Source organism: Symsagittifera roscoffensis, chromosome 9 (assembly GCF_963678635.1).
Source record: "Symsagittifera roscoffensis chromosome 9, txSymRosc1.1, whole genome shotgun sequence".
Lineage (NCBI taxonomy): Eukaryota > Metazoa > Xenacoelomorpha > Acoela > Convolutidae > Symsagittifera > Symsagittifera roscoffensis.
Window position 1 is genome coordinate 26,788,982 of NC_087070.1, and position 62,113 is coordinate 26,851,094.

General features: G+C 41.8%; 2 protein-coding genes across 2 annotated transcripts; both read left to right on the forward strand.

Moving 5' to 3' along the window:
• The first annotated feature begins 1,464 nt into the window (after window positions 1-1,464).
• LOC134854566 (RUS family member 1-like) lies at window positions 1,465-52,891 on the forward strand. The gene is made up of 8 exons (XM_063870871.1): window positions 1,465-1,488; window positions 28,865-29,088; window positions 43,173-43,309; window positions 44,923-45,150; window positions 45,630-45,755; window positions 46,559-46,833; window positions 47,233-47,438; window positions 52,543-52,891. Exons 2-8 carry the CDS (start codon window positions 28,870-28,872, stop codon window positions 52,663-52,665), a joined length of 1,314 nt encoding a protein of 437 aa, XP_063726941.1. The 5' UTR covers window positions 1,465-1,488; window positions 28,865-28,869; the 3' UTR covers window positions 52,666-52,891.
• Window positions 52,892-54,433: 1,542 nt separating this feature from the next.
• Window positions 54,434-59,310, forward strand: LOC134854567 (bone morphogenetic protein receptor type-2-like). Its single transcript, XM_063870873.1, has 8 exons — window positions 54,434-54,985; window positions 55,218-55,725; window positions 56,006-56,216; window positions 56,457-56,610; window positions 57,673-57,916; window positions 58,130-58,248; window positions 58,528-58,637; window positions 59,077-59,310. Exons 1-8 carry the CDS (start codon window positions 54,524-54,526, stop codon window positions 59,183-59,185), a joined length of 1,917 nt encoding a protein of 638 aa, XP_063726943.1. The 5' UTR covers window positions 54,434-54,523; the 3' UTR covers window positions 59,186-59,310.
• The last annotated feature ends 2,803 nt before the right edge of the window (window positions 59,311-62,113 follow it).

Below are 62,113 nucleotides of genomic sequence, written 5' to 3' on the forward strand. Positions count from 1 at the left end.
ACAGCCTTCCGGAAAGGAAATAAAAACGTTATTTCCCCGGATTCCAGAATCCGGAGGGGTCTCGAGACCTGAACACAAACTGTTTTATACAAATTTTTAGCTTCTTAGTCATTTCCTGAATTGAATTTAATTAACATCTCGATTCATTTTTAGATAATGAAAAGCTAGTAGTTTAGGGAAAAGGTTGATCCATCTTCGATGGAGATGATGGTTTTTATCTATCGAACAAAAACAATGGTAATATAATAAATCGTAGTAGCCCTGTTTTTAGGAGTGACCTCGTGGTCTAAGGATCCTGAGATCCAGCCATGAGCTCACTATTTTTGCATGTTTTTAAGTTAATTTGAGCATTTTGGTCGAAGCCGGACAAGAGTAACGTTTTTGTCGACCCGATGTTAGAAAGACCACCAAAGAAATGGCTTTAGTAGAGACGATGAAAAGCATGTAAAGCTTTGTTTAGACGCTGGCCAGTCGTTTTAGAATCTAGCTTGATTCTGCGTCGATATGTTCTTCCGGACGAAAGTTACAAACTTCTCATCTACACCCTCTTCACAGCGCCTCTCGCTCTTTCTAGTTTGACTTCAACGTTTTCCTCATCTGTCCTTGCCTTGTTAATCTCTGTTCTCAGAAATTTTGTCTGAAAACTGTGTACCGCTTGGTTCGAAAACACCCCATTTTCCAGTACCCTGAACCTCAGTACCCTGGAGCATCAAGCAGAGATTCACCACCCATCTTGATGGTCCAATATAGCCGCATCAAGTTAGTTACATTAGAGGCGCTGCTGCACATTAGCAAAGAGAGACCGGCAATTCACAAGCGCGACGAGTTCAGAATTGGGGAGCTGACACTAAGGCTTGAGTTCCAGAATCAAAAAACTTTGGCGAAAACGAAAAATATTGAAAAAGCTCACATGTTAGCATGAAATTAGCGACAAAAGCGAAATTGTGAAAACGAAAAATGTGAAAACTCTCAGAAATTTGTGACTATATTATTAAATTTGTTACATAATAATTGTTAATCATTTTTACTAATAATTGTGAAGTTGATATTGATTAACTTTTTTAGTTTTCAAAAAAATGTTGCGTCTGACAATTTTATGATCTTCGATCTTTTTTTACAAACAGTTTAGTTTTTTAAAACCTGAAGATGTACAAGGCTTTAGTTCCAGTATTGAAAAATTCTGGCTGAAACAAAGAAATTAAGTAATATACATGTTAGCTTAAAAATTAGCGACAAAACGTAATTGTAAAAACAAAATAGGTGAAAACTCTCAGAAATTTGTGACAAATGTTCAAAATTGTTACATAATAGTTGTTACATAATTTCAGTAATATTTGGAAAGTTTTGATTGGTTAAATTTTGAAATAATGATGTGTATGACACTTTTTATGATCTTTGATCCTTTTGTACAGATCAAAGATCAAAAGGATCTTGTGATTTTGTACAGATCAAAAAGTTAGCCTAATTGTTGTGATAAACTTATTAAATAGTTTCAGACCCGTTAGACTATGGGAATGAGACGGAGACGGGGCAGCCGTGGTGGCCCCAAACTTAACGAGTGTCTTTTCTCACCATGCATTGCAAAAGACGAGAACATGTTGCAGTGGGTCCAGTGCGAGATATGCGATTGCTGGGCACATGTGATATGCGCTGGTTTGGTCAATCTGGAAGAAGCTTCGCAGTACAACTACAGCTGCCCCCAATGCAGATGCAACACGAAGAAGAGAGGCATCTGTCCTGGCTGTAGTAAGTCTATCGCAACACATCAGAGTGGACGCTTCCGTGTACACGGACCGGTGAACAACAGGTGCATTTTCTCTAATAAACTTCCCGTCCCAGTATCAGACACTGAGCCTAACAATGCCCCAATAGATGCCACCTCATTCACGGCCAATGATTTCATCAACGTCATCAAGGCGTTTAAATGTAAGACACTCAAGTATGTTCCGAAGGCTGCAAGGATACACTTCTCACATGCTGTTAACACTGCTCTGCGGGCTGTCATTAATGACACTGATAGCAAAACAGCATGGCTCAATGTGTTTACCATTGCCCACCGATGTCTGAAAGCCCCTGTTCGTGCCGGATCAGCAAAGAAAACCAGCCTGGCAACCTTTGTAAAGCGACAAATTGACGTGTTTCTCAACGAAGCGGCTGTGCGCCCTGTGGAGTCGAAACCCAGACCACGTAACAATGTCATGCCAGACAATGAAATACTCTCAAAACTTATCTGTGAGAAAATTAATGAAGGCAACATCAAGGCTGCGGTTAGAATTGCGTCTTCTGACAAGGGAGTAGTTCTGCCAAGCGACGAGAACATGAAACTACTGGAACTGAAACATCCTCCCGAACACCCAGGTAGACAAGCCTTCCCGGTCACACAGGAGCAACCGTTGGAAGTCTCCGGTTCTCTCGTGCTCAGTGCCGTGCAGAGCTTCGCCACTGGCTCAGCGGGAGGACCAAGTGGTCTACGACCACAACATCTCAAAGATTCGCTATCCTCCGCTGCCACCGATGCCGGAAACGTTCTTTTGAACACGTTAGGAGACTTTGTCAATCTTATGCTTGCTGGCAAAGCCTCTGAGTTCGTTCGTCCTGTTTTTGCCTCTGCTAACCTTACCACACTGTCGAAGAAAGCAGGTGATCTTACACCCATCGCTGTAGGCGAAACCCTTCGCAGAGTAGTAGGCAAGTGCGCAGGTCAGATTGAAACTAGACGGTTCTTAGACTTCTTCGCACCTTTTCAGATGGGGGCTGGTGCTAAAAACGGTGCTGAAACTGCCGTCCATGCTGCAAGAATCTTCTTTGAAAACGCCAACGACAGTGACGTCTTTCTAAAGTTAGATTTTAGCAATGCGTTCAATACTATACGCCGTGACAAGATGGCACTCGTGTTTCAAGAACACTGCCCTGAGCTACTTCCTTTCTACAACATGTGCTACGAAAGGCCCAGTTTTCTTATTTATGGTCCCCATGTCCTCTTTTCCAGAGAAGGTTTCCAACAAGGCGACCCGATAGCCTCTTTTGGGTTCTGCCTCAGTGTTCACAAATGTCTACGTGCCATCATTTCTCGCTTTAAAGCAGGTTACATGGTTGACATAAGTGCAGGAGACAACTGGAAGATAGTTCTCAAAGACTTCATCGCCTTCAAAGAAGCATCTGAAATCCTCGGACTGAAGCTTAACGACACTAAGTGTGAGCTCACTTTTTTATCGAAGAGTGAAGCACAGAAAATAGAAATCATACAAGCTTTCCAGGCGGTGTGCCCGGGCATTATCATTGTAGGCAGAGATGACGCCGACTTATTAGGCAGCCCATTAGGTCACAAAGCGCTAGAGATAGCCCTGGAGAAGAAAAGAGCCAAAATGAACACCCTCTGTGACAACCTTGATCATCTACCATCACATTATGCCATTTATTTGCTTCGCCATTGTTTCGCTATGCCTAAGTTGATTTTCTTGTTTAGAACTGCTCCAACATTCTCATTCCCCGACATAGTGCAACAAATAACCTCTGACATCAGACAGGCGGTACAGAAAATCAGCAATGTCCTCATTAAGGATCGTGAATGGAATCAAGCATCTTTAACCTGTAAAATGGGTGGCCTAGGCATCCAATCACCGTGTGATTTGTCCAGCTCCGCCTATTTAGCGTCTGTTTTTGCCACGAAAAACGCTGTTGCACGGCTGATTTCAACAGACTCTCCCTCTGTCTTTCTAAACAAAGCTTTAGACCTTTGGAAGGCCAAGACCGGTCTTTCCGACGCGTTTGTTAACACAACACCACACCAGCAAAAGTCGTGGTACAACCCAGTTTTGCAACAGAAGAAAATTATAATATCCGCCAATTACAACTCTGACACGGATGTCGCAAGACTAAAAGGTTGCTCAGCCCCTGGAGCAGGTGACTGGCTTGCAGCCCTTCTGTCAGACAGCCTGGGTCTTCTGCTTACTGATGAGGCTTTCCGCATTGCGGTCGGACTTCGCTTAGGTGCCCCAGTTCTCACAACATGCACTTGTGCATGTGGCACCAGCTGCGATAAATTCGGCAATCACCCTCTGGTTTGCCCTAAAATTAAGAGCAGGTTTGTCAGACATCAACTTAGTAATAACATAATTAGAGATGCCTTCACGTCAGCTGGTGTGCCATCAAAACTGGAACCAGTTGGGATGCTGCGAGACGACGGTAAGAGGCCCGATGGAGCAACGCTAGTACCGTGGATGAACGGAGCTGTTTTGGCCTGGGACTTTACCTGCGTGAGCCGGTTAGCGGCATCTAACGTCGCCACCGGGCTCCAAGACGGTCCATCGGTTGCCAACCAAGCAGAGGTGCGTTAGCGGAACCACTACTCAAACCTGCCGAGATCGTGTTTATTTGAACCAGTTGCAGTAGAGAACCTCGGAGGTATCGGGGAAGACTCGTACAAAACTCTAGCAGCAATCGCTAAGAGAATTGCCCTGGAGACGGGAGAAAAGAGATCGTTCGCCTTCCTAAAACAGCGTATCGGCATCGCCGTCCAACGGGGAAATGCTGTGTAACATTCGTCTACTGCAGTCAAACATGAGGCTTAAGAAAAATAGGCCCTATAACCACTGGCTCAAGGGTCAGGGACACCATCTCTTGTGTTTTTCTACCTCAAGAACGGTCGGAGCCAGTTCGGTTCGCTTGTGACATGAGACTACGACCCGTTACAGCTTAAAGGCTACTACTAAAATATCCCCCCACTCTAGAATTAGAAACGTCCCCATACTTAGGTCTCTAGATACCCAAAATACATGAACGCCGTTAAAAACCGGGTTGGAACAATCCGTTAAGTTGCTTTTTTATTAGACAGTGGAACTTTGATCCATTTCAGATGGATCAACCTAAAACTCGCCTTACCTCAACATAACAATTATAAAACACACTCTAGAAATTTAAATTTGTACTCACATAGTAGCACGCTCAAGAAGTGGGAAATAATCCAGTCGGTAGTTAACTCAAGAATTAAATAACGTAACTAAATGAGTCTAATGTTTTATAGTTTTAACAATGAGAACGAGTTTATACTCTAGACAATAGTTTTCTTGTGAACCATTAGGACACTCAAGTTGTCCACCTTTCCACCGAAGGTTCACTCTAGTCCAGTTCTGAATAACACTCCAGTCGCTATAATCCAATTCGTGGGAATGCTCTCGTCTCTGTCACAGATGGGACAGCTCTACTCTCGATTATGATAGTGATGGAAATTGCGAATAGCAATTTCCTACTGCTTTTTCTTACAACTTTCCCGCGTGTGTGACTCAATCGTTCTGAAATTGTTCTGATTTCTTTTTTCTGATTTTCAGTTATCGCGAGAAAATCGTGCATGACAGGTTCCATTCGAAATTTTGAAAAATTAAATTTCACTCCAAAATCAAGTGTTTCTTTGCTCCTCTCAAGGTCAAACTTCCAAATATGACCGACTGGCACATACTCCCCGGACTCGAGATCGATGTCCTCATCGCGCGCTGTCTTCTGCCAGTGAGTCCCAGAAAAACCGAGTGTTGCTCAAGATACAGTGCCAGTGGTCATTTACAGAAGTTTGCAGCAGATTTAAGCTTATCTACACCCCAAAATTCACAGCCATTTAAAATTTTCACACTATTGCTAAACAGCAACCAAAATCTGCACACACCTGCACCCTTGAATTTTCGCTTTTCAAGCCAATCATTTTAAAATCTCTTTTGTCCTATTCAATCAGGAAATTGTCATGCAGCATTTCGATTTATATAATAAATATAGTATATTAGTAACAATATTTGCTTTGTTAAAATTTCTTTTTCGTGAATCCAAGTTTCACTCGGATCCACGCTCAAGCCCCCCTTCCCTCTCAAGACTCAAGATCCATCCGATTTGCCCATTCATCTCGTACTCTTCGCCTTGGAGGTACTGCATCCTGAAGTGCTAGATGCGGCAAACTGTCTCAACAGTTCCTCTTCATCATCGGAACTAATCACAATCTCCTCCCAAGCCTTCAGCTGTTCATAGGATCGCATCCATTCTCTCTGCTCCTGCAACCTCTTTGCTTGGTTGGGTAGTGCCTTCACCCTAGCTTCTCGGTTCAAGCAAAAGGAGTTGTGCAGGCTCAAGCTCACGTTCTTCGCCAGGTCTTCCTCTAGTATCGACTCCCTCGCTTTGGTATTGTCTCTAGACATCTTACCCACTCTTTTCCATCCTGTCGTGATCGCATTACGATGGGTTAGCAGGGGTCTCTTGAAAGCTTCCGGCCCAATCTCGGCCTGGAACTGTCGATATTCTTTTTGATGTTTTCTCATGTGATCTTTCGTTGTCATGTACAACCAAGACGTCAGTGTCGCCCGAAACCATGGAAAGTACCTCAAGCGACTCCATACGTGCCTGACTTCCGTCGGTATGGCGAATACTTTGCACGCAGTCTCAAACAACTCGAGTCTCCTGCTGTAGTCTATCGCGTATATTGACTCAGCCGTTGGCGTCGTCGCCTCCCGATACTTCGTTATATTCTCTTCTATCCATCTCAGAGCTAACATCGTACTCACTACTAAGAGCGTCACCTTCTGCCGGTGATCCGGTAGTCCGATCGACCGAATCTCTTCCACATCCCACACCAGGCAAAGGTTCTTGTGATCTGGATACCACACCGTTTGTGCCAAACAGTGGCATGGGCATTCCCCATGAGAGATCTCAATGCTCCTGAGATTACGCTCCCCTGAGGCTTCCAAGAGAGGCTCAAGCTCCATCATTTTCTCGTGCATCGTGTCGTTGTCTTCCAGGTTCGGAGTACTTCCCACAGGTTTTCCGATCACGTTTTGTCTCTCGTGATCGCTTGTGTTTTCTCTTTCCAACTTCAGAAGATCTTCTCCCCAGATTTCGCTTAAGTCATCTCTCAATTCTTTTGGTACTGTCCCTTTGATTTTTCTCAACAACTTGTGCGAGTGATGCGACATCCGAGCGAACCTCACGCACTTGGGCACTGAGAAGGCCTTGTCCACCAGTATTCTCTGGCTGGACACTTCCACCATCGCCATGTGTAGCGGGTAGTGACTTCCGCACAAGTTGGCCATCATTGACCCTATCAGCGATTTCGCGTTCAATGGCAAGCCATAAGCTTCGCTCATGGGAAATCCCATTTCCGCCTCAAGACCAACCTTCCAGCTCCGGATGTGTTTTTGAGTCACCTGCAACACCCCGGGCCATGATTCTACGCTCAACGCCGTCACTAAATGATGTTCAGATTCCAGTCTCTCCAGTGCCTGCAGACCACACATTCTCGAGAAGAATCCGAGAGCTGTCGCTATATTCACCGTGGTTCTCGCGTAACATTCCGCTATTATTTGCACTTCACTTTTCTCCCTTTCTGTGATGTCTTCGAACCAAGTGACCAGGTCTTCTTTTTGAAACGACAGTATTCTGACGCATGACCGTCCATCGCAGATGTGCTCTCCGTTCCCACACGTCGAATCCAGACAGCTACCCGGCTCCAATTTCTTTGCTGACCCGGGGTCGCTCGTCCTTTCGCTTGGCTCTTGCATCTGGGGCGTGATTAGCTTATGTAGCACACTCAACTTCGCCAGATCTTCATCTTCCGTTGGTGCTAACCTCACTCGCTCGGTGGTTTCCTCGATTAGACTCGCATGGGGATGTGGACACCAGGAGGGTCTTAGTAGCTTCCATATCACTCCCAAGTTCGTGGTTAACAAGCCATTTCCACCGCCCATGTTCACTTCAACTCTCTTGTTTGAGCGCGGTATGCTTATCACCTCTGGTGTTTTCTCAAGAATCAGGCCCAGGCTCGGCCCCTCTTTTTCCACCGCGTCTATTTCCATTATTCTTTCTGTCCAAAACTTCAGTAGCTCCGCTACCTCATGGTTTCTGTGGGCTCCTCCAGCTTCCGAGTCTAAGAAGGGATTGTAGGCTATTCCCATCACTCCAGACACATATTAGTATTCCCCCTTCTCACTGAGTCTCGAGTACTGTTCTGACGAGGCCAGGTTACGGTGAACATCATGTTCTTCCTCGAACTTCTTATTAGAGAACCTCCGTACCTCGTCCAGCTTTCGATGGTTCTCTAAGGATAGTCTGGAACCATCTTCTTTCTCTATTCCTGTACTCTGATATACGTTCAAGATGATCGTTGAGACTCTTTTCTCCATGGTTTTACTTCCACTTGCTCTCTGGTGGCATGCCAGGATGGTGCTATCAGACATCATTGACATTATCCATCTCAAGAAACATGTGGCATCTTTTCTTCTAGCCAGGCTCAAGCCTGAATTGTCCCTGGCCACGTGTTGCATCAGTGCCTGATACACCTCTAGCTTCTTGCTTCCCAACTTCAGCCTGTCATACGAGGTCAATTTCTCCAACTCTATTCCCACCAGACTCCAGGTGAACATTAATTGTCCCGCAGTTCTAACGAAGGGATTCGCCATTAGTGGCGGTGCTGATGAGGATGTCCTCATCGCCTCTTCAAAATGATCCTTCAACAAACTCTGCCAGGACCTCTTCAGATGACTTGCCATCTCTATCTTATTAACCTCGGCTTTTTGCTGGGTGGCCCAATTGCGTCGCTTGCGAGCTATTCCACTGTCCAACTTCTTCAAGCAGTCCTCCATTTCCTTCAATGTTTCGAGGGCCACCCACCACGTCAGGGAAGTGTTCCTCGTCTTGTTCCTCTCCAATGGATCACTCGTCACTTGTTTGCCCATGTCCTGATGTGCCTTCGAGATCCATTCTTTGCCGATCTCCACTTCCCCTACCTGTCCGTTCGTTGAACCTCTCTTCACGTTTATCTTCTGAGGCTTGAAGTCTTCTTCTGACGTCGAACTGGCGGAAACCTCTATTTCCTTCTCTACTTCAAGTGGTTTCCTGAGCTCCGAGCTGTTCTTGTATGCCGCCGTCTTGCATCGAGCCAAAACGATGGGCGCCGTCTCTCTCAAGTTTCCTTCCGAAACAGCATCCACTGAAGGACTACCCCATCCTTCCACTTCTCTCTTCCTCTTGCGAGTCTTCACATCTCTGCTCGAGGGTGTTGTGGCTATCATCATTGATTCGACCTCTCCATCCACTCCTTCCAACTCTTGCCTCCCCCCTGCTCGAGCCTTAAGGATATTAGTACTTTTAATCATATTACTAGTCCCAACCTTATCCCTTTTTATATCATCAACCATTTTATCCACAGTTTTTTGTTTCAGAGTAGAGCTGTCCTCACATTTCTCTTTTCTAGTCTTCGATCGTGCGTTCCTCAGCTCCACTAGCTTGTTCAGCAGCTCTTTTCTAGCTTTCTCATCCAGGCCCGTTCCTATCAGGAGCGGTTCCCCGAATCTCACTACTGCGTCCCACAGTTCCTTCTTGAACTTGTCCAGCGTCGTCTCGCTGCCCACTTCTCGATTGAATTCCTCCAGGAATTCCTGCCAAGCGTCATCCTCGAGAGATCCCAAGAATATGTCCCTGTTCCCTTCGAACGTGTTCTTCTCCCTTTCCTCCGAGCTCAAGAGTAACATCCCCATATTGAAGGTCTCACCTGCCAATGGCAATTCCAGATCCTTCCGGGGAGACGGAATCAGGGGTGGTGTGGCAGTATCTGCCCAATTCTCCTCGCTCAAATCTTTCAACAGCTCTTGAGTGGTGAGCTCCTCCCCTGATGGCCCTGGTTCAGGCGTATTCCCCACTTCCATGTCTTCACCGGCTTCACTGAGAGTTTCATCCATACTCTCTTCTTCTGACTCATGTCTCCTTCTCTCGAGAATTTTCTTAAATCGGTCCTCGACGGGTCCGCTCCTCTTGTCTCCAGGTGTGTCCACGGACAGTGGTGATGGTGTCGTAGGATCCAGCTTTTTGTATTCCGTCAGTGCTACATGCAGTTGACCTGCTGCATCTAGTTCTGTTCCTTCCTGTCTTATTTCCACCTGTTCCAAGCCATAGGGCGCCTTATATTTTCTCGTGGCAAATTTCATGTCGTCCACCAGTGCGACGTGCCCCTCCATCACGATCATCCTGCCATCATTCCATATGGGTAACATGTTCTCAAGTCCCTCCTTCTCAAGAGTTCTCAAGACCTTCCGCACCTCATACCCTGGGGGCTGCGAACCTCTACTCTTTTTCGCTTGCGTCGTCCACGAATTTACCTTCATCTCGCTGGTATGGAAGTAGACCGCCGCCGTGTAGCCAATGAACAGGGGGTCCCAGCCATCAGTGAAATCCTTCTGCATTTCCTCCGTCGTCAGCCTCGCCATTATGGAGGGAACTACCAAGGGACTATTCATTCCTAAGGTCATCCTCCTGACTATTGGGAACTCAGGCATGGTGGCCGGGAGGATTTCTTTCTCCATTATGGTCTCCAGCTCCCTCTTCACCAGTGCGAAGCACTCCTTCCAGGCAGGAATTCTCAAGATTTCTCGTCCGTCCGCCGTCAATGGGTTCAAGTTCCAGAATTTGGGATACATTTCAATGGGACCCTCTCGCTTGCCTCCCATTCTACATTGCATTTGCCCCCTGAAGTTGTACACTATCAGCTCGGCATCTTTCACCTTTCCAAAGAGTACCGTGTTGCTCATTCGCCCTCTGAGCACCTCCTGCTGACACCAATTTAACGCCGTCCCATCCAGTATACTGATAAGGCTCAAGTGCGTTACAGAGTGACGATACGTTGTCACCAGGGGGTCTGGGAACGCGTACGTCACTGCTGGGCCATAAATGCAGGTCACGACCTCCTCTAGGCCCCGGATTATCCCCATTGGGTCCGACCTCATTGCCAGACATCATTGCCAGGTCCGTCAGCAGAGGCATCCCTCTGTTCGTCTTCTTCCATTCTTTTCTCGAAGTTGGATTCTCATCTTCACCCGTCATGTGCCGATTTTGCATCATGAGGTATTGCACTAGCAACGTCTTCAATCCTGCGGCACACTTGTAGGAGCTGGTTTCAATGCTCGTGTGGACTCTCCCCATAGACAGAGGCTCTCCATATTCCATTAATCGATGAAACGACACCAATTCCCCATGGGTCAAGAGCACTAGTGCCAGGTACCCATCAACTCGAAGTGTCTCCACTCCCCGACTAAACATGTATGCTGGACCCATGTTGAACAAGTATCTGGGGTAGACCAAATACAGGGCCAAGAGCAGGCTGATGGGCATGCCCAGTATCTCCTGCACGAAGGCTCCAAAGATAGTCGCCGTGGTACCGAATATTCCTGCCAAGAATTCCTTCTCCCAGCAAGGACTCAAGAACTTGAGAATCTCGTAATCCCTCCGAGTCTTCAATTCGCCTTTGGCGTGCTCTCTCCAGAACCCTGCGATCGTCACTTCATTGGCGGCCGAGACAAATCTAGCCACCGTCATGTCTCTTACTTCGGCCAGCTCCAGTTGCTTCTCTAGGAAACTCCAGACTTGCTTCACGAGGAGTGGTGCTTCCTCCCTTGTCTTATTCGTGGCGTTCTCCAGCCTTGGTGTCAAAAATGGTCACCAGCCATTCTCTTGAGTCAAACGATATTTAAACGATCCTAATTGCTTTTCCGTCTCGGCCACATTTCTTCTCTCGTTACTGGGACCTCTAGACTTGCTGGTGGAGTTCGTGATCTTCACATCCATACTCCGAAACCACAGGCTGGCCGTTAATTTGCTTATCGCCGGGTGATCGTCCCCGATGACTGGGCTGAACTTGAGCTGCCTGGCAAAGTTCGATATCTCTAGCAAGAGCACCTCGTCTAATACGATCAGGATGTCGGCTAGTCCATAAAAGCCCCTCAGTGCATGAGATATGTCCGCCCATGCCGCCGCCAATTCTGACTTGCGAAGCCTCAGGTTCGATGGCTCCAACTCCCGATTGGGGGCTGCCATTAGAATCCGCCATTCACTCCCTTCTGCTATCAGGATCAAGACCGCGTACACGAACTGTAGGGCGGGTGGCATATTCGCGTATCCAGGGGATGTGGTAAACACCACCTTCGTCTTGGACCCGAATCTCGAGACAACATTCTCTTGCACTTCATTCATCGCCGCAAACAACGCTTGAATGGCTTCCCATATCTTCCTCGATGTCGGAATTTCATCGCCCTTTAGTTGCTCAAGAAGTCCCATCGCGTGCAGGTGATCATTCATCCCTGCAAACAACAGCAGCTCAGGTTCACAGGGCATCTCCGACTTTATTGCCACTACCAGAGTTAACATCTGATTCAATTCAGCTCCTGGCAAAGAGTATATCAAAGTCTCCGGCCAGAACAACTTGGGAGACGTTCCCGCCACAATGACTACTCTCGCAGCAGCTGGGTCTGCTCTATCATACACTGCCAGGGTTTTGGCCAGCTGGGTACTCCCACAGGGCTTCCCGTACCTGGGATCTTCCGCCAATTTCGAGCCTTCGTAAGCGGCATCTGGCAATCCCGTTCCTCCCGGATTGAGTAGCTTGTCTACCACCTTCAACTGTGCCGGGGTTGCCAACCTGATCCTGGCGATGCTAGTTCGGTGCTTGGGAGGTTCTGCTATAAGTCCCGGACTCCCCAGCAGCTTGAGAGGTCTGTAGTTAATGGGTCCCATGATCGTTTTTGTGGGAATTCCCGTCAGGTCTGTGGTCTCCATCAACTTCGCTCTCGAGAAGTGCGCCTCATGAGCTTTCAACCAGTCCACGCAATGATGCCTATTCAAATCCTCGTGTGATACTCGTTCGATCCCCAGGGTTTCCGCCAATTCTTGCCTGCATTCCAAACTCTCTAGATCCAGTTCTTTCACCTTCTCAGGATATCTCAAGCGAGCGGTCTCCATAGACTTATTTTCCCGTTTGCTCTCTGCCACTACCACTGAGGATATCGCCGAGCTTGGAGGTGTTGATGACGTCACCTCCTCAGACTCCATTGGCGTGGCACTCTGCAATCTGGTCTGGCTGCTCCTTGAACTGTCTCTAGTGTCAACTCTCGGTCCCAAGCGACCAGACAAGGCCCTTGAGGCCAGGAATGGTGGGTTCGGAGGTGGTCCTAAAGTGAATTGGGCTGTCTCTAGCAGATCCGCCTCCAGCGCATTCATGTGTTCTTGGAAGACGTCGTTTAGCCACTCTGCTCCCCTCGGTCTATCAAAATGGATTCCATCACTGGAGGTGTCTTCAGGGAATCCCTCTTTCTCCATGCGCTCTGCCACGTCCAACAGTCTGACAGGGAGCACACTCTTCCGGTGGATGTCTCTTATCCCCTTGTTTAGGTTCCGCACCTTCTCGTTCATCTCCAAGGCGTGCTGATCAAACATCATATTGTAGGGGACAGTACATATCGTCAACAGGATGGGGTCCATCTGAATCCTCAGTTCCTCAAGAAGGCAGCTCACCTTATCGTGCAGCCTTGTTATTTTCCTCGCTTCACCCCTTGATACATCGTTGGTCCCGATCATCAGGGTCACCGTGTATACTTTGGTCATCCCCAGCATATCAAGCGTTGCTAACATCTGTGGCGTGGCAGCTCCAGCGAAACTCAAGATTCCCGTCTGCCAGTGCGATCGGATCCGGGTCAACACCCGCACCAGGCTGTCCCCTACGATTAGATGAACCGCACCTTCTGGTACCCGGGGTGGCGCCATGTATTGCACCCAGGCCGCATCATGAAAGCAGTCTCTCCTAGTTTTCTGCTCCGTACTCCAGTCCAGCCGATTGTGCCTGTGGTACCTCCCCTCTGTATTCTTCTTATAACTCAAGATCACGACACTCCTAACCGGCTGCTCCCTCCACGTCGGGGGAAGCTCCGGTCTTGCCGAACTCTCACGACTCTTTTGTCGCAATCTCTCGCCCAGTTCTCTCAGACGCGATGAGCCGCCGCTCACCTGACCGTCACTCGAGGTCGAGGTTGGGGTATATCCCGGCAGCTCCACATCCATCAGTGGGCGTATGGGTTGCGTCTCTAGGCTACGCAAGGAAGACGTTGCGTCATTCGGTATCCAAACTTCCAACCCTTCACTCATGTGTTCACGGGCCTCGCGGTCAAGGTTGAACCGTGCTCTTGCTCTGGGGGCCTCATCCACCTCCATACGTGACTCTGGCCTCGAGCTGGTGACCACTCGCTCCTTCGGCCTGGCTCCCTTCTGTGCATCAAGCTCGCGTTGTCGTTGTTCTATTCTGTCTAATTCCGACCTCAGTTGATCACGATTTGCGGCGTTCTCCCGCACCCTTAACTCCTGTTGATGCTCAGCTTTTTGTATCTCAAGCAACCTCAGAGCCTGGTCTCGCTCATTGACCGCCTGGTCCCTTTCCAGCTGAACCTTCTCCCGATCCAGATTTGCCTGATCCCGATCGAGGTTCGCCTTATTCCTTTCCTTCTGCGTCTTCTCGAGCTCTTTCTTTAGAACACCTAGATCCGGATATGCCTCGGTCGTCTGTTGCATTCGTGACATCGATGGCACCCTACTCGAGCTCTGGCTGGTGGACCTTACTGTTGGCCTAGTCGGTAGTGGGAATTCCCCTGCGCCATATTCGGTATTGTTATTCAGGCCAGGATTCCTTGCCAATTCAAAACCCCTTACTCCTCCATCCACATTCCAAGACAACCATCTGGTCTGTTCTTGGTTCGATATTCCCTCGGTGGTGTAGCCGATCATCAAGACAGCCTCCGTTGCAGACTCCCTGCACTCACCCTGGTCCTCCAACTGGAGGATGGCATTCAGCATCACCGCCATTCTCTCGTCTATTTGGGTATAGTCCAAGTCCCTCAGGCGCCTGTACAGCTCATCAAGAGTGGGCTTCCTCAGGGCCGCGGGCACGGAGTTCCAGAATCGGTCTGCCATTCTTTGTAACTTCGGGATGTATGTAGGTAGATGTTAACCAGCTCAAGAATTACCTTACCAACTCAAGAATTACCTTACCAACTCAAGTATTACCCAATTCAAGAATTCTCTAGAAATGTTCTCTTGCAAGTACTTGCTGTAGATTCGGATTATCGCGTGTTCAATCAAGATTCTCTCTTTCTGTTTCTCGCTTAAGTGTAGTTGGATTTTCAACTTTGTTTTTCAAACTTGATCTGAAAACAGAAAGCTCATTAAAACTTAGCATGTCACGTTCCTAACCTAGAGACCCCCCTTCTACCCATATGGTTAAAATCTTATCATTCTCATATCACTTAAAGCAATTCGATTGGATTTCCCTTAAGAACATGCAGATTCATTTTATGTTTTAGCACCATCAATTCTTTCTTTTAAAATTCAATTGTCATGCCAATCACATCTTAAGATCCCTTTACCTGCGCCGCACCCCAGTACCTAACTCAAGACTCCTCCCTCACACCCGACCTGATACCTCCATGTACCCGACTCAGGCGATGCTCAAGTAGTACTTCTTGTGAAGATGCACCATTATCTCTGTTTCTGCAAAGACCACATGTAGGATAGCATACAATTCCCTCGAGCTCAGTTTGCCCCTGTTTGGGTCGTACACCGGCATCGAGACCTCCACTATTCCTCTTTCAATCATGAAGTCACGTAGTCTTGTCAGTGCCAATATCACGTGTTCGGGATCAATTGTGTTTCTGTCGTTGACTCTCGTTACTAGGAAGCAGAGGTATTTGCCCGGGACTTGTGCCACTGACGGTGGAAGCGCTGCCATGCCTCCCAGTCCTGGCCTCTGTCTGAACAGAAACTCTACGTTCTGGTACTCTCTTTTGAAGTCAGCCTCCAATCTTGATTTGAAACTCATGTCCGCCGTGATGCAGATCGCGCTGGTCCTGTTTGACAGGATGAAGTCGCTATCCGTTATCATGATGTTCTCTGAGTATTCATTGGGTATTTCGAATTTCGTTTTGAAATTCTTTCCTATGGTAGGCTCTGGTTCTTCTTCCTCCAGTTCCAATCCGCTTGTTTCCCTCACTTCCTTGAGCTTCTTTATCATCAAATTTTCGGTGTGGGTAAGTCCTACCCCCACTCCCCGGACAAAAATATTTATCGACGTCCCCGTCGATGTAGTCGGGTCTGAATTGTCCTTAGGGATGTCCAGTGGCCTGTCTGTTGCTGTCCATCCGAAAAGAGGGTCCTCTGTCTTCATGTAATTTGCTGCTGATACATCGATTTGCTGAATGCTTTGTCCTTCGCGGCTCTCGTCTTTGACATCACGCATCCACTCTAGAATCCTCAAGTTCGTGTTCTCCCTCCTTTCTATTTCACTCTGCTCGAGATCCGTCTCCAATTCTGGCGTCGAGTAATCATCCTGCGGATAATGTCCACCATCGTCAATGAACTGCCATTCCTCTTCGGCTTCCAGTTCGCCTGCGCTTAGTAGTTCATCGCCCAACTTGTCTGGCTGTATCTTATCGATCAAGAAGTCATCCCCGTACCTATTGTACCTCATACCTGTTCGTTTACGATTGCCAGTCCTGGTTTCCGGTGGTGTTGGTCGATCCGGCTCCATCCACTTCGGTACCTCGTTTTGCTCTGGGTCGTTCCAGTCTTCTTCTACAAATGAACCTGCATCCGACTCCACTTCTATCTTTTCGTTGTCGTCCAAACTCAAGATCTCATTACCATCATTTTTCTCTCTAGTGCCTTTCTCATTCACTTCGCACGCTGGTTCCACCACCAGGTACTCAAGACCTTCCATGTCTTTTGGTAGGCACCAGTCCTCCGGGGACGGGACGTGAGGCTTCAGATTTTCGTAATGTGCTGCTCGCCCTGTACTCAAGCGATAGAACCGTCCTTGTTGATGTACTTCCGTAATCATGAACGGTCCTCTCCATTTCTTGAGTAGTTTCTTTGTTCCCTTGGGCGGTATGACATTTTGGAAGACCCACACGTATTGGCCCACTTCGTATGGCTTTGCTCTTAGTATCTTTTCGTCATATTTCTTGCGTTGCCTCATTTGCGCTTGCGCCGTGTTTCTCCGACATAGCTCGTTTAGCTCTTGTTGTCTTTTGATCGCTTCCTTCACGTATGCTTGAGGTGACGTCCTCTTCCCCTCGTACTCCGGGTAGAAGAATGTTATAGGCATTGCCCTTTCCCTGCCTGTCAACATCATGAAAGGACTGATACCCGTCGTTGAGTGCTGAGTACTATTATAGGCTCCTACTACCTGTGGCAGGTATTTGTCCCAGTCCGTCATGTATCTCGAGCAGTACACCCTGAGCATGTTGACCAGTGTCCTGTTCTGTCTCTCTACCAACCCATTGGTCTGTGGATGATAGGTCGTCGAGTGTGCTTGAGCAATGTGTGATCTCTTCATCAATTCTTTTGTCAAGTCCCCCACAAAAGCCTTGCCGTTGTCCGACTGGAAAGTCATTGGACAACCATACCGCGATATCCAATGCGTTATCAGGTGATCACATGTCTCCTCTGCTGAGGCTGTCTGGCACGGAACCGCTTCCGCCAACTTGGTGAAGTGATCTATTATAACTAGTGATTGGTTATAACCCGACTCCGTCATGCAGATTTTCTGATGGTCTATCTGCACCACCTCATTGAATTCCGAACTCTCGACAGACTTGAGGGGAAACTTCATCTTCCTTGGGTCTTTTACTTGAAGGCATGCTAGGCAGGCATTCACCCATCTCTCGCAAGCTTTTCTCATTCCCGGCCAGTCAAACCTGTGAAGTATCCTTTGTTGTACTTTATCTATCCCCTGGTGGCCCATCTGGTCGTGTGATCTGAAAAGCACCTCCGTTTGGTACAATTGTGGTAGTATGATGAGGTTGTGTTTGTGTAATATTTTTTCCTCATCTCTTCTCTTGCACGCTACCACCCCTTCAGCTGTGTGATAAAGTAAGTCTCTCTTTTCTTTGTAGAACTGGCTCAAGATCTTGTAGCTGTCTTCCTCAAGTTCCCCCTTCTCCTTGACTCCCGAATGGATCCATTTGGAGAGGTTACTTGTCATTTTGTCATTCTTCTGGGCCCTTATTAGGTCAGACAGCCTGTATCTCGCCTTAACGTGCTCCTTTAGCGCCATGATCTGTCCATTCATCTCACCAGGGTTGTGGATGTCATCGCTCAGTTTCACACATATCATCCTTTTCACGATTTTCATGTCGTCTTCTGGTACCAGATTCGTTCTGACGTTTGAGTTGCACGATAGTTCCCTTAGTGATTTTCTTGAAACTGCTATTTTCTCGAGCTCTTCACCACCTCGTACCTCTTGTATTTCCAGATTGTACGTCCCTGAAGATGGATCCGTCTGTAATTCCCTGTCGTGCTGTCTTATCTTCTCTTCCGCCAGTATCATGCATAGACTGTCTTGGTCTTCGCTGCTCTCATCCGAGTCTTCATCCCATTCTTCACGCTCCCCGGACAATTTCCCTTCTCCGGTTTCGTCTTCTTCCATGAATCTGGACCACTCCCCGGACTCTTGATCTAGTCCCAGGTGTTCAACTTCTTCTCTGAATGTTACTTTCTTATCCCTGACTTTTGTCTGCTCCAGAATTTTTTCGGGGATTTTTTCAACTAGTGATCGCACAACTTCCTTGCTATCAGTGATGCTTCCTTTTGAGACGTCAGTACTGTTCACTGTTTCTTCTCTCCGAAGTATGGTTAGTTCCGGTGCCTCCTGACCTTTCCCTTGGATCACGGGCTTGTCATCTGATAGTTTCTCAAGCAACCTCATTAAGTCTTCATCTATTCGGACCGTTCCCTCCTCTACCTGGATGAGATCATAACCTTTTGCCTTGAGTGTTTCCCTCACGATCTTGGACTTGAGCATTATTCCTATCGGAATCCCTCTGCTTTTCTTCAAGATGGTCTTTTCAAGAGGCTCTTTCGGCAATTCGGGATGATCTTCAATCGGTTTGCCTGATTTGTCCAGCCATCTCGTGAGTGAAAGACTGTCGTACGTTTCTTTGTCCATAAAGGAGAAGCCGTCTTTGATCTCAGGTCTGTCCGCCTCTCTTTGTTCTTGCCTCTCGTAGAACTCCGTCTTCTTACTCAAGCTGTCAGCATTTTGATGTTTATCTCGTGTTCTGTGCTCAATTATCATGTTGTATCCATCCAAGCGAACTATCCACCTCCCAATATAGCTCTGGTCCATTGAGTACGTTTTCAGCCAGCTTAGTGCTCGGTTGTCGACTCGCAGCTTGAAGGGCTCACTGCCTAAGTATGCTCTGTATTTTTCGACAAAGGTGACCACCGCGAACATCTCTGCTTTCGGTGCTCCGTACTTCATTTCTGTGTCACTTATGACCTTGCTACCGTATGCTATTGGTCTCAAGACTGTCTTCCCATTCCATTCTTGTTCTTGATGGAGAATCCCAGAAATAGCGACTACTGACGCATCCGTGTCTAGCACGTACATCCCCTTCTCAGTCGGCATACCCAGTACTGGTGCCTCACACAGCTCTTTCTTTATTCTCTGGAATGACTCTTCTGCCGCGTTGTTCCACGTGAACTTCTTGCCCTTATGTCTCATTAATTGTTGCATCGGGTATACCTTGTCCGCATAGCCCTTGATGAATTCTCTATAATAGTTGGCGAAACCCAGGAAGCTCATCAGCTGGTGCTCCGTCTTCGGTGATTTCCAGGTTAGGACTGCTTCCACGGCGTCTGGATCAGGTCTGATACCGTGTTTATCTACCATCCTGCCCAAGTATTTAATCGAGTCCTTGAGTATCTCGCACTTTGATGGTTTACACTTCAGCCCCGATCTTTTCATGCACGCGAACACCTCGTCAAGCCTCTCGATGTGGTCTTCTAGTGTTGGCGTTGCTATTACCATGTCGTCCACGTAGCACATTACCAGGTTGCCGTACTTCTTCGTCACGCCTATCAACGCGTGTGCCATCAGCCGCTGAAACGTGGCTGTTGCATTGCAGAGTCCAAACGGCATCCGTTTCCATTGAAACAGACCCAACTCGCAGGCGAACCCTGTCTTGTCCCTGTCTTGCTTCCTTAATGGTACCTGCCAAAAGGCCGAGCCTAAATCAAGAGTCGTAAAAAAATTTCGCATCACCTAACTTCGAGAGGCTCTCATCAATTCTAGGTATGGGATAGGCATCCTTCACCGTGACGGAGTTCAGGTATCGAAAGTCACAACAAAACCTTAACTGGTCGCCTTTCTTTTTGGCCATCACTACTCCACACGCCCACGGTGACTTGGATGGTTCTATCATGTCATACTCTAGTAACGTTTCGATTTCTTTTCTACACGCGTCCGATTTGTGTGGGGTCATGCGCCTCGCCCCCTCCCTGTGTGGTACCGCGTTTTCCTCAAGTTCTATTTCATGTTCAACAAAATTACAACACCCGATATCCGCCTTATGCCTTGAAAAAACCTCCTCGTTCCGCTCTAGTACGTCCTTGATAGCTTCGAGCTGTTCATCTTTCAGTTTGCCCCTTAAATGTTCAATCTCCGGCAGAACCGGTTTATCAGTTTGCATTTCATCTGGTGTGGGTCACTCTGGAAAGTTCGAACAGCTCGAGAGCCCATCGTCCGTTTCTGACTTAAGTGATTTGATAAGACCTGAAGAATCTTTTATTCTCTGCAATCGTCTCAAGATACAAATTTTGTCCCTGTGGTTGGGACAATCAACAACTTCATTTTGTTTTGAGTTTTCAATTGTTTCATATCGAGTTTTAACCGGTAAAGCATATCCCAGCTTCCTCCCTCTCTGTATCGTGATCGGTATATCAAGGGTATTCAACAAGACACTGACGCAGAGGCCGCTCTTCGTTATCGAAAATGATCTTCCTAAAACAGCAGCGCTTTGACTATTAGGATTTGGAACTATACACACTTGCTTGTTGTCACTTAGTTCATTATAATTTTTCATCCTCAAGCTTACGATTGCCGCTTCATTAGCTTTTAACCTCACTCTCCTACTCAAGAATACCGGTGCTTTGTTCTCATTTGCCATTATTAAATTTACCGGTTTGATTGCGTACCTCCTATCCGGGTTCCGTATCCTGAACATTGCATTATTTAGATCTATCGTTACGTCGAAATTCCTGATGAAGTCTCTGCCCAAAATGAATTGGTCAGATTCATCTAGGTTTTCTACCACGATGAAGCTCATCCACAGGTTACGTTCCCCCAAATTGAGGGCTATTATCGGCGTCCTGCCCAGCACCCGTAGGGCCCCTTTGTTTGCAGCTGACAGCCGTATTCTCGAGTCTATCAAGTCACCTTTGTCAAAGCCCATCTTTTCCCATGTTTCGATTGGTATGACGCTCAAGACTGCTCCCGTGTCAAGTAATCCACGCAACTGAGTCTTTTTGCCATTTATGTCTAGCACGTGCCCTGTCACGTCTGCTTCCGTCCCGATGTGCATTGCATCTTCTTCAAGCATGGCACAGTGTCCGATCGATCTTACTTTCAACTCTTCTTTCCCTACATAGATTTGTCCAATTAGGTCTTCGTCGCATGTTATCATCGTCTTGGTATAGATGTTGATTCCATCTATATTTAGCATCACCTCGTGTGGACCATAAGCTTCAGTGTACCTATTATCAACACGTACCGACTTGCTGCCCCCTCTCGTGAGTAGTGCTCTGAGCGCTCTAGAAGTCGTTTGTGGACTTATTCCACTCAAGTAGTCTGCATACACGTCAATGTGCATTATCGTCTGGTCGCTTGGCTCGCTCAAGTTTCTGGTTACTTCGTGGCCGCCCACTGTGATTATCGACATTATTCTTGCTCCGATTTTCGATATTCCAAAAGGTTTACCTGTCACCATTTTCACGGTGTTACAATTCCCGTTCTTTGTTGAGCCCGTTCTAGCCTCTGGTACTGAGTTCGATCCGGTTAATGCTTCGTTAAAATTCTGTCTTTCGATCTCCAACTTTAGTCGTTGCTCTATTTCTTTCGCAGCCAGATCTTGTTTCACTTTGGCAATTGCTTCCGTCGCCGCTTTCTCATAATTTATCTCTAGAGAGCTCCCGGCCGCGGACTCTAACGCACCGCTAACATGTGTTACAGCTTTCACTGTCTTCGTCGGCAATTCGGTGTTTGGTGCTCCTAAGTTCCTAGATTCAAACTCGTTTTGCCTGTTCCGCTGATTCTGCACCGCCGCTAATGCCAACTTATGTTTGGGGTGATTCTGGTCCTTGACCGCTTCCCAGAACAAGGGACAATCCATTCTGAAGTGCCCCTCCTGGTTACAGAAGAAGCATCTGGCGCCTATCTTGATGATTAAGCCATTATAGTACTCGTGTTCCTCCATCTGGCTCATATCCTCTTCATCCGGTGCATAACCTAGGCTCTTCATGCCTTGTTTGTACGTTGTGCAGTCAGCCACATGATGATCCGCTGACCCGCAGTTCGCGCATGATCTGCGCTTGTCCATATCATCTCTAGGTTTGTACCATGATGACCTCTGGGGTTGGCTTCCCCCTTGCGTGTTCCTGTTTTCAGAATATGAGTACTTCTTAGGTTTCATCAGCATGTATTCTCTTGATTTCTGTCTCATTTCTTCTGGGGTGGGTGCGCTGTCCTTCGACAATGTGTAGTATGTTGCTAACATTGTCCTTAAGTCATCACTTTTCACCCCATCGATGAACTTCGAGGCAATGCTAAAGTTCCGTCTATTTGTCGACTCCTCTGGGTCACTCCTCCTTCTCAAGCTCTCGAGGTCATCTAGGAACCGATCTATTGACTCGTCGTCCCTCTGCCTTCTCTTTTCAAATCGCATCATCGCTTGGTGACCCTTCATGCCTGACCCGAATCGATTCAGCAATATCTCGAAGATCTTGTCCGCGGTGTCGCGTTCTTCCTCCTTCTTTGCGACCACGCATTTTAATGCCGTTCCTTCCAAGTTGCTCAGTATGGCTGTACATGCTTGTCTTTCGTCACTCAAGTTATCTTGTTCTAGATGTAATCTCATCACTTCCACCCAAGTGTCAATGCATCCATCGGAGTCGTCCTTGAATTCTTTTGGCTTCTTGAATGTCTTTCTTGTTTTTCCCTCTCTCCTGTCGCTCGAGTCAGTGTTCCTCGTGGCGAAGGCCTCTAGAGTCCTGTTCATCATCTCCCAAGTGCTGGCCCATGTCATAGCATCCGGTCCTGTGTTGCTGTTAGCTGTTGCATCTCCCGGACCAGTCGTTGTATTCGACGTTCCATTCTTCATTATTGTTTTCGCAGCTGTTGGTGCTATGCTTATCGCATCCCTGGTTAAGGGCAACGGTGTCGATTGCCGTTTGTTCCTTTGTGGTTCTACAAAGTCAACTCTGGTGCCTTGCGTACGATCCGCTGCCGGTCTTTCTTGTGGAGTAGAACCTCTCAAGATTGCATCCAACTTCGCCTGTGTTGCACACGAACTCTCGGCTTGACTCTTGCTCATTGTGTCCATTCTCCTTTCCAGGCTCCCTAATTGGCTGTTGACATCATCATATCGGTTCTTCAACTGTTGCATGTCTGTTTTGATGTTCTTTTCTCGTTCTTCATTGGTGGCTTCCACCTTATCTGACATTTCCTTGAGTCTCTCCTCTGTTGCCTTAGCTAGGTTAAAATAACTGTCTAGATACTCGTGCTTGTTGTATCTTATCTCCTTTTTTATCACCTCTCTGTCTTCTTCACTGTTCTTAAGTCTTTTGTCGATCTGATTTAATTTCGCCAACAAGTCGCCCAGCTCAATGGTAGTCTCTTCATGGTCAGCCGTCGGTTTCTCTTCGGCCGTAGCCTCTGCTTTAGCTTGTTCCTCATTCTGGCCGGCTTCTGTCGCTTTCGTGCTCACTGTACCAAATGTTCGTGCTCTTTCTGTTTTTGGTTCTTCAGTCACGTTTTCTTTCGATTTGAGTCCGACCATCATTGCAAACTTGTCTGTGAAGGATGTCTTTTTCACTTGAGAGTCGTTTTTCACAGTCTCTCGGGTATTGCCTGTTGTGTCTTCCAATGCGTCTATTCGTGAAAACTCCACGGTTTTTGGACTTTGGTCTTCCACGTGGGGCATCGGTGTGGATTCCGTTGTCCTCTTCTCCACTTCATCTACGCTCTGGTCTGGTGTCTCTAGGTCGATTTCGATTGTGGGCTCCACCTGTTTTTCCCCCACATCTTCTCGTGTCTTGCTCTCGGTGCCACTCCTCGTACTGACCATGTTAACTGAAAAGTTCTTCTTTGTTATCTTTGGGCCTGTTGATGTCGTTCCGCGCAGCGATGAATTATATTTCGTGTTTGATCCACTTGACCTTTTTTCGAGCACCGGTACCCTACTCCGCCTCATTATTTCTATTTACAACTGCTTTTATTTACAATTTTATTATATACACGATTCTATTCTAAGAATAAAAAAATAATAAAACAAAAAAATTTTTTGTGGTAACAAATTTTGTACAACGTGTTAAAAACCTTGTTGTAGCTCTCTTTCTAAAACCTTTGAAAAATTTCCCTTAATGTGGTCTCAACCGTACCTATTTCGATTTGTCTTATTTTGTCTTAAGACACACTTGTTGTAATTTTACTTCAATTTTTATACCGTCCCAAGACTAATCGTCACTATCACAGTACTCTCCGCTAGTGTCCTAAGACCCTTGTACCAAGGTCACTGTTCCAAGACTACTGTCCCAAGACTAGTGTCCCAAGGCTAGTGTCCCAAGACTACTGTCCCAAGACTAGTGTCCCAAGGCTAGTGTCCCAAGACTACTGTCCCAAGACCAGTGTCCCAAGACCAGTGTCCCAAGGCTAGTGTCCCAAGACTAGTGTCCCAAGACCCTTGTCCCAAGACCACTGTCCCAAGACCACTGTCCCAAGACCCTGTCCCAAGACCACTGTCCCAAGACCCTGTCCCAAGACCACTGTCCCAAGACCCCTGTCCCAAGACCCTGTCCCAAGACCACTGTCCCAAGACCCTGTCCCAAGACCCTGTCCCAAGACCCTTGTCCCAAGACCACTGTCCCAAGACCCTGTCCCAAGACCACTGTCCCAAGACCCTGTCCCAAGACCACTGTCCCAAGACCCTGTCCCAAGACCACTGTCCCAAGACTGATCTGTCCCAAGACTTCTTCGGTACTGTCCCAAGACTCGTCACGGAGTGTCTTCCTCGTTGTAGGGTCTTCTTGAATCACCGTACCTTGTACCACCACTCAAGCTCTAGTAAAATTTTCCCAAAAACCCTCTCTTAAAAGCCAAATGCTGACCCCCCTCTTCTTTTTGGTTGTTTCTATTTCAATGTAGGTGCGCAGGTATCTTGTGATCACCTGTTCGTATAAAACCAAACACAAATCCTCACTAAAATGCAACAAAAATCTAAGTAAGAAAAATAATAAAAACAGAAAAATGAGTCCACCTGAAATTCAAAGGTGACCAATGTCTACCTTTCGTCTAAAAAATATGTCTGGTACCTAATTGCCACGCGTTTTCCTTCCCCCCTGCTAGCGATCTTATGGGGTATTACAAAAACTGTCTATGTCCCTTCCCCCCTACCAATCCGACCAGGGTACCTTCCTTAACTCGAGTTCAAATTTCGATCTCCACCTAATATTACCAACGCGTGTTAATTTCTAATGTAACTAAGTCAACGATGTCGACTAATTAGTTACTCTAATTTCCCCCTTTTTACAATTTACAACCGCCAACCTCTAACTTAACCAGCCCCCCTTCTAACCTCCCCCCTTTTTAGCCCCCCTTCTTAAGCCTAAAATTACCTTAAGCGCCGGGTGCTAAACCTCTCAAGAGAAAACCGTAGACCTGTCTCCAGGCCTGCTCAAGTAAAAACGTTCCTCAAAACCGGGGGATGTCGCTTATCCTATTTTACGCTTATCTCCTATAATGTAATGTGGATTTTAACGATACCCGTTCTGCCCAACTTGAGAACTCGAGAATTGCCAAATCCTTCTTGGCTGCTTTCCCACTCGACTGGTCACCTGTTCCAGTCCAGTCTCCTATTGGTTCAGCTCAAGTGTCCCTGAACCACTTTCCCACTCGGCTGGTCACCTCTTCCAGTCAAGTCTCCTATTGGTTCAGCTCAAGTGTCCCTGAACCAATTTCCCACTCGGCTGGTCACCTCTTCCAGTGAAGTCTCCTATTGGTCCAGCTAAGTTCCAAACTATCTGAAAACCCTTGACAACGCCCCACACTCGGGCACTTTATTACGGTTACTGGGTTAAATTGCTAGGTTGATCGAAACGATCGAACTTATAAAACAGTATGGGTATACTATTTAATTTATATAAAGGTTTGATCCAACTGATCTGGTGTCAAAGTCACTGTCTTTTTTCGTTTTATGGTTTTTGTTCCTTTTTCTATTCCTTTTTTGGTTTTTTTTTTTGTTTTGCTTTTTGTCTTTTTGCTCGTGTTTTTGTCCCCCTAGTTGCCCCCCTTTACTCGGTTAGCTAAGCCTCGTTCGGAGAGCGTACCAGGAAATTTTCTCGAGTTTTCTTAAAAAGCTATCACGGTACAACCGGAAGGTTTGCACGTTCCTGTCGAACCGTACCGCCGGTACTCTAGAATGGGCATTCAGCCCGAAGCTGTCTCAAGTGGGTTCGACTCCGTAGTCTTGATGTCGTAAACACCCAGGAGCGCCATAAAAACACTATGTAACATTCGTCTACTGCAGTCACACATGAGGCTTAAGAAAAATAGGCCCTATAACCACTGGCTCAAGGGTCAGGGACACCATCTCTTGTGTTTTTCTACCTCAAGAACGGTCGGAGCCAGTTCGGTTCGCTTGTGACATGAGACTACGACCCGTTACAGCTTAAAGGCTACTACTAAAATATCCCCCCACTCTAGAATTAGAAACGTCCCCATACTTAGGTCTCTAGATACCCAAAATACATGAACGCCGTTAAAAACCGGGTTGGAACAATCCGTTAAGTTGCTTTTTTATTAGACAGTGGAACTTTGATCCATTTCAGATGGATCAACCTAAAACTCGCCTTACCTCAACATAACAATTATAAAACACACTCTAGGAATTTAAATTTGTACTCACATAGTAGCACGCTCAAGAAGTGGGAAATAATCCAGTCGGTAGTTAACTCAAGAATTAAATAACGTAACTAAATGAGTCTAATGTTTTATAGTTTTAACAATGAGAACGAGTTTATACTCTAGACAATAGTTTTCTTGTGAACCATTAGGACACTCAAGTTGTCCACCTTTCCACCGAAGGTTCACTCTAGTCCAGTTCCGAATAACACTCCAGTCGCTATAATCCAATTCGTGGGAATGCTCTCGTCTCTGTCACAGATGGGACAGCTCTACTCTCGATTATGATAGTGATGGAAATTGCGAATAGCAATTTCCTACTGCTTTTTCTTACAACTTTCCCGCGTGTGTGACTCAATCGTTCTGAAATTGTTCTGATTTCTTTTTTCTGATTTTCAGTTATCGCGAGAAAATCGTGCATGACAGGTTCCATTCGAAATTTTGAAAAATTAAATTTCACTCCAAAATCAAGTGTTTCTTTGCTCCTCTCAAGGTCAAACTTCCAAATATGACCGACTGGCACATACTCCCCGGACTCGAGATCGATGTCCTCATCGCGCGCTGTCTTCTGCCAGTGAGTCCCAGAAAAACCGAGTGTTGCTCAAGATACAGTGCCAGTGGTCATTTACAGAAGTTTGCAGCAGATTTAAGCTTATCTACACCCCAAAATTCACAGCCATTTAAAATTTTCACACTATTGCTAAACAGCAACCAAAATCTGCACACACCTGCACCCTTGAATTTTCGCTTTTCAAGCCAATCATTTTAAATTCTCTTTTGTCCTATTCAATCAGGAAATTGTCATGCAGCATTTCGATTTATATAATAAATATAGTATATTAGTAACAATATTTGCTTTGTTAAAATTTCTTTTTCGTGAATCCAAGTTTCACTCGGATCCACGCTCAAGCCCCCCTTCCCTCTCAAGACTCAAGATCCTTCCGATTTGCCCATTCATCTCGTACTCTTCGCCTTGGAGGTACTGCATCCTGAAGTGCTAGATGCGGCAAACTGTCTCAACAGTTCCTCTTCATCATCGGAGACGGAACTAATCACAATCTCCTCCCAAGCCTTCAGCTGTTCATAGGATCGCATCCATTCTCTCTGCTCCTGCAACCTCTTTGCTTGGTTGGGTAGTGCCTTCACCCTAGCTTCTCGGTTCAAGCAAAAGGAGTTGTGCAGGCTCAAGCTCACGTTCTTCGCCAGGTCTTCCTCTAGTATCGACTCCCTCGCTTTGGTATTGTCTCTAGACATCTTACCCACTCTTTTCCATCCTGTCGTGATCGCATTACGATGGGTTAGCAGGGGTCTCTTGAAAGCTTCCGGCCCAATCTCGGCCTGGAACTGTCGATATTCTTTTTGATGTTTTCTCATGTGATCTTTCGTTGTCATGTACAACCAAGACGTCAGTGTCGCCCGAAACCATGGAAAGTACCTCAAGCGACTCCATACGTGCCTGACTTCCGTCGGTATGGCGAAAATGTGCGAAAACGTTTGTTTGAATTTACAATTTTAATGTATTCTCGAAATATTTAGATGTAAAATTTATAAATCGATTTAATAATTTTATCACAACAATTAGGCTTGTGTTACACGTCCAAAAGTATTTGAAACATATCTAAAAGTATTTGAAACATGTCTTTGAAAACATGTCTAAAAGTATTTGTTTCACTTGCGAGGACTTGTTTGAATTTTTCAGATCATTAGAATTGAGAAACATGTCTAAAAATAATTGTTAAAAGTTTTAAATATTATGACTAAAAGTAATTAGTTCAGCGACTTAGAAGGACTTGTTTGAATTTTCTGTTTGGATTTGTATGCTAGTCGATACATTTTTCAATTTCAAAATTTTTATGCTAGTCGATACACCGCCACACGCGTGGTTCTACAAATGGTCAAAAAATATTAGCACAAGGTTTAAACATTTTTGTCAATCTTTCCAGACGTTCGACTTTTTGAAAATATTGTAAAATGTAGTAATCCAGATGATGCTCAAAATGTGCAAAAACGTTTGAATATACATTTTAAAATTCTATCAGTTTTGTTTGCTCAAACTTCCCGTTGATTTTTTTCAGAGGATGGTTGGTTACGAATCGAGGTCAAGTAATGGATGCATCCGGACATCGCTCGAGCAATGTGAACCACAAAAGGACTCCAATAGGTGCTTCCGCGTACGAGAAACAAGAAATAGAACCTCTACTGACCTTAACTGTTTGAAAGCGAAACAAGTTCTGTCTGATTTGTTTCTGCCGCAGAATTATCCGTCCTGTGTCAGTCAGGACTATTTAGAATACCAGGTTTACCTTCGAAAATTTGATGCTTAATTTTGCTATTTCAAATTTAATATTTTCAAATTGTTGAACGTGTTTTTATAGCTGGCCATTTTTGACATATACCTTGCTGTAACAGAAGGGCATCGATGGGCTGATGATCGTTTCAGCCAGCCAAGTTTTCATAACAACATTTGCAGAAGCAAATGATGTTGAAAGTTTGTTTTCTAAAATAGGTTTTTCACTTCTGAGGAGTGCAATCCTCTGCCTTTTTTGGAAGTCAATGTCAAATTAGCAGTCGTTTTTTTAGATACTCTGATATCGAAAAAAAATGTTTTCTCACGCCATGACAGGGGTGCAAAAATCTTAATAATACATCCAACATAGACAATTCTATCTGTGCTATAATCGAGGAGGGTAGATTTTAATTGACAATTTTCTGGATGCATTAAAATTGACTTGATTCATTCATAAAAATTTGCCGATGTATTTATTAGGGTTGGTACGGCTCTATCCAACCTGTGGACGTACCGTCGCATGATGGAAGAGCCCATTTTAATTGACCTCCCTTTTTTACTTAATAGATAAGCACTGATAAGTCTTTGTGACTGAAAGGATGGTTCTGACATGATTTTCAGCGTTGCTGAGTTTAGCCGATTGCTTCATTTTCATCTCTCTGGTGTTTGACAGAATTTATGCCTTGCGATAGTAATTTGGCCAATTTTGGCGTTCGATGGCGGTCATGCCGTGAGAAAACTTTTTTTTTTTTCGGTATCAGAGTATCTAATAAAACGACTGCTAATTTGACATTGACTTCCAAATAATAGGCTATGTTATATGCCAATTTGAAAATTGACAACCATCTTAGATGACTTCAACTTTTCACATTCAACTTTTCACAATTACATAGAAAACTCCGTGAAAGAAATTGAAAACCAGAACTCAGCACATACAAAATTGGAAAAATGCAAAACTGAATTATCAAACACGTGCAACCAACTAATTTATAATCAAATCAACGCTTGCAGCAAGAAAAAAGCTCAAGTACACCGTGTAAACTAAAAACGATTACATTTTCGTTTTCTATATGGCACTCAGCTAAATTGCCAGAAAACACACCCTTGCTCTACCCCTTGACCAGGCTGGAAGCACAGTTTGTCTTTAGTGCCAACCAAGGAACACTCGTTTTGCAGTTGCTTAAGATTTTAAAAAAATCGGTTTAACAATTTGGACCCGCCTAGCTTAACTTTGGTATAAGGACGTTAACTTTACGTTTGGTTTATATTACTTTCTGTCTGTTTAAGTATCGAAACGAACTACTATCAAGCATTTGTAACTTTCAATTGCTTATTTTATTTCGTTATACTTATTTTAAATATATTTACCGCACCATTGTTCTTTTGCTTCGTTCCTTTTTTGGTTTACGTCTAGCTACCTAGGACAGGAACTAACAAAGTAGGTCAAAACTACGACTGGATACGACATCTACAACAACTGCAACGACAACAACGATCAGCTACGACAAACTAGCCATGCTCAACAAAACCACTCACTCTCCCCAAGAGAAATCTTCTCATCGCCCAACTAGAGCGCCTCTTCAGACGAGTACGAAAAACCATCAATGACATCAATACGAACTACAACATAGCTGACTCAGAAACCGAGATGAAGAAAATTCTCAGCAATTTGGAAGACGCAACTACGTACCTTGTAGACTACCCGACTGAGCACGCCACTGCGGAGGAGCTTATCAACCGCTTCACTGATATACAAGACGAACACGACGACATCATGGATGATTTTAAAAAGATGCTACGAGAAAATACAGCAGAGACAACTCCACAACAGCAGAACACTAGTGTCACCACAGTTCAAGCACCCCACACAGCTGATTCAGTGAAATAACAGACAATACTAGATCGGGACTCTAGCCAGACGTCAACATTATCCAACAGCAGCCATCAGCCCGGATCATCAGCTCAGCAAACAGTAGAGGACCAAAACTCTTCAGATAGCCGAGATACTCAGCAGCAAGTCCCCCAGACAGGTTTCGAAATAAGCAGACCACCACTTCAACAAACAGAACACATCACCAACGCAAACCTCAGCATCAACATAGTTACAGAATAGTAGTTCATTCCAGCAGCAGAATCTCTGACATCAAGTACCGGACAGTCGCGAACAAACTACAGTCTCATGACTAGACCCGCAAAAGTAAAAATCGAGCCTTTCGACGGAAACCCTATGAAGTGGAGCATGTGGTTCGGACTCTTCGAAGCAACAATCCACAATCAACTCGTCTCGGACTCCGAAAAGATGACTCATTTGCAGACTGATAACGACTGGAAAAGCAAATCAAACTATTTCTGGTCACTCCTGCAATAGCACTATGTACAACGCTGCCCTCCACGAACTACGACGACGATATGGACGACCCGATATCATCATCAATGACTTCGTAAACAGACTACAAAGCTTCAAGCAACCATCAAATCATCGCAGGGATTTTTTCATTTTCATCAGTAACATGCTGGAAACATTTCGGACGCTTGGGTTCAAAGACGATTTGAACTGCAATATACGTTCAATTTGCCTTAAGCAAATTGTAACACCATCAGCAGCTTCAGTGGACACGGTACATCACCACCAGAACATCGACCAGCCTAATCTCATCGCTGTAATTAGACCAGCCTAACCTCATCCAGCTAAGAAAAAGGCTCTGATACAAAACTTTTGACCAGATTAAACGAGTATGATTCAAAACCACATTTGCAGAAGGAAAAGGTTTTGAAAATTTGATTTCTCAGCATTGTTGAAATTTACTAATGCTTTATTTTCATCTCTCTGGTGTTTGTCAGAATCTATGCCTTGTGATCGTAATTTGGCCAATTTTAGCGTTCGATTTTGGCCATGCTGTGAGAAATCTGGGTATCATACTATCCAATAAAACGACGGCTGATTCGATAGTAGGCTGTAAAAAGGGCTACGAAAAAGGCATTAAATATTACAGGTAGCAAAAAGGCTCTGATACATAAATTTTGACCAGATTAAACGATAATCATTCAACTCCATTGTTAATTTCAGTGTGAAATCAGAAATGCTCAATTCCGTTAAGGTCCTGTCTACAAAATACTTAAACCTTGGTTTTTGCTGATCGGAGCTTCAAAAGAAAACTATTCCTGGTTTACTTGAGATTAGAAAACAAAAAGTTTCCAAAAAAATTCAACATCAATTTTTTCTAACTCTTAAGCAGAGCAATGAAGCACCAAAAAATTATTATTTTTTTTGTTTTCTGCAATGGAATTTGTGGTCAGTTTTTTGATTAAAAGCTCGATAAAATCATTGTACCACAATAAGTTAGCTCAGAAAACTAAATCTTCTAAAAAATTTTTAACTCAAAATCCATTAATTTAGTGTCCTGCCGAGCAAAAAATTAAAATTGATCCACGACCAGTAAGTTTGTTGTCTGCCAAAATTCCACATCATTATTCATTTGATTCAAACAAAACGTTATACTGAAAATTTACAGCTCAAGAAAACGGAAATCATCAAAATAATGTTTTAACGTATCAAAATGAAATTTGTTTTTGAACTTCAGCACAGCAGTAAAAGTTTTTCAAATAAAAGTTTATTCTCCTTGTCTGAAATTGATTTCAACGTCCGTATTTTTTTGATTAAAGCTCGATATAAACATAACACTTAGTAAACATTGCTCAGAAAACAAAAAGCACCAGAGTAATGTTTTTTTTATAGAATTTATTAAGTTTTAATTTTCCAGCCTGTTGGTAATGATCATTAACAATCATATTATTAATATCGATTTGTGACTTCTTGATAGATCAAATTTAAATGTGAACACTCTTCAACATTTGACTGTAAGATAAAGTTGGGAACTAATTATGAGAAACCGTGGAATTGAAAGCTCAAAAGACTAATGGATCGGCAATCATTATCATGCCGACCAAAATCTTCTGATGTGCACAATGCTTCCAGCTTGACAAGGGACGCCTCTACCAGTACTCCACGTCAGTTTCATCCAGGTTTTCAAAAGGGATCAGGACCAGGCAAGATCTTTCCTTAACCTGTATTAGCCTTCAAACAATATGCAGACAAAAAAACAGTTAGTTACGGCTGCGTTTCATTGTTGTATTGGTTGCAAGTATGAGTTTGATTTGATATTCTTCTCAAAATTGTGAGTGAGGCCTTTTCTTCGTCCGTTCGCTAGTAGTCTCTAGCATTTTATGTTTGTCCGTTAGAGCAAACTTTTCTCTTGGACGTCGGTTCCACCCAGCTTTTGTCTCGCTTGCTAGTCATCTCTAACTTTTCTCGTTTGCTCGACAGCGCAAACCTTTCTCCTTGAAGTTGGTTAAACCCAGCTCCCCTGTCGCTTCGCTACTGTATCTAGCATTTTAGTTTGTTCATTAGAACAAACCGTTTTCCCTAAAGATGGTTAAACCCAGCTTTTTTGTCGCTTCGCTAGTGTAACCAATTTTTTTTGTTTGTTCGTCAGAACAAACCGTTCTCTTAGCTTGGTTAAACCCAGCTTCTTCGTCGCTTCGCCAGTAGTCTCTAGCATTTTTCGTTTGTCTGTAAGAGCAAACTTTTCTCCCGAAAGTCGGTTCCACCCAGCTTTTGTCTCGCTTGCTAGTAATCTTCAGCTTTTCTCGTTGGCTGGACAGAGCAAACCGTTCTCCCTAAAGTTGGTTAAACTAGCTTCTTCGTCGCTTCGCTAGTGTAGCTAGCATTTTTTGTTTGTTCGTCAGAACCAACCGCTCTCCCTAAAGATGGTGAAACCCAGCTTTTTCGTCGCTTCGCTAGTGTAGCTAGCATTTGTTTGTTCGTCCCAACAAACCGTTACCCTTAAAGTTGGTTAAACCCAGCTTCTTCGTCCGTTCGCTAGTAGTCTAGCATTTTCTGTTTGTCCGTAAGAGCAAACTTTTCTCCTGGAACTCGGTTGCACCCAGCTTTTGTCAAGATTGCTAGTCATCTCTAGCTTTTCTCGTTGGCTCCACAGCAAACCTTTCTCCTTGAAGTTGATCAAACCCAGCTTCTTTGTCGCTTCGCTATTGTAGCTAGCCTTTATTGTTTGTTCGTCTGAACAGTCCGTTCTCCTTAAAGTTGGTTAAACCCAGCTTTTTCGTCCCTTCGCTAGTAGGCTCCAGCATTTTCCGTTTGTCCTTGAAAGGAAACCTTCCTCCTGAAAGTTTCCGCCCAGCTTTTCTCTCACTTGCTAGTCATCTGTAGCTTTTCTCGTTTGCTCGAGAGAGCAAACCTTTCACCTTGAAGTTGGTTAAACCCAGCTTCCTTGTCGCTTCGCTAGTGTATCTGGCATTTTTTGTTCGTCAGAACAAATTGTTCTCCCTTAAGTTGGTTAAACCCAGCATCGTCGCTTCGCTAGTGTAAGTAATATTTTTTGTTTGTTGGTCAAAACAAACCGTTCTCCCTAAAGTTTGTTAAACCCAGCTTCTTCGTCGCTTTGCTAGAATAGCTAGCCTTTAATGTTTGTCCATAAGAGCAAACCTTTCTCCTGAAAGTTGGTTCGGCCCAGCTTTTGTCTCGCTTGCTAGTCATCTCTAGCTTTTCTGGTTTGGTCGAGAGAGCAAACTTTTCTGCTTCAACTTGATTAAACCCAGCTTCCTTGTCGGTGCGCTAGTGTATCTAGCCTTTTTTCGTCAGAACAAACCGTTCTCCCTTAAGTTGGTTAAACCTAGCTTCTTCGCTAGTGTAGGTAGCATTTTTTTGTTTGTTCGTCAGAACCACCCGTTCTCCCTAAAGTTGGTTAAACCCAGCTTCTTTGTCGCTTCGCTAGTGTAGCTAGACTTTATTGTTTGTTCGTCCGAACAGACCGTTCTCCTTAAAGTTGGTTAAACCCAGCTTCTTCGTCCCTTCGCTAGTAGGCTCCAGCATTTTCCTTTTGTCCTTAAAAGGAAACTTTTCTCCTGAAAGTTTCCGCCAAGCTTTTGTCTGGCTTGCTAGTCATCGGTAGCTTTTCTGTTTTGCTCGAGAGAGCAAACCTTTCTCCTCGAAGTTGGTTAAACCCAGCTTCCTTGTCGCTTCGCTATTGTATCTAGCGTTTTTTTGTTCGTCAGAACAAATTGTTCTCTCTAAAGTTGGTTAAACCCAGCTTCTTCGTCGCTTCGCTAGTGTAAGTAATATTTTTTGTTTGTTGGTCAAAACAAACCGTTTTACCTAAAGTTGGTTAAACCCAGCTTCTTCGTCGCTTTGCTAGTGTAGCTAGCCTTTAATGTTTGTCCGTAAGAGCAAACCTTTCTCCTGAAAGTTGGTTCCGCCCAGCTTTTGTCTCGCTTGCTAGTAATCTCTAGCTTTTCTGGTTTGCTCGAGAGAGGAAACTTTTCTGCTTCAAGTTGATTAAACCCAGCTTCCTTGTCGGTGCGCTAGTGTATCTAGCCTTTTTTTGTCAGAACAAACCGTTCTCCCTAAACTCGGTGAAACTTAGCTTTTTCGTCGCTTCGCTAGTGTAGCTAGCATTTGTTTGTTCGTCCGAACAAACCGTTACCCTTAAAGTTGGTTAAATCAATATTCTTCGTCCGTTCGCTAGTAGTCTCTAGCATTTTATGTTTGTCCGTTAGAGCAAACTTTTCTCTTGGACGTCGGTTCCACCCAGCTTTTGTCTCGCTTGCTAGTCATCTCTAGCTTTTCTCGTTTGCTCCACAGAGCAAACCTTTCTCCTTGAAGTTGATCAAACCCAGCTTCCTTGTCGCTTCCCTAGTGTATCTAGCCTTTTTTTCGTCAGAACAAACCGTTCTCCCTAAAGTTGATTAAACCTAGCTTCTTCGTCGCTTCGCTAGTGTAAGTAGCATTTTTTTGTTTGTTCGCCAGAACCACCTGTTCTCCCTAAAGTTGGTTAAACCCAGCTTCTTTGTCGCTTCGCTAGTGTAGCTAGCCTTTACTGTTTGTTCGTCCGAACAGATCGCTCTCGTTAACGTTAGTTAAACCCAGCTTCTTCGTCCCTTCGCTAGTAGGCTCCAGCATTTTCCGTTTGTCCTTAAAAGGAAACCTTTCTCCTGAAAGTTTCCGCCCAGCTTTTGTCTCGCTTGCTAGTCATCTGTAGCTTTTCTCGTTTGCTCGAGTGGGCAAACCTTTCTCCTTGAAGTTGGTTAAACCCAGCTCCCTTGTCGCTTCGCTACTGTATCTAGCATTTTAGTTTGTTCATTAGAACAAACCGTTTTCCCTAAAGATGGTTAAACCCAGCTTTTTTGTCGCTTCGCTGGTGTAACCAAATTTTTTTGTTTGTTCGTGAGAACAAACCGTTCTCTTAGCTTGGTTAAACCCAGCTTCTTCGTCGCTTCGCCAGTAGTCTCTAGCATTTTTCGTTTGTCTGTAAGAGCAAACTTTTCTCCCGAAAGTCGGTTCCACCCAGCTTTTGTCTCGCTTGCTAGTAATCTTCAGCTTTTCTCGTTGGCTGGACAGAGCAAACCGTTCTCCCTAAAGTTGGTTAAACTAGCTTCTTCGTCGCTTCGCTAGTGTAGCTAGCATTTTTTGTTTGTTCGTCAGAACCAACCGCTCTCCCTAAAGATGGTGAAACCCAGCTTTTTCGTCGCTTCGCTAGTGTAGCTAGCATTTGTTTGTTCGTCCCAACAAACCGTTACCCTTAAAGTTGGTTAAACCCAGCTTCTTCGTCCGTTCGCTAGTAGTCTAGCATTTTCTGTTTGTCCGTAAGAGCAAACTTTTCTCCTGGAAGTCGGTTGCACCCAGCTTTTGTCAGGATTGCTAGTCATCTCTAGCTTTTCTCGTTGGCTCCACAGCAAACCTTTCTCCTTGAAGTTAATCAAACCCAGCTTCTTTGTCGCTTCGCTATTGTAGCTAGCCTTTATTGTTTGTTCGTCTGAACAGTCCGTTCTCCTTAAAGTTGGTTAAACCCAGCTTTTTCGTCCCTTCGCTAGTAGGCTCCAGCATTTTCCGTTTGTCCTTGAAAGGAAACCTTCCTCCTGAAAGTTTCCGCCCAGCTTTTCTCTCACTTGCTAGTCATCTGTAGCTTTTCTCGTTTGCTCGAGAGAGCAAACCTTTCACCTTGAAGTTGGTTAAACCCAGCTTCCTTGTCGCTTCGCTAGTGTATCTGGCATTTTTTGTTCGTCAGAACAAATTGTTCTCCCTTAAGTTGGTTAAACCCAGCATCGTCGCTTCGCTAGTGTAAGTAATATTTTTTGTTTGTTGGTCAAAACAAACCGTTCTCCCTAAAGTTGGTTAAACCCAGCTTCTTCGTCGCTTTGCTAGAATAGCTAGCCTTTAATGTTTGTCCATAAGAGCAAACCTTTCTCCTGAAAGTTGGTTCGGCCCAGCTTTTGTCTCGCTTGCTAGTCATCTCTAGCTTTTCTGGTTTGGTCGAGAGAGCAAACTTTTCTGCTTCAACTTGATTAAACCCAGCTTCCTTGTCGGTGCGCTAGTGTATCTAGCCTTTTTTCGTCAGAACAAACCGTTCTCCCTTAAGTTGGATAAACCTAGCTTCTTCGTCGCTTCGCTAGTGTAGGTAGCATTTTTTTGTTTGTTCGTCAGAACCACCCGTTCTCCCTAAAGTTGGTTAAACCCAGCTTCTTTGTCGCTTCGCTAGTGTAGCTAGACTTTATTGTTTGTTCGTCCGAACAGACCGTTCTCCTTAAAGTTGGTTAAACCCAGCTTCTTCGTCCCTTCGCTAGTAGGCTCCAGCATTTTCCTTTTGTCCTTAAAAGGAAACTTTTCTCCTGAAAGTTTCCGCCAAGCTTTTGTCTGGCTTGCTAGTCATCGGTAGCTTCTCTGTTTTGCTCGAGAGAGCAAACCTTTCTCCTCGAAGTTGGTTAAACCCAGCTTCCTTGTCGCTTCGCTATTGTATCTAGCGTTTTTTTGTTCGTCAGAACAAATTGTTCTCTCTAAAGTTGGTTAAACCCAGCTTCTTCGTCGCTTCGCTAGTGTAAGTAATATTTTTTGTTTGTTGGTCAAAACAAACCGTTTTACCTAAAGTTGGTTAAACCCAGCTTCTTCGTCGCTTTGCTAGTGTAGCTAGCCTTTAATGTTTGTCCGTAAGAGCAAATCTTTCTCCTGAAAGTTGGTTCCGCCCAGCTTTTGTCTCGCTTGCTAGTAATCTCTAGCTTTTCTGGTTTGCTCGAGAGAGGAAACTTTTCTGCTTCAAGTTGATTAAACCCAGCTTCCTTGTCGGTGCGCTAGTGTATCTAGCCTTTTTTTGTCAGAAAAAACCGTTCTCCCTAAACTCGGTGAAACTTAGCTTTTTCGTCGCTTCGCTAGTGTAGCTAGCATTTGTTTGTTCGTCCGAACAAACCGTTACCCTTAAAGTTGGTTAAATCAATATTCTTCGTCCGTTCGCTAGTGGTCTCTAGCATTATATGTTTGTCCGTTAGAGCAAACTTTTCTCTTGGACGTCGGTTCCACCCAGCTTTTGTCTCGCTTGCTAGTCATCTCTAGCTTTTCTCGTTTGCTCCACAGAGCAAACCTTTCTCCTTGAAGTTGATCAAACCCAGCTTCCTTGTCGCTTCCCTAGTGTATCTAGCCTTTTTTTCGTCAGAACAAACCGTTCTCCCTAAAGTTGATTAAACCTAGCTTCTTCGTCGCTTCGCTAGTGTAAGTAGCATTTTTTTGTTTGTTCGCCAGAACCACCTGTTCTCCCTAAAGTTGGTTAAACCCAGCTTCTTTGTCGCTTCGCTAGTGTAGCTAGCCTTTACTGTTTGTTCGTCCGAACAGATCGCTCTCGTTAACGTTAGTTAAACCCAGCTTCTTCGTCCCTTCGCTAGTAGGCTCCAGCATTTTCCGTTTGTCCTTAAAAGGAAACCTTTCTCCTGAAAGTTTCCGCCCAGCTTTTGTCTCGCTTGCTAGTCATCTGTAGCTTTTCTCGTTTGCTCGAGTGGGCAAACCTTTCTCCTTGAAGTTGGTTAAACCCAGCTTCCTAGTCGCTTCGCTAATGTATCTAGCATTTTTTGTTCGTCAGAACTAATTGTTCTCCCTAAAGTTGGTTAAACCCAGCTTCTTCGTCGCTTCGCTAGTGTAAGTATTTTTTTTTGTTTGTTGGTCAAAACAAACCGTTCTTCCTAAAGTTGGTTAAACCAAGCTTCTTCGTCGCTTTGCTAGTGTAGCTAGGCTTTAATGTTTGTCCGTAAGAGCAAACTTTTCGCCTGAAAGTTGGTTCCGCCCAGCTTTCGTCTCGCGTGCTAGTCATCTCTAGTTTTTCTGGTTTGCTCGAGAGAGCAAACTTTTCTGCTTCAAGTTGATTAAACCCAGCTTCCTTGTCGGTGCGCTAGTGTATCTAGTATTTTTTTTGTTTAAGTTGGATTTGCAGATTGGACAATCGCTACCTTTATGCTAAATACTGTCAACAGCATGACAACAAGAATTCATCTTTCCTCGAAAAAGACCATAGCGCAAGTGATCCAAATAATCGTAATTCTACTTATCGCAGTTCCACCACGCCATTGAGTGTTATCTGTCCTATTGATCAGGGCAATCATTTTTTGGGACGATGCCCAGAATTCAAAAAATTGCCACTGGATAAACGTTTGGAGATCATTAAGAAACACTCTTTATGTTTCAATTGTCTTTATTAACACAAGTTGAACGATTGCAGTTCAGAAAAACGATGTATGCAAGATAACTGCGGTCAGAAGCATCATTCAAGTTTGGACAGAGAAAAATGTGGAATTGATAGCAAAAATCAATCTCAGAAGTCTGACAACGTCGAAGTTGAACAACGAATTCTCAGTTTGCCAGATGCCGATGATAGCAAAAATCCGGGTTCGGTCATTAGAAATTAGTTACAGTATATGCCGGTAAACCTGAGTTATGGCAAAACCTCAATTCATTGTTATGCAATGTTGGACAACTGCAGCAGTTGCTCTTATATATGCAAAACTACAGCGGAAGAACTGAACAGCGTTCCAAAGCAATCAGTCGACCTGAATGTTCATGGAGCTTTCTCAACGGATAAAAATAAAATCCAAGCCGCCTTAATTACACTGAGTGTTGAAGCCTTCCATTCTACGTCAGTTCTTTTTACCTTACCGAACTTTTATTCGGTTGAAAAAACTCAGTTCGACGTCGTTAACGTCAAACAATTGAACAAAATTTGTTCCAAACTGAATCATCTCACCCACATCAATTATCTTGAACTTGATGATAATCATGTCCGTGTTCTCCTTGGTGTCGATGCTTTCTGGTTCCTTGCTGAAAGAGACATCAAGAGGGGGTCATGTTGAAAGCCCATTTGCAAACAAACTTGCTTGGATGGCCCATCACTGGTCCTCTGAGCTCCAAGTACCTGTACAAAGAACTACGAGAATAACAAACAAATTACATTGATGCTCGCAACAGAAAGCAGCCAACACTAAGCAAACTTGTCGAAAAATTCTGGAAAGTTGAAGACTGCAATATCTGTGGATTTTCCACCTGCTTCAAATTCAAGAAAGATAAACAAATTACTTAATGTCATGGAAGACAGTATTTACCACGTGAAACAAAGTATAACATGAACTTACTGGGGAAGCAGAATGTCATGCTACCAGATAACTTCACAATCGCAAAAGCTCAATTAGGCTCACTTCAAAAACGCTTAACTAAGGACCGATACCTTTTGGATTCATATAATAAGTCTTTTGCTACGGTCATTGAGAAAGGTTATGTAAAACAGTTGTTTTCATAAATCCCCAGCCAACTAACGTCTGGTATTTGCCTCACCACCCGGTTGTAAATCCAATTAAACCTGAAAAATAAGACAAGTCGCAAATGCTGCTTCAATGTTCCAAGGTATCTCTTTGAACTCCTGTTCAGAAGCTGGGCCTGATCTTCTGAACAACATGTTTGGATTGCCACTTCGTTTTCGGGAACAGCCAGACGCGGTATCTGCCGATATCGAGGGTTTTTTTATCAAAGGTTTGCATGCAAAGCTGCCGATATCGAGGGTTTGCATGCAAATTGGTGTTAAAGAATCAGATCAAAATGCTTTACGATTCCTTTGGTATCAGTATACCAGATTGATATTTGGTTCGAAATGTTCACCTTCAGATGCAATATTCGCATTGAATCAGACTGCAAAGGGTTTCGCAGCTAGCGATCGCAAAACAGCTGAACTCCTTAACCGGAGTTTTTATATGGATGACTTTGTCCATTCTTTTGAGTCCATTTGAGTTGCTCAACGGTCCTCTTTGAAAGTAAAGAGGGTCCTGAATAAGGGTGGTTTCAGTTTAACAAAGTTTGTTTCAATTAAACCCGAAGCGTTAGTCAGGTTGCCTGAAACGGACGTTGTTGGAATTATTTCGACACAAAGAATACTCGGAGTGCATTGGGACACAAACGTTGACGCTTTGTTTGTAAAAACACAAATCAAACACGATTTTCAAGGCAAAAATTTGACTCTCCCTCGAATGTTTTTTTTTCAATAGTGACAATAATAATGGACCCTACGAGCTTTCCTGCACCGTTTGTAATCACCATGAAAATCATGCTACAAGTTATTTGGATATCTGGAATTTCGTGGTATGAATAAATACCACTTGAACACATGAGTATCATTGGAAAAAATGGCTACTGCAATGTCGACAAGGTTTATCTGTGAAACTTCCCCGTCACTTAGGAATTTACTCTCAGAACACATACGTACAGCTGCATGTTTTTGCCGACACATCGCAATGGTAGCTTATGTTTACGTTCGAACGAACTACTACAGCTTCTAAAATCAACGTCAGTTTTTTTTATTGGACGAACCAAAGTAGCTCCACTGAAGCAGGAGAGCTTCCCTAAGCTCGAGCTACAAGCAGCTCTGATTGAGTCGCGACTTTGTTAATTCGTTTTAGATGAATTCCTTTGTGAGTCAAACACTGTTTTCTACTAGACAGATACTACTACGGTTCTTGCTTGGATTAAGATTATGCCTAGGCGCAAGGATTTTTGTAGCAATAGGCTCACTGAAAAACTTTCGACTTCCTAAGAGTCACAATGGTATCATATTTCAAGGAATCGCAATCCAGCTGATCACGCCACAAGAGGAATACCCCTTTCCGATGTAGATAAACTCTGGTTCCAGCCTCGTGATTTCCTGATGACACCGGAATCGGAGTGGCTTAAGCCTCGACATAGGGAAGTTACAATCCTCAGCGCAAGACTAAGAGAGGTCGAGCCACTAATGGATTTTTCACGTCTGTATATAATTCACTCTAGTTACTCAAAGTAACTACGATGATTCTAAAGTTTATTAGCTTGCTGAGGAACAAAGGAAAAAAATTGCCGACGCATATTACCGGGATTCAGCAAAATCTGAAATTTGAAGTTTCGCAAAATAAATTTTTCCCAGAAACCATCAAACGATTAGAACAAGGGAAAAAATTATACAACAAAGACGTTCTGTTAGCATTTTCTCCTTTCATGGATGATAATACTCTGAAAGCTAGGGGACAGTTTTTTTATGCAATCTTGGCGAAACCAATCTAAATCCAACATGGATTTTTCCAAAATCGCACCCTCGAGTGATAGGGTTTTGTCCAAATGCTGTCAAGAGTCGATACGATATATGACCGCAATTCATCTTAGTTCGCAATTTTTTTTCAATTTTCAAAGGTCTGGATTTTTTTCCTGCTTACAAAAACGCACAGAATATGAAATTGTGAAACACTTAATAAGTTTCAATGAGCAGAGTGAAGACACTTACTTAGGTCGTGTAGTTTCATTCTTTCTTTTTAATTCAAATTAAATTCAATTGCTTAAAGGAAGGCAAACTACGCTCTCCAATCAAGCAAATGCAAATGACGCTAAAAATTGTGGATGACTTTCCGTTTTAAGATTTACCAGCATAAGGATGAAATTACCTATTGACCCATTCTCTACTTGTTTCTTTTTTAAATATGTGACGATTAGATATTCTTGAAACCCAATGATCTATAATTTTTTGTGATTTTTTATCGAAATTTTCCTATGAAAGTTTTTACTGACACTTTTTCAACTTTCTGTAGGCTTTGTTTTTTTCGGAGCTCAATAAGCTGGTTTTTTTTCCTTCAACTCATATTCAATTACCTTCAAAGTTTTTGACTTGAAAGATTTGCTTGCGATGGTTCTTTGGCATCTGTGTTAGTTTTAATGATTCTTTAACGGCAGTTTTATGAATTGTTGTGTTTTTATGTTAGGTGTGGGATTCTGCTCAGGCTCTGTTCAGTTCCGTGTGTGGCACTTTGGCTGCTAGGGCCACCTTTGAGGGACTGGGAGTGGGTGAACAGTCTGCTACAGTTAGTGGGGCCACATACACTTGGATGCTCAAAATGAGGCTGGTTTTTTTTTTAAACTTTTTTTTCACATTCAATATCTGTAACAAACTTCATTTATTATTGAACCTTGACAACTTCTTGTCTCCTTCTCACTTGGTCTAGAGGTAACGCCATTGCCCTAACAACCAATGATCTTGATTTTAAGTACCGGCTAGGTCTTGGTTTGTTCAGTATGTATGAAAATGTTCAAAAAAAAATTGAATTTTTTCTTATAACTTCTTACTATTAATCATCAAATCGGATTTGGAATAATATATTTTTGTTTTTCTTCGATTAAATTGTTTTTGGCTGAGGTTTATCTTCTGAAACTTATTTTGTGTCTGGGAACTTATCTTTAGATTTTTAATATTATTTTTAAATTATATTATTCAAGAGTATGATTAAAAGTTTCAAGTTTATTACTAAGAAGTTCCAATTTTTGCTCAAAATTTATTAATTTTTTTTTACTGTTTCTAGCTCTATGGGCTTCTGTCCTTTTTTTGTCGGTAAAGTGGCCACTCGTTAGAGGATACTTAGTGCTTATTCAATGCTGCTGGTTGTATTTTTCGACTTAGTGGTTTGTGATTCAATTTATATTTGCTATCTTGCAATGCTACCTATTGCGTTTCTCGACTTGTTTGCCTCAAAATGAACATCATTCGAGACACGGTGGCAGTTAGTTTTTGTGACATCTTTTTAAGTTCACATAATTTTTCGACATAATGGCTTTTGTCTCATTTTCTATCCGCTAGCTCACAATGCTATTTGTGTAAGTGCAGACTTTTATTTCTACTAAGTTTTTCTCAATTTAATTTCGCCTTGGAGACATTATTTAGTTTTTAAATTGAAATTGGTTGCTATTTGTAAGTTTACCAAGTTTGATTTAGTTTAATTTTCGTTTTTTTGCTTAAATGAGATTGGCTCATGCTATATTGACTTAGTTACCTCACTTTGGATGTAGAAACCAAGAATTTTTTTTTGCTGAAAGTGTTCCATGACAACAGTTTGTTTTCTGCTTCACTCAAGGTATTTCGGCTTAGTTGCCGCGCAGTAATCGATTTTGAACTTTTATTCAACGGCAGTGATTGTGTTTTTTTTAACATGTTTTCCTCAACTTGAGCATCAGTCAACACAAAGGTATGGTATTTTTTTTGTAGATGTGGCTTTTCTAAAAAGTATCTTTTTTTACTGTGGTTTTCGTCTCAATTTCTGTCTCCTAGCTTAGATTGTTATGACTAAGAATCGATGAATGTAGTGAATCTTCTTATCTTATATTTGCTTTCAAATTAGATTTTTGCAATTTGGTATTTGGTTTTTCTTATAATTTCAGTTCCCTTCCTTTGTAAATTGGAAGGCAATTTCAATTATCGAACAGCAATTGTATGCAAGTCACAATAAAACGTGATCGGCTTCTTGTTTCGAACGAGGAATTTAAGTTTTCCGATTTCTGTCCAGTTTTCTGACTTATTGATCCAGTTTTCTCAAATTGAGTTAATTTTGTTAACAGTATTAATTATAAACTCTTCTTTAAATTCAAAGAGGTTAAATGGCTTATGTTTTTTTCTTTGGAATTCAAAAGTTCTAGACTGTTCATCCTGTTGATTTTTCTCAAATGTGAAATGAACATGTTCAGTTCAGGAATGATTGGGTCAATCGTGTTCGCCTACTACCAGAGCAGCTCTCTTGATGCACACTGCAAACAGTGGCGTCTCTTCGCAGACATCCTGAATGACTTGGCCATGACTATGGCCATCATATCTCCCCTCTTCTCTCCATTCACGTTCGTCATGCTCTCCTGTCTGTCCAGTCTGTTCCATGCTCTGGTGGGAGTGGCCGGATCCACTACACGAGCTGCACTCAGGTATGAACTCTACGCCATCTCCATATCTCACATTAGAAATGATTATGGCAATTTTATTGGCAAAGTTATGCACTTGCAATTTACTCTTGTTGCTAATGAAAACGTGATCATTTCTGTTGCGCATTGGCATTTCGGCAAGATACACATTCGATACCCAGAAGCCAGAGCAAGAAAACTGGGCTTTTTAGTATCTATTCAATAAGTTGTCAATTATTCTTCAAATAGTTAACATATTATCAATGCGAGACATTTGTAATGTTAACAGTTTCTAAGAGTAGCTGTATTGAAATTAATTAGCCAGAAAATGAGATGAATTATAATTTAAAAACATTCGTCAAAGAAAGCAAGCGTCCCTAATTTGATGTAATTCTTGCTGCCCAATTTTCCGAGGGTTCTCATAAAATTATTGTCGTCTCCATTTCCCGTATACTGTTATTGAACGTCTCAAAATCTTATCCCTGTTCGTTTGTTACATGTAGAGTGCACCAGGCGCGTGACAACAACATGGCGGATGTGTGTGCGAAGGACAACAGTCAGGAGCAGCTGGTCAATCTAGTCGGTCTCCTTCTCGGGTTTCTAGTCACCTCCATGGTAGACTTCTTCGGGTTAGTTGAGCCTACTAACTATATGCTCTTTAATTGCAACAGAATAGCTAACACAAGCGTTCCAAGATTTGCCTTTAAGTGATTCAAGGATATCATTTGATTTTTTTTTTGTTTTTCTCAACTAGGAATAATTTTTGTCCATTTCGATATCATATGAGCTATGAGGTTTTTATTACCCATTTTTGAAATAATTTAGCTGTATATTCATTTGTATATTTAACTGTATATTCTACTGTATGTTCAACAGTGCCGAAGCACAACACTACCGAAACTGAAAATGTGTTCAACAGTGCCAGAAATTGGTGACATTTAAAATATTGAGTTTTGTTAGTGAATTGTTGGCAATTTTGCGCGAATAATGTTTAGTTTTGGGAGTGAAACCGAGAATAAAAACTGACAATTTGCTGAGTTAATTGTTTGTTTAACAAGCGACAGCAATTAAAATGGCAATTGTGTCTTTTCAAATTCCGTCCATTTAAATTAATTTACTTGTCAGTGATTTGGGATGAATAAAAACATTATGTAAAATAAATTTCGGCACTGTTGAACAACATTTCAATTTTCGACACTGTTGTACTGCCATTATATGGCTCATCAAATTTGTGAAGTCAATTAGACGTTTGCTTGGAAACATCTGGCGTCTACGTGGCTTCACAAATTTGATGAACCATATTCAGTTGAAATATTTCGAAAATGAATATTCAAATACTTATAGCTCATGATCTCGAATTGTACAAAAGTTATTCCTAGTTAAAAACGTAAAAATGAAAGTAGAAATGAAATGTTCCGCTTCCTTAATTTAGACAGGTGTTTGTCTGGTCACTGTTTGTCATGTGTACATGTTGTCATCTGGTATGCAACTACTACGCAGTCAAGTGTGTTACCATGGAGTCCCTGAACCCCAGTCGCTTCCAGACTTTAGTGAACAGATTCTGGGCTGATTACAGACTTTCTTCGGATCCAACTAATCTGACAATGAAATCCATTAATCAGAGCGAAAATCTTTTCTTCTGGAAGTTGAGGAGACTACCTAGAGTTTCGATAGGTGTGCCTATCAACGAGTTGCACCAACCAATTGGTATGTTTGCTCTCCAATTCTGATGATTGCATGCAGGTTCTATTGCAGTTCTATTTTAATCATCAACTTATGTCCAAATATGATTAGAGAATAGTTTATTAAAGAACATATCTTGGGTACTATCATTTATCTGTATCAAATTTTGGGTTGATGTTGCTTGTTTCGGCTGCATTTTGTCTTCTTTTCTTTCGGCTAGCTTCCCATATATTGGCGTATATTGTGTATCGCAAGTGATGTAGAGCCTGGCTTCATCTGTGTGTCACAAAAAGACATGCTATTAGCCTTCTTCTTTGCCTAGAACACCAAAGATTTAAACAAGCTCAAAATTTGAAGGAATTTTTATCGAAACTTTTTATTACTTCGATATGAGATATCGCCATTGTGTATTTTTGGTTTCAGTTGTTAGTTCAACCGCAAGTGCTATGTTCAGTCTTGGAAACTTGACTAGATTGGACTGCTCTCAACTGCACATATCAATAGCACTGTCAGAGGCCTGCTCATCTTCAGACATAGTCAGGGCTTGTTTTGTGGCCTACTCTTGCGACATGGACTCAACTAGGTTAAAAGAACATTTCACACTGTACGGAGAAGAAGGACTGACGAAGGTAATACACCAAAATTTCTACTTGGCAGTTTTTTTGTTAATCGTATATATGATCGTTTTGACGAACTCGCCACATGTTTACTTTACTGCTTACTTTTTGTTCTGGAGAATCGATTTATTGGATTCCCTATAATAACAATTCAGTAATTGTTTTTGTAAGATTTGAATATCAGAATCTGTTGTTGTTGCTTCTTTTATAAATCAAGAAACATCAATTAGTTATATATACTCGGGGGACTGGCCTATTAGCATATGTGGCGACTAGCATGCACATAAAAAATATGGTGGCAGGACAATCTACCCTATTCCAAACTACCCTATACCATTCTACCCTATGGCATTATACCCTACATACCAATCTACCCTATACTAATCTACCCTATACTAATCTGCCCTATATACCAGTTTAACCTGTGTCGATTTGGCGCATAATTAATGTAATCTTTCAAAGTCCTAATTAGACTCGGAAAGATAACAGCACGTGTTAATTCATTTGAGTCTAAATTTTTGGACTCAATTTGAGTCTTTCACTTAAGGATATTGGTCTAAAGACTAAATCGCAATTTAAACCTCAAAATCTGAAATTTGTCTCAATTAAAAGGTTTTAATCCCCAATTTTCAAAATCACGTGCAAAAATGAAACCAAAACTACATCATTATATCAATTTTCCTTGGAATAACATTTACCAAAATGAGTCAAATTTCTTGGGGGTATATCTCAACAGAATCGGAGAACGCTTGTAATCGGTGGCCACGACAAAAAAAACAGGAAACAAAGAATGGAAACATTCACTGGAAGTGTTCAAGATGGGGTCCCATAAATGCAAAACGACAGCAATAACCCGAGATAACGATCTTATTTCCTGTAGAAATGAACACACGCACCAAGTATTTCCTGGTCGTTCAGATGCAAGGCTTCTCGGGCAGAAAATGAAACAGGACACAAAAATTCTGCAAGTACCAGTCAACAGCATATTTATAGCAAATGGCCTGCAGTCTGTGTCCGAAGAAAAAGCCGTCCGATTAGCTCTTCCTTGCCGGTCGGCGATTGATTGGGCCCTCAATCGACAGAAGGTAAATGAGAGACCCACATTGCCTCCCATTGTCGACAGACATTTTGAAGTACCAAAGCAACACGAGGAGTTTTGCGTTTTCGATAGCGGCATTGAAGATCCGGAAAGGGTGTTGATTTTTGGATACACTTACAAAAAACTACTGAAGCGATTATCAGCCATCACCGAAAACACCGAGCCTCACCGCATTCTACTCGATTTTGAACGTGCAGCATTAAACGCTTTCGCTAGTCATCATACCGGAGCGTTGCTGAAAGGCTGCTATTTTCATTTATGTCAAGCGTTCAACCGGAAAATAAACGAAGTGGGCCTAAAACGACTGTACGAAACTAATCACGATCTCAATTTGTCGTTGCGCTTAATTCCAGCTCTAAGTTTTGTACCAGTTGAAATGGTCAATGCTGCTTTTGACTTGGTTATTGAGGAAATCAAAAAAGTGTCTGACAAATTTGATCTTGACGACAGCATAACTGAGAAACTTGATGAGGTAGCCTCATACTTCCAGCGCACCTACATTAAAGGCGAAACCATCGGAAGGAATTCCCGCGACCCTCTCTTTCCAGTAAACCTTTGGAATCATTCCGAAGAGGCAGCTGCTGGGTTAATAAGGACAACAAATGCCGTAGAAGGCTGGCATCTCGGCGTTGCTTCTCTCTTTAAAGGAAACCACCCATCCGTTCACACCTTTCGGGAACAAATCAAATTAGATGCTGACAATCAAAAATTCAATAAATTGAAAGCAATGGGGGAAAACAGCAACCCCAGTCGCAAGAAGTACAGTGAATTGAATGAGAAAGTGAAAAACATTTGCAACAATTTTAACAAAGATTCTATTTTAACATATTTGTATTCTCTCGCGCAATTAAGTCATTCCTAACTCTGTTTATTTTAACAAATTTTATGAATTTTTCAAAAATTCATTTTAGTTTCTTAAAAAAATACACTTTTTGAGGTTCCCGTGGCCGTAGAGGGCTGATATTTTGGGAGGTAATAGAGGCCAATATGAAAAGAATTTTACCTTCTCCCTCACCCCGCCCCCCAATACCGCCTTGGCCTGGTACTGGGGGGTCTACCCCTCCTTTTGTGATCAACTAGTGAAACCCTCAGTAGTTTTCAAATTTCATTCAAATTTGACTTCTTGGTGATTTAATCTTTCGAACTTTTGATTTTAAAATACATGCATTATCCGCTAAGCTATGTCGACTTGATGTGATATGACTTTTGTTAGTTTAAGAAATAGCCGCAACGCATTTCTATAGCAAATTTGGATTAAATTTCTGTTCGTTCATGCTTTGAACTCATTTCCATTTTGAACAAGCAAGTTTTACGTTGCTTTGATATTTTGTTCGGAAATATACTGTTTCGGATTCTTCAAGAGGATGGGGTAAGTTTCAATTGCTTTATTTATAGGGTAGAATGGTATAGGGTAGATTGGTATGTAGGAAAGAATAGTATAGGATAGATTAGCACAGGGTAGATTGTAATTGGATAGAATGTCATGGAACCAAAAATATAAAGAGTTATTTTTACTTATTCCACCCTAAAATTAATTTTGAGCTGAAATCGTTTTGCTTCAATCTGATTGGCTTAAATTAACCAATTAAATTTCAGCGCCAGCTCAAAATGTTTTATCATAATTTTGAGTCGACTTACAAGTTAGCCGAACTGGCCAAAAAAAACTGTTAAGCTGCTGAGTTGCTCCAGGACTAAAATGACGATCTTCGCATCTGCTCGAAATTCGGTCTTTTCAGAAATCAGTTAAAACGTAAAAATTGCTTTTGTATTAACCTATATATTCCCTTCACCTTAGCCAGTCTGCAAGTGTTACTGTATAAGTACGAACTTCCTTCTTCTAACCTAACTCGCAAATGAAATGGTTCATTGAAAGTGTTCACTTATATGGAAGTCAGGTGGCAGGTTCAAGTTAAATAGCTGGATCGCTTTTTGTTATACATCGAACAGTATTTTTACTTGCGAAGCGAGTGTATTATTAAGAACCGTATTTTTTCCAACCTAAGTCGCAAGTATTGGTGCCATTTTTGGGCACCTCAGCTTTTTCATAGCATGGGCTTTAACATTCGAATAGTTATAAGTTAGCTCAGTTATGCATTTTTACACTTGCGAAGCTAGTGTTTTAGTACGAACCTTCTTTTCTTCCAACCTATATCGGAAATATTGGTGCCAATTTTGGACACCTTTACAGCTTTTTCATAGCATGGGCTTTGACGATTCGAATAGTAATAAGTTAACAGTTATGCATTTTTACTCTGGAGAAGCTTGTGTATTAGCACGAACCTTCTCTTTTTTCCGACCTAGGTCGCAAATATTGGTGCCACTTTTGGGGCATCTTTACCGGTTTTTCATAGCATATGCTTTGAAATTTGAATAGTAATAACTTAACTCAGTTGATGCATTTTAAATTTAACAAATGAACCGAAAAAAGTGACTTATTTCAAACGACATAATAATAATGAAAATTCGTTTTCAGAAATTTTCTAATGCAATTAATCTCACAAATGCATAATTTATTCGTAATGTGGCTTTATGCTTTGTGATTTGTTACGTGCAAAGTTAATGTGGATGCCTTCAGTTTGTTATATTCCAATTTTTTACTTGCAAAGTTGAGTATATTTGTATTTGATGTCACTTTTGCTGAATCGCGTTGGCAAACTATTAGCTTATGTAGCTGTTTAATTCGTGACTAGTGGTTGTTGGTTGTTAAGCTTTCGTGGCTGAGTAGATAGTGCGTCAGACTCAGAATCTATTGATTGCAGTAGGTCGCAGATTCGAATCCTTACCCATAGCCGAGTTTTTGCTAATTCCAGGCTTATTTCTACTACCTGTTTCACTTGATAGAGCTGTTTTTTGGTCGTGTTCTTGCAAGTGTGTGCGAAGCGCAGCTTCGCTTCTGTGTTGATTCGTCAAATGAACCGAAAGAAGTGATTTGTTTCGAACATGACAATAATGAAAACTCGATTGTAGAAATATTCTATCTCAGAATATCTTGCAATTATACATGTGGCTGTGTGCTTTGCGATTTGTTACATGCAAAATTAGTGTGGATGCCTTCAGTTTGTTATAATCCAATTTATTTTTTGCAAAATTGAGTCTCTTTGTATTTGGTGCCACTTTTGCTGAATGGAATCGGCAATTTATTAGCATATGTAGTTGCTTCATTCGTGAATAGTGTTTGTTGTTGTTTAAGCTTGCGTGGCTGAATGGATAGTGCGCGAGACTCAAATTCTCTTGATTGCAGTAGGTCGCAGGTTCGAATCCTACACGTAGCTGAGTTTTGCTAATTCGAAGCCTTTTCTGCTTCTGATTTCAACTGTTAGAGCTGCTTTTTGGTCGTGTTCTCACAAGTAGAAGTGATTTGTTACAAAACCTAGCAATGATGAAAACTCGGTTTCAGAAGTTTTCTAACTCAGTATATCTCGCTTTTTTTGAAATGCATAATTTATACATATTAGGGCTGTGTGCTTTGCGATTTGTTACATGCAAAGTTAGTGTGGATGTCTTCAGTTTGTTATAACCAAAATATTTTTTTTTGCAAAATTGAGTCTATTGTATTTGATGCCACTTGGTGAATCGAATTGGCAATTATTAGCATATGTAGCTGCTTTATTCGTGAATAGTGTTTGTTAGTTGAGCTTTCGATTCTTAGGGCTATTTGAAAATTTAGGCGTATCCAGATAAAGCAATTATCGCATGCTACTATCCACTTATGCTAATTGCAACACACATATGCTCGCTGGCATTTTCTTTTGATCATTTTGCCGCTTTTAATTTCGCATTCAACCGTGTGTCTGATTTCATTGAATTCTTTTCGTATATCAATATACCGACGAACTTAGGCGTATTTGTTTTTCGTCTTAGAGAACATCCAGATAAAGCAATTATCGCATGCTACTATCCACTAATGCTAATTGCAACACACATATGCTCGCTGGCATACTCTTTTGATCATGTTGCCGCTTTTAATTTCGCATTCAACCGTGTGTTTCATTTCATTGAACTCTTTTCATGTTTCAGTATATGGACGAACTAGAATCTACCTTTCCTGCGTTCCAAAGAACCTTGAATAGTTGCGGATGGAAATGTGACGACCACTCATTGCTAGAAGTTGATGCGTGGAGGTTCTCCCCCATTCGCTAATGATCATATGAATCATGGTATAATAGAACTTTTTTTGTAAATTTGGTTGGATGCCTTATGTAATTGACATATCTAATAAAAACAAGCCGTAGTATAAACCAGTTAACATAAAAACCACGAAAATACTGAGCAATTGCATAATTATTTTGTAATAATTATCTAAGAGCTTCAGTTTCAATACCAATGACTTTACTTATTGTCTCCGCTCATTTTCCATCCATTAAGAGCCGATGCACATAGTTCAGACTCTTATGTAGGTCGTGAAGTTTTTTGTTTTTCAGGAAAAGGCAATTTTGCCTTTCCTCGATTGGACTTTTGATTTATTTTTTAGCTTGCCATACTTTTTATACTAGTGAGCTTGCGAGCATAGTGTATTAGTATGAACCTACTTTATCCAACCTAACTCGCAAATAAAAGTGCTCAATTTGGTGGCACTTAAGCTATAATCACGATCTGTAGCATTGGAAATTTCCTTGCGTCTGTTCTTTGCTTTATTTGTGGCGAGTGTTTGTAGATCGTTAAACGTCCGTGGCCGAGTGTGAAGGATGTGAGTCTTTTAATATCGTGGTAGCTGGTTAGAATCCGTCACTTAGCAAAAGTTTGAACAATTTGAGGCTTGTTTGCAATTTTTCTTATTTAACTTGCATGTTTGTCGCTTCCTCGCTAGTGTTTGCGAAGCGGAGCTTTGCGTCTGTGTAACAAAAGTAGCGAACTGAAATTTATTTTGAAAAATCACAAATCAAACTGCACAAATTCTTATTTGCGCGTGGTTTGGCTTTTGATTTTTTTAAGTTCAGTTTGTTTTTTTTTTGTTAAAAGGAAAGCAAACTCAAATATCGAACAGCAAAAATGCAAAGGTCACGAAAAACATGAATGACTTCTATTTTCAAATTTTTACGCTAAATTTTAAGAACTGTTGAGCGTAATGAAAACTCTTAAATAGGTCTTGGTGTTTTTTTTTTCAGGAAAAGTCTTATGATGCTCTAAGAAAAATACAGATGTGCATTCATACATATTAATGCAGTTATGAATGCACTTAAATATATATGTTTTTCTTGAATTCAATTGAAATTCATCTACTGGAAATAAGGTAAATTGGACTCTGCAAATACGAACGTTGAAATGGCGCAAAACATGTGATTGGTTTCTAGATTTGAAAGTGGAATTTCATTTGTAGATTAACCACCGGAAAAAAAACTTTACCTATCGATCCATTTTTCTAAATTTGAGTTTATTTTATCAAAAAAGTGTCAATCTCAATTTCGTCTGGAAGTTGAAAGAGGTGATGCCATATATTTTCTACTTTGAACTTCTATAGTGGAATATTTTCAAAAATATGTCAGTTTTTTTTCTGTTTGCTTGCGTTCAATGACTCTTTTCCAACTGTCTATTGCCTATCTTCTGAGTTCCCAGCAAAATTTAAAAAGTTAGCTATTCAGTTTTCTCTAAGTGAGATAATTTTAATTAAAAAAAGTGCCAATCATAAACAATTGTTGAAAATCAAACGCTTCAAGGTGTTGTTTTTTTCGAATGTTGAAAATTGTGAAAATCTTCCAATCAAATTTTTTTTTGATTTTTTTTGAGAATCTGTTGGCTATGTTTCAATTTAATAGTTTATTTCTTGCCAATTTAAGTGTTATTTATTGTTAAATGAGACTGTTCGAGCCTTCATAGTTTGATGTAAATATTGTTTCAAATTCAAGCTTAAGAGATGATATGTAAGATCCAGTGTTAATGTTAGTTTGATTGGCTTTATTTTTTCAGGTACTGCATGTTTGATGATAGATACAATCTTATGATAAATCGAGTTCGATAGAACTTGTTACAAATGGTTAAGCTGAGTTAAACTTATCCCAAAATGAAGTCGTTTTTGTTTCTTGCAATGTTCATATCAGTCTTTAGCGGACTTCAGGCTAGTGGGTCTCAAATTTGCAGTTATTACTCGGGCAAAAGTGATCCGGATATACAAAAAATAGAGAAATCTATTTCTGCGACATCTAACGACAATTTGGACAGCGATGCGATTGTAATATGCGATGCAGACAAATCAGTGGCATGTTATGCAATGTTTACATCGACGCATAAAAAGATAGAGATCATTTCGGCCGGGTGTCTTACCATGAATGCATCGAGTGCAAATAGCATAGGAGCAACTTGTGCGAACGAGAACTGCACGGCTCTGTCCAGTCATTTGGTTGGCGAAAGTGACAGTGATAGAAACAAATCAAGAATCGGTTTTTGCTGCTGTTCGACTAGACTGTGCAACCAGATAATCACGAAACCCATTGTGCGCAAAGCAGTTCCAGTGCCAGTTTATGAAGTGAGCTAACAGATTCTTGATTAGGTCTCTAGGATAATGCAACTTAGCCAAAATGATACAGCGAAACTAACTGTGAACTTATTCGACGTGTATTAATGTGAATGATAGGCTTAGAACAATTTCATTGAAGTAAGAAGCATGGCAGTCAACAGTAGATCATGTTATTTTTGGGTTAAAATTTAATTGATTGCTTGCGTGAACAGTTTGGAATGGATATAGTTTTAAATTTCAGCTAGAAACAAAGCCAACTGTCCGTGAGTCGAAAGACAGAATGGGGTACGTAATCGTCATCCTTGCAATCGCATCTCTCTTAGTCATAGCTGCCATCCTCCTTTTCCTCACCATGCGTCACCTACATCGCAAAGTGTTCACTCCCTTCTGTCCCTGTAGTACCCGTGAGTCGCGTGGAGTTGTGGACGGGTTCCAGTGCGAAGAACATAGAGTAGTTATGGAGCTCGGAACAATCGGTGATGGGACATACATCGATAAAGACGGAACCTCGAAAATAGCTCCGAGTCAGTCTAGTTCAAGAAATGTAGTGGATAACAGTAATTTGAAACTGATGAAACTTATCGGTCAAGGACGCTATGGAACTGTGTGGCATGCTCTGATGCGAGATTCAGAACAAGAAGTGGCCGTTAAGTTGTACAAGAGCGAGCATAAACTGTACTTCAACAACGAATTGAATATTTATCAAGTGCCGCTCATGCAGCATCCAAATATCGTCAGTTTCATTGCAGGTGAGATTATTCTGTTCAAACATATCGTCGGAAAAGTTTTAAATCGATAATTTTGCTTCCAATAATTAGTTTCAGTAGGTCATGAAGAGCCTGAGAAATCTGATGATCCATATTTCGAGCTGCTCCTCGAAGGGAGCTTTATTGTCAGGAGTCCTGATTAATGATCCTATCGAGAACGAGAAATAGAACGCCTACTCTATAGAGGTTGTTGAACCATAGTTGGACGTCAAATGTTCCTATAACTTCCGAATTAGGTTGACAAGATTTGTGTTTATTTCAGGCTCGTGGCGATTGAACGAGGAGTGTGGTGTGAACGAGTACATGTTGGTGATGGACTACATACCCAATGGGTCTCTGGCATGCTTCCTCGCCCACAACCACTTCACTTTCGCACCCATGGTCCAACTGGCTCTCTCGGCTGCCAGGGGACTGGCATATCTGCATTCGGAGATCACACAGGCCGGTGCTAGGAAACCAGCTATTGTGCACAGGTAGTGCCTTTATTTCTGTTACATTTGAAATTATGGCACTTTTGTTTGAAAGTCTGCTCTGGTTTCAACCTGCAGTTGAATTTATTCACCAGGAGTTCTTGCTAACGAATCGGAGAGAAACTTATATTTTGCTTGAGCTTCTTTAAAGGCTTACACTTTCTATCCACCGATCTACTCAATGTCATCTGTAACTTTATTATTGTCCTTCGTTCTGTATTGAGAGGTTGTGTAATGTTGTAGAGATTTCAACTCGAGGAATATTCTTGTTAAGCGTGATGGAACTTGTGCAGTGAGTGATCTTGGATTTGCCCAGAAGGTGTCTGGGGCTGATCTTTATGGCTACACGACCAGCCTCATCCCCGATGTGGGCACCCTCAGATACATGCCACCTGAGGTAGAAATGAAAAAAAAATAATTGAAACAAAAGTGGTCTGTTTTTGTGTAAGTAGCACATAGCACAGATCTTCCGACGGTTCTCATAGCAAATATTGAGATCAAATGGAAAAGAAAACGGCAAAAGCCTTTTGAGAGATCAAATCTGCAGCCGTTGAACCCGCTGGTAGATTTACTAAAATGAAAAATTTTTCGTTAAGTTTTCCGCTCGTCACTTAGTGACAAGGTCGGAATAATAAGTAGCAATCAAATATGCAATTGTCTTGTAATCGAGAACTATACTTTTTCCCTTTAACAATTTTCCTACCAATCTATTATATATTTAAATGCGGGCTTCACTATCTTGCTACGTTTAAATTTTTTGACATACTATTTTTGCATGTTTAACGAAAGAATTTTTTGACGTTTAAGCGTTTTTCAGTTTGAATTCATTGATTATTTCACCAAGTTTTAAATTTTTAACACAATAGAGAAATACTATCAGAGTTTTTCAGGTTTTGCAAATTTCGCCTTCAATTATGAGTACCCAAATCCTTATAGTTTACGAGGTACGACAATTTTTTCGATTTTTCTAAAAATTTTCAGAAGACTTAGATTTATAAAATTTCACAATTTGAAATTCCCAACCTTGTAGTTGGGCGTGGTCAGGGTACTCTCAGCGGTTACAAATCTTGCCTCCAAATACTTTTAGTTCCCAAGTTGTTATTATTTTTGTGTTATATTTAAGAGTAATGAACGTAGGAAAAGTGCTCTAATAACTACAGATATCTATTCACAGATCCGCATACATTAATGCATATATAAATGCTCTTCGGTATATTTGCACTTTTTGAAATCAATTGAAATTAATCTGCTGAAAAATAACGTATAGATACATTTTTTCGAGTGATTTATAGGATCTGGGTTATCAATTTTGTTCTTGATGCAAGAACTATAAAAAAATGTTTTCAATAGGTTATCAAAATGTTTTCAAAAGCGTTTTTGTGGTTAAGCCAATCAATAAGAAGTCTTTTGCAAGTGAATTATTTGTTATTATTAATTTTGAGATAATTTTGCTGTTCAGGTATTGGAAGGTTCTGTCGATCTGAACAAGTGCGAGAGTGCTCTGAAACAGATAGACGTCTATGCATTAGCACTGGTCCTGTGGGAAATCAGTTCACGCTGTGATGAGTTGTACAGGGGCTATCCGACTGTGAGGTCACCTGAGTTTAAACTACCCTTTGAGGAGGAGCTGGGAAAGAGTCTGAAGTTTGATGAGATGCGAGATCTGGTGTCCGTTCAGCAGAGGAGACCAGTCTTCCCCTCAGGTTCCTTAAATGTTCCTTACATATATGTATCACGTGTATGGATCAAACTGTATTTCTCATTGCTTGACTATTTGATCAGCAAACAAGTCTGGAGCTTATGATACCAAAAAAATGTAGAATTGATGTGGCTTAACTCATTGAAAAATGTATTTTTCGAAGGAATGTCTTTTTGCAAAGCTTGCATTAAGGTTCATCACTTGATGATAATTTCAGGCTGGGCTAGGGAGTGGAGTGGGGTGAAGTGTATTGTGGACACTGTGGTGGAGTCGTGGGATCAGGACTCCGAGGCCAGACTCACTGCCGCGTGTGTCGTCTCCAGACTCAACACTCTGGTAAGTATGCTTGTCTGATCTAATCGAATTGTTTCCTTAGCCGTTAGTTTTTTCTTACTACAAATTCAATTGGCGCACAAGCTTTCAACGGCTATTTCTTTCTTGGTGTGATGTAATAGCTAGAATTAAGCTGAGGAATTACCGTTTATTCAGGGTTTATTTGGAAAAATTTGCGGTGGACATATGCTATTTAAGAATACAGTTGCTTTCTCTCTTTTGCAAGTTGTTGAGATCGAAACAGACGGTTTGCTTCTTGTCTTAGGTGGTTGTTCGTTTTAGCCCGTATTGTGGTCGGAAGCTGCAGAAACATTTCATGATGTACATGACTCACCTGCAGATGTTGTCACTGCCAACCAATCGAGCACCCTTCCCATGAGCCCATCTGACGCGTTAGTGTTTTAACTCTGTTCATGGAGTATAATCATGTGACTCATGAGGATTTTTTATGCGTTGTCTAAATGTCAATGAACATAGTGAAGACACTTATATAACATAGTTCTGTTGTTTGTTTTTTAAAATAAATAGTTTTTCGCGTTTTTACTTTTGGTTTCTAAGTAAAATCGAGTCAAATTCATTTGCTGAGAAAAGAACATTAAGCTTTTGAATAACAAATATTGAAATGGCGCGAAGAAATGAGTTCAATATGAGGATTTCAATTTATAGATTTTATCTAAATGAAAAAAAAATGTTGGCTGTTTTAAGAACGAAAGAAGCTATTGTCTGAACTGTCAGCCCTAAATTGAGAAACTGCTTCGTTTAGAATCGAAATTGAGCTGAAGTAGACATGATTTCATTCTGAATATAATTACCTTATGTTGTTTGTTTCAGCGAGCACAATTTCAGTGGCGATCAGTCGTCTCTAGCAATTGAAGTTTCAATGAATGAATTGCACGCAATAGAGTTACCCGAACCTCAGGATCTATCATCAATCGCGTGAAAAAAAACTAACCCCAATAAGTTAAATTATTGTTTTCATATTTTGTATATCATTCGATTTTGAACGTAGTAGATAGAAATTTGCAATTCATTTTTCGTAGTTAAAATATTTGTCAAATGAGTGAATCTTCAGGTTTTCAAACGTGTGAAGTTTGATTTGATCTGCCGATACTTCAGAGTGTGTTAAAAATAGGATTAAATTGAAGTTTGTGATTCCATTCGTGATTCCCGTTTTGAAATTATTGATGTAAAATAATTTCCAAATATTTCAACAAAGATTGAAGGCATAAATCAACGGTAAAAGACACAAAACAGTTTCAGAATAGTATCGTTTTTAGGTTAAATGTTATATATACTTCTTAAGATTCGATGACCGTAGTTCAGACTCTTATATATGTCATGATGATTTTTTCCCGTTTTTTTTTTCATGAAAAGTTGAAATTTGTTCAGGCTTTGATTTCCTTTTAAGTTCATTTCATTTGTTAAAAGGAAGGAAATCGTCCTTTGTTAAAAAAAGGAAAACTCCACTATCAAACAGCGAAAGCGTAAAGGTCACCAAAAACGTGATCGACTTCTAATTTTGAAAATGGAAATAAATTATCAGATTTTCCAGCAAAATAAAAGTTTAACCTATTGATCCAGTTTTCTCAAATTGGATTAATTTTAACAAAAAGTTGTCCATTATAAATTGTTCTACAAATTCAAAGAGCTTTAAGGCCATCTAGTTTTTTCTATGGTTTTTAATAAAAACAAGTCAGCTTTTTTGAAAATTTTATTTGCGTTCATTACTTTTTTCCAACTCAGTTGGCGATGTTTTCATTTGCTAACAGTTCAAAATCAGAAATATCCAGCGCAATAGATATATTTTTTCCCAGTGCAGTAGAAAAGTTTTTGATCGAGGTTATTCAAACTATGTTAGTACGTCAACGCTGTTCCAATTGGCGGCTGGCTGTATTGCTGTGTTGTCTTTCATGCATGCGAAGTACAACTTTTTTGATCTGTTCACATGAAGACTTAAAGTTCTTACGTTGCTAGTTTTTGTTTTTAGTTAAAGAGTAATAAACGTAATGATTTCTCTTAAATAGTACTTAGTGATTTTGGTAATGGTCTTGGTTTTTCAGAAAAAAAAACCTAAAATTTGTTCACGCTAAAAGTTTGACTTTTTTAGTTTCAAGTTCACCTGATTTCCTCAGTTAAAGGAAGGCAAACTCCACTATCGCACAGCAAAAATGTAAATCTTACGAAAAACGTAATCGAATTCTAGTTTCGAAAAAGGATTTCAATTTTGAGGTTCCCCAGCGAAATTATAAATTACCTGTTGATCCAGTTTTCTCTAATTGGGTTTAAAACTAAAGAGCTTTATGGGCATATACTTTTTCTTCAAAATTCGACTGTTTTTTCGAAAAACAAGTTTTTTTTCTGTTCCTTGCGTTCATTACTCTTTTAAAACGGTCAATTAGCTATGTTTTTACGCTTGCGTTATCACAGTGGAATATAGACTTTTAGTTTTCGGGTTAATAAATAGTTCAAAATCAGTTGACCCATGTTTTGTCTGCTCAGTGTCGGCTTCGTGAATTTTGCTTTTTATGCTTTTTCAACACTGGCAGTTGTGTTTCTCAGTATTGTTCCTTAAATTTACCCGCATTCCAGGCAAAATTTTGAAAAATAATTTTTTTAAATGATATTTTAACTTTTTTCGACTGAGCTTTAGTATTTTTTTTTTGGTTTAGTTGCCGTGCAAATTTTTGCTGAATCGCAACGCCTGGGTTTACTGTGTGTCCTTTCCAGTAAAAGGTCTTGTCTTGAATTTTTGTCTGCGCTCATTTTGTTTTGGTGGTCGGAGTTTTGGTTTTTAAACCTACTTCAATCTCAACAAGGAAATAAATGGCGCGAAAGAAAGAACCTGAGTTTCAGTTTCAAAGTTGAAGTAATATGCTATTCAGAATTTCACGCTGAATTAAATAATACTTATTACTATAATTGGTTTGTTTTCATCAGAAATTGTATATCAAAAAAGACTCTCAGAATCCAAAGAGATTTAGAGTGACATAGTGTTTTCTATTGAACTCCAAAAAATTGAACGAAAATCCTCGTTTTCATGGTTCATTAAATTCCTGCTTGATAAAAACAGGTATTATACAAGTGTATGGGACCGGGTTTTTGTACTATTTTTTAATTTGTATTTTTTTGCGACGCCTTGGAAAAAATTTTCATTTTAAAAAAATTAGTCTTTCTCAAAAACGACTAACGATTTTCAAAATGGGAATTCTGCCCACTCCCCTGTGTGCCTGCATAATCCTTTAGTTCCTTTTTTTAAAAACCTTACCCCACTTTCTGCAGCAAATGTTTGAGTTAATGGATAGAACAGGTTGTAGAAAGCCCCCTGCATAAGCGGCTTCACCCAAATTTTTTTTACACGAAAAGATTTGGCCCTCAGAAAAGTCAATTTTTCGATTTGTTGATCATTTTTTGAAACTTTTAGTTTTTTTTTAACGAAAACTACCCTCCCGAATCTGAGATTTTGGTTTCAATGAGTAGAACGGGTTAGGCGTTATCATTTCTGCAACTCTTTTTACACAGAAGTTATGACCTTCGGAAAAGTCAATTTTACGATTCTTTCTGAGATTTTGCTTTTCGAATCTGCGTTTTTGGTTTGAATTGGTAGAACGGTTTTTGGGAAGTCCCCTTAATAAGGATTCAATGGCTGAGTTTTTCACACGCTCCATTGCTTCCAATTGTATTGTGGTTTGTTTGACGGGGTGCAAAATCAAAATGCGTTCGTTAATATTAATTTTACCATTAATTCTTTGCATGATTTTGTCAAAAAAATTCGAAAAAAATAATTTATACCATCTTTTCCCCTTTTAATCTCCTAGTTATTTTTTTAAGAGAACAAACTAAGGTTTTGGGTGAAGCGCAGTTTTTGAAA

Bases quoted from the DNA above. Each gene is read 5' to 3' on its own strand.
- LOC134854566 (XM_063870871.1), top strand. From the start codon at position 28,870: ATGGTTGGTTACGAATCGAGGTCAAGTAATGGATGCATCCGGACATCG. The intron at 29,089-43,172 runs GTTTACCTTCGA...TTTTTATGTTAG, and splicing joins AGGACTATTTAGAATACCAG to GTGTGGGATTCTGCTCAGGC. The intron at 45,756-46,558 runs GTTAGTTGAGCC...TCCTTAATTTAG, and splicing joins TCCATGGTAGACTTCTTCGG to ACAGGTGTTTGTCTGGTCAC.
- LOC134854567 (XM_063870873.1), top strand. From the start codon at position 54,524: ATGAAGTCGTTTTTGTTTCTTGCAATGTTCATATCAGTCTTTAGCGGA. The intron at 56,217-56,456 runs GTAGTGCCTTTA...GTAATGTTGTAG, and splicing joins AAACCAGCTATTGTGCACAG to AGATTTCAACTCGAGGAATA. The intron at 56,611-57,672 runs GTAGAAATGAAA...TTTGCTGTTCAG, and splicing joins TCAGATACATGCCACCTGAG to GTATTGGAAGGTTCTGTCGA.